This window comes from Triticum aestivum, chromosome 3A, assembly GCF_018294505.1.
Source record: "Triticum aestivum cultivar Chinese Spring chromosome 3A, IWGSC CS RefSeq v2.1, whole genome shotgun sequence".
NCBI lineage: Eukaryota > Viridiplantae > Streptophyta > Magnoliopsida > Poales > Poaceae > Triticum > Triticum aestivum.
The window spans coordinates 252,719,928-252,792,016 of record NC_057800.1 but is presented as its reverse complement, the minus strand read 5'-3'; the positions used below and the strand labels follow the sequence as shown (position 1 = coordinate 252,792,016).

The 72,089-nt window shown below is 47.6% G+C and overlaps 1 protein-coding gene and 1 long non-coding RNA gene across 5 annotated transcripts; one reads left to right on the top strand and one right to left on the bottom strand.

Annotated features, from left to right (window-relative positions):
- Positions 1-34,878: 34,878 nt before the first annotated feature.
- LOC123061128 (uncharacterized) lies at positions 34,879-39,162 on the bottom strand. Of its 4 annotated transcripts, XR_006428506.1 has the most exons (4): positions 38,564-39,162; positions 38,100-38,462; positions 36,529-38,025; positions 34,879-35,210 (listed from the first exon to the last, which is right to left on the bottom strand). It is a non-coding gene; the product is annotated as an uncharacterized lncRNA (long non-coding RNA). The 4 variants fall into 4 exon arrangements; XR_006428504.1 differs by having other exon boundaries at positions 34,879-36,272; positions 36,529-38,462; XR_006428505.1 differs by having other exon boundaries at positions 34,879-36,269; positions 36,529-38,462.
- Positions 39,163-48,920: 9,758 nt separating this feature from the next.
- Positions 48,921-50,335, top strand: LOC123061127 (uncharacterized). The gene is made up of 2 exons (XM_044484079.1): positions 48,921-49,798; positions 49,888-50,335. Exons 1-2 carry the CDS (start codon positions 48,982-48,984, stop codon positions 49,920-49,922), a joined length of 852 nt encoding a protein of 283 aa, XP_044340014.1. The 5' UTR covers positions 48,921-48,981; the 3' UTR covers positions 49,923-50,335.
- Positions 50,336-72,089: the final 21,754 nt, after the last annotated feature.

The following is a 72,089-nucleotide window of genomic DNA, read 5'->3' as shown; positions in this document are numbered from 1 at the left end:
GAGACCAGGACGGACCAAGGAGTGAGGGGCTACGTGGTCAGTTAGGCTCCTGAGTCATGTTGCTCAGGAGTCCCCCTTGATGCTCAAACAACCTTCGTACCTTTGTCCTCGCCGAGGCTCGGCTCGGAAGGGGCGCGCGACGACCAGGTCCGAGGGACCTGGCGGGGTGGTGTACGATTGGGCGTGGCCCGAGCGCAGCCCCCGTGCCCAGCCCCCTCGCGCGGATCTCCCGAGGGGAGGCACTGCATTGTGGCCAGACACCGAGCTCGGAGGCTCCCTGAGGTTGATACGGCCGTGAGGCCGCCGTCAGTTGTTTATCACCAGGACGGACCATGGCGCTTCCGCATTTGCACGGGCATAGCCACTCCTCGGTAGTGTCGACTGCCAACGCGGAGCATGGTGCTTCCACTGGTACGTGGGAGGGGACTCCCTGCTGCGGAGAGCCCCCGTGGCATGTACAGCCCCGCCCTGACACGTGGCTTGCACGGCAGGGCTAGACAAGGTGTGTCTGGGCACTCGTGAGCCAGCGCGGTACTCACGAGGCCCTACCTCAAGGCGGACTGCACCTGGTCTTGACTCTTGTTTGCCGTGTTGGTCCTGCGAGGTGGTTAGACAACCTGCACTGAACGAATCTCCTGAGGTTATCACGTGAGAAAGCCAAGCACCAACGGCCCCAGGAGGTGACGTGAACGGGACCGGCCCGCCAGACAGAGCTCGGCCGCTGGATTTATCGACGCTACAGGGACGGGCCCGATCACATACGCCGTGCCTAACCCTCTCACATGAAGGGTCCTGAAGAAAGACGACCGACGCGCGGTGCTCGCGATGGGTGACAATCAAGCAGGTGATAGTCATAGATAGATTGCGCATGGAAGGCAAACTAGCTTAGGTAAATGCATGAACGATACGCGCCACTGGGTCCGGCCCGAGCGGCTTGGAGATGATGCAGCCTGAGGGGCGCCCCAGCAAGGTAAGATAAATACATAAAAAAGGGATACATGCCATAGGGACGGACCCACGCGGCCTGGGAATGACGCAGCCCTAAGGGCGCTGCCAGCTAAATAAACTTAGAAGATGTCACCTGGTTCTGTTGATGAAGGAGAGTTGGGGCAGCTGAAGGTACGCGGCAAAGGGGTCGTGTAACGCCCCAGACACACCCACCGATGGTCGTTACTCCTGGCGGGATCTAGACTGGCCCCATAGATCAATACTAGTCTTTTCTGTGCACTTTGTCCTCACTCGTGCGCACCCAGGGGCAACTTCCCGGTCGGTCACCCATCCTGACACTACTCCAAGCTGAGCACGCTTAACTTTGGAGTTCTGTCTGAATGGGCTCCCGGAAAAGAAGGAATTCCTTATTGATATGAGCAGTCTATCATCCCTAATAAGCCAGACCATCACATACACCCCCACTCAGAGGAACCGACGTCCTCGTCGGGCCATAGGAACGTTCCCTCTTTGGCACATACGTATGTGCATCCAGACCGGTACATGTACCATGTCGTGTGCCATGATGGGTCACGAACGTCATGAACAACATGACCGCGCACCTGTCCCCAAACATCCGTGTAACCACGAGGGTCGGCTCTGATACTAACTTGCAACCCCCCGGACACACCCGACGGTGGTTGTTACTCCTGGCGGGATCTAGACTGGCCCCACAGATCAATACTAGTCTTTTCTGCGCACTTTGTCATCACTCGTGTGCATCCGGGAGCAACTTCCTGGTCGGTCACCCATCCTGACACTACTCCAAGCTGAGCACGCTTAACTTTGGAGTTCTGTCTGAATGGGCTCCAGGAAAAGAAGGAGTTCCTTATTGATATGAGTAGTCTATCATCCCTAATAAGCCAGGCCATCACAAGTCGCTCCCCACGAGCCTCCAGGGCCCTGAGCCTCGGGAGGCTCTGAGGGTCCAGGCAGTTCCTCGAGGACCGTCGCCATCTCCGCCAGGACTGCGTGGTGCCTGGCCTCCTGACCCACCATGACGCTCTGCAAGTTGCGCTGGAAGACAACATGTTGGGGAACGTTGCAGAAAATTAAAATTTTTCCTACGGTTTCACCAAGATCCATCTATGAGTTCATCTAAGCAACGAGTCAAGGGGAAGAGTTTGCATCTACATACCACTTGTAGATCGAGTGCGGAAGCGTTCAAGGGGATGGTGATGATGGAGTCGTACTCGTCGTGATTCGGATCACCGATGACCAAGTGCTGAACGGACAGCACCTCCGCGTTCAACGCACGTACGGGACGGTCGACATCTCCTCCGTCTTGATCCAGCAAGGAGGAAGGAGAGGTTGAGGAAGGCAGCTCCAAGGGCAGCACGACGGCGTGGTGCAGTTGGTGCAGCAGTATTCCGACAGAGCTTCACCGAGCACGTACGGAGGAGGAGAGGTGTTGGGGAGGGGAGGGGCTGCGCCTTGAGTTGTGGTGTACAGCAGCCCTCCCCTCACCCCTCTATATATAGGAGAAGGGGCAAGGGGGGCCGGCCCTCTAGGGAAACCCTAGAGGGGGGCGGCGGCCAAGGGGTGGGGGGCTTGCCCCCCAAGCAAGGGGGTGCGCCCCCTTTAGGGTTTCCCCCCCAACCCTAGGCGCATGGGCCCAAGGGGGGGCAAGCCCACTAGGGGCTGGCTGCTATCCCTACGCAGCCCAAGTGGCCCCCCGAGAGGGGTGGTCCCTCCCGGTGGACCCCCGGAACCTCTCCGGTGGTCCCGGTACAATACCGGTATGACCCCGAAACTTTCCGGTGCCCGTTTAACAACTTCCCATATATAAAACTTTACCTCCGGACCATTCCGGAACTCCTCGTGACGTCCGGGATCTCATCCGGGACTCCGAACAACATTCGGTAATCACATACTTGTCTTCCTGATAACCCTAGCGTCACCGAACCTTAAGTGTGTAGACCCTACGGGTTCGGGAGACATGCAGACATGACCGAGACTCTCCGGTCAATAACCAACAGCGGGATCTGGATACCCATGTTGGCTCCCACATGCTCCTCGATGATGTCATCGGATGAACCACGATGTCGAGGATTCGATCAAACCCCGTATACAATTCCCTTTGTCAATCGGTACGTTACTTGCCCGAGACCCGATCGTCGGTATCCCAATACCTTGTTCAGTCTCGTTACCGGCAAGTCACTTTACTCGTACCGTAATGCATGATCCCGTGACCAAACACTTGGTCACCTTGAGCTCATTATGATGATGCATTACCGAGTGGGCCCAGAGATACCTCTCCGTCATACGGAGTGACAAATCCCAGTCTCGATCCGTGTCAACCCAACAGACACTTTCGGAGATACCTGTAATGCACCTTTATAGTCACCCAGTTACGTTGTGACGTTTGGTACACCCAAAGCACTCCTACGGTATCCGGGAGTTACACGATCTCATGGTCGAAGGAAGAGATACTTGACATTGGAAAAGCTCTAGCAAACGAACTAACCGACCTTTGTGCTATGCTTAAGATTGGGTCTTGTCCATCACATCATTCTCCTAATGATGTGATCCCGTTATCAACGACATCCAATGTCCATAGCCAGGAAACCATGACTATCTGTTGATCACAACGAGCTAGTCAACTAGAGGCTCACTAGGGACATATTGTGGTCTATGTATTCACACGTGTATTACGATTTCCGGATAATACAGTTATAGCATGAATAAAAGACTATTATCATGAACAAAGAAATATAATAATAATACTTTTATTATTGCCTCTAGGGCATATTTCCAACAGTCTCCCACTTGCACTAGAGTCAATAATCTAGTTACATTGTGATGAATCGAACACCCATAGAGTTCTGGTGTTGATCATGTTTCGCTCGCGAGAGAGGTTTAGTCAACGGATCTGCGACATTCAGATCCGTATGTACTTTGCAAATTTCTATGTCTCCATCTTGAACATTTTCACGGATGGAGTTGAAATGACGCTTGATATGCCTGGTCTTCTTGTGAAATTTGGGCTCCTTCGCAAGGGCAATAGCTCCAGTATTGTCACAGAAAAGTTTGATCGGCCCCGACGCATTGGGTATGACTCCTAGGTCGGTGATGAACTCCTTCACCCAAATAGCTTCATGCGCTGCCTCCGAGGCTGCCATGTACTCCGCTTCACATGTAGATCCCGCCACGACGCTCTGCTTGCAGCTGCACCAGCTTACTGCTCCACCATTCAACATACACGTATCCGGTTTGTGACTTAGAGTCATCCGGATCTGAGTCGAAGCTAGCGTCGACGTAACCCTTTACGACGAGCTCTTCGTCTCCTCCATAAACGAGAAACATGTCCTTTGTCCTTTTCAGGTACTTCAGGATATTCTTGACCGCTGTCCAGTGTTCCTTGCCGGGATTACTTTGGTACCTGCCTACCAAACTTACGGCAAGGTTTACATCAGGTCTGGTACACAGCATGGCATACATAATAGATCCTATGGCTGAAGCATAGGGGATGACACTCATCTCTTCTTTATCTTTTGCCGTGGTCGGGCATTGAGCCGAGCTCAATCTCACACCTTGCAATACAGGCAAGAACCCCTTCTTAGACTGATCCATTTTGAACTTATTCAAAATTTTATCAAGGTATGTGCTTTGTGAAAGACCTATGAGGCGTCTCGATCTATCTCTATAGATCTTGATGCCTAATATATAAGCAGCTTCTACAAGATCCTTCATTGAAAAACACTTATTCAAGTAGGCCTTAATGCTGTCCAGGAATTTTATATCATTTCCCATCAAAAGTATGTCATCTACATATAATATGAGAAATGCTACAGAGCTCCCACTCACTTTCTTGTAAACGCAGGCTTCTCCATAAGTCTGCATAAACCCAAACGCTTTGATCATCTCATCAAAGTGAATGTTCCAACTCCGAGATGCTTGCACCAGCCCATAAATGGATCGCTGGAGCTTGCATACTTTGTTAGCATTCTTAGGATCGACAAAACCCTCTGTCTGTATCATATACAGCTCTTCCTTAAGATGCCCGTTAAGGAATGCCGTTTTGACGTCCATCTGCCATATCTCATAATCATAGTATGCGGCAATTGCTAACATGATTCGGACGGACTTAAGCTTCGCTACGGGAGAGAAAGTCTCATCGTAGTCAATCCCTTGAACTTGTCGATAACCCTTAGCGACAAGTCGAGCTTTATAGATGGTGACATTTCCATCCGCGTCCGTCTTCTTCTTAAAGATCCATTTGTTTTCTATCGCTCGCCGATCATCGGGCAAGTCAGTCAAAGTCCATACTTTGTTTTCATACATGGATTCTATCTCGGATTTCATGGCTTCTAGCCATTTGTTGGAATCTGGGCCCGCCATCGCTTCTTCATAGTTCGAAGGTTCACCGTTGTCTAACAACATGATTTCTAGGACAGGGTTGCCGTACCACTCTGGTGCGGAACGTGTCCTTGTGGACCTACGAAGTTCAGTAGCAACTTGATTCAGAGTACCTTGATCATCATCATTATTTTCCTCTTCAGTTGGTGTGGGCATCACAGGAACATTTTCCTGTGCTGCACCACTTTCCCGTTCGAGAGGTAGTACTTCATCGAGTTCTACTTTCCTCCCACTTACTTCTTTCGAGAGAAACTCTTTTTCCAGAAAGCATCCGTTCTTGGCAACGAAGATCTTGCCTTCGGATCTTAAGTAGAAGGTATACCCTACAGTTTCCTTAGGGTATCCTATGAAGACGCATTTTTCCGACTTGGGTTCGAGCTTTTCAGGTTGAAGTTTCTTGACATAAGCATCGCATCCCCAAACTTTTAGAAACGATAGCTTAGGTTTCTTCCCAAACCATAATTCATACGGTGTCGTCTCAACGGATTTAGACGGTGCCCTATTTAAAGTGAATGTAGCTGTCTCTAGAGCATATCCCCAAAATGATAGTGGTAAATCGGTAAGAGACATCATAGACCGCACCATATCCAATAGAGTGCGATTACGACGTTCGGACACACCGTTAAGCTGAGGTGTTCCAGGCGGCGTGAGTTGTGAAACGATTCCACATTTCCTTAAGTGTGTGCCAAATTCATGACTTAAGTATTCTCCTCCACGATCTGATTGTAGGAATTTTATCTTTCGGTCACGTTGATTCTCTACTTCATTCTGAAATTCCTTGAACTTTTCAAAGGTTTCAGACTTGTGTTTCATCAAGTAGACATACCCATATCTACTCAAGTCATCTGTTAGAGTGAGAACATAACGATATCCTCCGCGAGCCTCAACACTCATTGGACCGCACACATCGATATGTATGATTTCCAACAAGTTGGTTGCTCGCTCCATTGTTCCGGAGAACGGAGTCTTGGTCATCTTGCCCATGAGGCATGGTTCGCATGTGTCAAATGATTCATAATCAAGAGACTCTAAAAGTCCATCAGCATGGAGCTTCTTCATGCGCTTGACACCAATGTGACCAAGGCGGCAGTGCCACAAGTATGTGGGACTATCGTTATCAACTTTACATCTTTTGGTATTCACGCTATGAATATGTGTAACACTACGTTCGAGATTCATTAAGAATAAACCATTGACCATCGGAGCATGACCATAAAACATATCTCTCATATAAATCGAACAACCATTATTCTCAGACTTAAATGAGTAGCCATCTCGTATTAAACGAGATCCAGATACAATGTTCATGCTCAAACTTGGCACCAAATAACAATTATTAAGGTTCAAAACTAATCCCGTAGGTAAATGTAGAGGTAGCGTGCCGACGGCGATCACATCGACTCTGGAACCATTCCCGACGCGCATCGTCACCTCGTCCTTCGCCAGTCTCCGCTTATTCCGCAGCTCCTACTGTGAGTTACAAATATGAGCAACGGCACCGGTATCAAATACCCAGGAGTTACTATGGGTACTGGTAAGGTACACATCAATTACATGTATATCGAATATACCTTTAGTGTTGCCGGCCTTCTTATCCGCTAAGTATTTGGGGCAGTTCCGCTTCCAGTGACCCTTCCCTTGCAATAAAAGCACTCAGTCTCAGGCTTGGGTCCATTCTTTGACTTCTTCCCGGCAACTGGCTTACCGGGCGCGGCAACCTCTTTGCCGTCCTTCTTGAAGTTCTTCTTACCCTTGCCCTTCTTGAACTTAGTGGTCTTATTGACCATCAACACTTGATGTTCTTTCTTGATTTCAACCTCTGCTGACCTCAGCATAGAAAATACTTCAGGAATGGTCTTTACCATCCCCTGCATATTGTAGTTCATCACAAAGCTCTTGTAGCTTGGTGGGAGCGACTGAAGGATTCTGTCAATGACTGCCTCATCAGGGAGGTTAATATTCAGCTGGGTCATACGGTTGTGCAACCCAGACATCTTGAGTATGTGCTCACTGACAGAACTATTTTCCTCCATCTTACAACTATAGAACTTGTCGGAGATGTCATATCTCTCGACCCGGGCGTGAGCTTGGAAAACTAGTTTCAGCTCCTCGAACATCTCATATGCTCCGTGATGCTCAAAACGCTTTTGGAGCCCCGGTTCTAAGCTGTAAAGCATGCCGCACTGAACGAGGGAGTAATCATCAGCACGAGACTGCCAAGCATTCATAATGTCTTGGTTCTCTGGGACGGGAGCGTCACCTAGCGGTCCTTCTAGGACATATTGTTTCCTGGCAGCTATGAGGATGATCCTCAGGTTCCGGACCCAGTCCGTATAGTTGCTGCCATCATCTTTCAGCTTGGTTTTCTCTAGGAACGCGTTGAAGTTCATGTTGACATGAGCGTTGGCCATTTGATCTACAAGACATATTTGCAAAGGTTTTAGACTAAGTTCATGATAATTAAGTTCTAATCAAATTATGAACTCCCACTCAGATTAGACATCCCTCTAGTCATCTAAGTGTTACACGATCCGAGTCGACTAGCCCGTGTCCGATCATCACGTGAGACGGACTAGTCATCATCGGTGAACATTCTCATGTTGATCGTATCTTCCATACGACTCGTGTTCGACCTTTCGGTCTCCGTGTTCCGAGGCCATGTCTGTACATGCTAGGCTCGTCAAGTTAACCCTAAGTGTTTTTGCTGTGTAAAACTGTCTTACACCCGTTGTATGTGAACGTAAGAATCCATCACACCCGATCATCACGTGGTGCTTAGAAGCGACGAACTTTAGCAACGGTGCACAGTTAGGGGAGAACACTTCTTGAAATTGTTGTAAGGGATCATCTTATTTACTACCGTCGTCCTAAGTAAACAAGATGCATAAAACATAATAAACATCACATGCAATTATATAAAGTAGTGACATGATATGGCCAATATCATATAGCTCCTTTGATCTTCATCTTCGGGGCTCCATGATCATCTTGTCACCGGCATGACACCATGATCTCCATCATCATGATCTCCATCATCGTGTCTTCATGAAGTTGTCACGCCAACGACTACTTCTACTTCTATGACTAACGCGTTTAGCAATAAAGTAAAGTAAGTTACATGGCGTTCTTCAATGACACGCAGGTCATACAAAAATAAAGACAACTCCTATGGCTCCTGCCGGTTGTCATACTCATCGACATGCAAGTCGTGAATCCTATTACAAAGAACATGATCTCATACATCACAATTCATCATTCATCACAACTTCTGGCCATATCACATCACATGATCAATCGCTGCAAAAACAAGTTAGACGTCCTCTAATTGTTGTTGCATCTTTTACGTGGCTGCAATTGGGTTCTAGCAAGAACGTTTTCTTACCTACGAATAACCACAACGTGATTTTGTCAACTTCTATTTACCCTTCATAAGGACCCTTTTCATCGAATCCACTTCAACTAAAGTGGGAGAGACAGACACCCGCTAGCCACCTTATGCAACTAGTGCATGTCAATCGGTGGAACCGGTCTCACGTAAGCGTACGTGTAAGGTTGGTTCGGGCCGCTTCATCCCACAATGCCATTGAAGCAAGAAAAGACTAGTAGTGGCAAGTAAGTTGACAAGATCTACGCCCACAACAAAATTGTGTTCTACTCGTGCAAAGAGAACTACGCATAAACCTGGCTCATGATGCCACTGTTGGGGAACCTTGCAGAAAATTAAAAAATTTCCTACGGTTTCACCAAGATCCATCTATGAGTTCATCTAAGCAACGAGTCAAGGGGAAGAGTTTGCATCTACATACCACTTGTAGATCGAGTGCGGAAGCGTTCAAGGGGATGGTGATGATGGAGTCGTACTCGTCGTGATTCGGATCACCGATGACCAAGTGCTGAACGGACAACACCTCCGCGTTCAACGCACGTACGGGACGGTCGACATCTCCTTCGTCTTGATCCAGCAAGGAGGAAGGAGAGGTTGAGGAAGGCAGCTCCAAGGGCAGCACGACGGCGTGGTGCAGTTGGTGCAGCAGTATTCCGACAGAGCTTCGCCGAGCACGTACGGAGGAGGAGAGGTGTTGGGGAGGGGAGGGGCTGCGCCTTGAGTTGTGGTGTACAGCAGCCCTCCCCTCACCCCTATATATATAGGATAAGGGGCAAGGGGGGCCGGCCCTCTAGGGAAACCCTAGAGGGGGGCGGCGGCCAAGGGGTGGGGGGCTTGCCCCCCAAGCAAGGGGGTGCGCCCCCTTTAGGGTTTCCCCCCCAACCCTAGGCGCATGGGCCCAAGGGGGGGGGCGCGCCAAGCCCACTAGGGGCTGGCTGCTATCCCTACGCAGCCCAAGTGGCCCCCCGAGAGGGGTGGTCCCTCCCGGTGGACCCCCGGAACCTCTCTGGTGGTCCCGGTACAATACCGGTATGACCCCGAAACTTTCCGGTGCCCGTTTAACAACTTCCCATATATAAAACTTTACCTCCGGACCATTCCGGAACTCCTCGTGACGTCCAGGATCTCATCCGGGACTCCGAACAACATTCGGTAATCACATACTTGTCTTCCTGATAACCCTAGCGTCACCGAACCTTAAGTGTGTAGACCCTACGGGTTCGGGAGACATGCAGACATGACCGAGACTCTGTGGTCAATAACCAACAGCGGGATCTGGATACCCATGTTGGCTCCCACATGCTCCTCGATGATGTCATCGGATGAACCACGATGTCGAGGATTCAATCAAACCCCGTATACAATTCCCTTTGTCAATGGTACGTTACTTGCCCGAGACCCGATCGTCGGTATCCCAATACCTTCTTCAGTCTCGTTACTGGCAAGTCGCTTTACTCGTACCGTAATGCATGATACCATGACCAAACACTTGGTCACCTTGAGCTCATTATGATGATGCATTACCGAGTGGGCCCAGAGATACCTCTCCGTCATACGGAGTGACAAATCCCAGTCTCGATCCGTGTCAACCCAACAGACACTTTCGGAGATACCTGTAATGCACCTTTATAGTCACCCAGTTACGTTGTGACGTTTGGTACACCCAAAGCACTCCTACGGTATCCGGGAGTTACACGATCTCATGGTCGAAGGAAGAGATACTTGACATTGGAAAAGCTCTAGCAAATGAACTAACCGACCTTTGTGCTATGCTTAAGATTGGGTCTTGTCCATCACATCATTCTCCTAATGATGTGATCCCATTATCAACGACATCCAATGTCCATAGCCAGGAAACCATGACTATCTGTTGATCACAACGAGCTAGTCAACTAGAGGCTCACTAGAGACATATTGTGGTCTATGTATTCACACGTGTATTACGATTTTCGGATAATACAGTTATAGCATGAATAAAAGACTATTATCATGAACAAAGAAATATAATAATAATACTTTTATTATTGCCTCTAGGGCATATTTTAAACACAACACCCATGCTCGGCAGGCCGAACGGCATGCAAACGTAGCTGTGGGGTGGACCTTCACAGCGCCCAACATGCGAAGGCCAGAAGCGTTCCTGAGATGCGGCTCGGTTGAGCCCTGGTATGTCGATGCAGACGCATGGCTCACCACCCCCGCCTGGGTGGGGAGCAATGCCAGGTGGGCGGCGGTCGCCGCGTATTGCTCTTGCTTCCTAAAGCTCCTGAGATACCTTGGTGATGAACTCCTGAGCGTCGGGCGCTCCTTGCCCAGTATCCTCCTGAGGGAAACGTGCCGCAAAACACGCCTCCAAGTGGTGCCCGAGCGCCTCCCTCGTGACGTTGGCAAGGTCTAAGGCCCTCCAGAAGAGAGCCCCCGAGCCCTACCCGAGGAGGGCGCCGGGCGCGCCTTCCTATGCGATGGAGGGAGGCGCCCAAGGTGCGGGCGCTGATCCTAACGAGGTGCCACTTGCGGAGCTGCCCTCTTGAGGTCCGGCACGGAGTAGCTGCTTCTTCTTCTTGGGAACGACCTCAGGAGGGTACCGAGCAGCATTGTTGCTGGGGTCTTCGGTTGACGCTGCTTGGAAGGCGCGCTCGAGGGAGCACACCGCATCTCTTTCTTCGCAGGGGATTGTGATGATCCCGCCACTTCCTGGCATCTTGAGGACGTTGCAGTCGTGGTGCGTCACTGCCATGAACTTGGCCAGGGCCGGATACCCAAGGATGGCATTGTACGGCAGACGAATGTGGGCGACGTCGAAGTCGATGAGCTCGGTGCGGTAGTTGTTGCGTTCTCCAAAGGTGACTGGGAGGTGGACTTGACCTATCGGTGTGGTGGAGCCGTCGGTCACTCCTGAGAAAGGCTTAGTGGGCCGAAACTGATCGTATGGCACGTGAAGGTTGTCGAACATCTCGACGGACATGACGTTGAGCCCTGCACCACCGTCGATGAGGGTCTTGGTGACTTGCACGTTGCCGATGACGGGTGAACAAAGCAACGGGAGAACGCCGGTGGTGGCCGCGCACTTGAGTTGATCTGCTGAGCTGAAGGTAATGACGCACTTGGACCACCTGAGCGGGCGTGTAGCCTCGAGCTTGGGGAGGACATCGTTCACCTCATGAGCAAACTTCTTGAAGATACGCTGTGAGGCTGGGGCTTGAGCTCCGCCCAAGATGCAAGCGATATCACGTGGCTCCTGGAAGCCCCCAGCCCCCTCGTCTTGGTGGTGGTCATCGTTCCTTCTTGATGGCGGCAGTGGAGGAAGCCCAGCATTGCCCTGAGGATGATCCTTGCGAGGCTGATCCATCCAGGCACCTTCGCGAGGCTGGTCCTACCAGCGGTCCTCACGAGGCCGGTCGCGCCACTCCTGGCGTGGGCCCCGGTTGTCCCAGTGTCCGCCACCATGTCCTCCTCCTCGGCCGTAGCCCCAGTCGTTGCGCTCGGGGCGTCGACCGAAGCATCCTTCTCGAATGGCTCTGAGCTCTTGACAGTCGCTGGTATTGTGGCTATGCAGGTTATGGAAGGCGCAGAACGGTCGACTGCTCTTGGATGACTCAGGCTGGTCCCTGCCGCGCTTTGTGTCCGGTTCCGCCGCGAGCACGGCTGCTCCCTTGTGCTTCACGTCTTTGGCCTTGGCTTTCTTCTCCTCCGGGTCCGCAGCCGGGAGCTCGAGGAGGGAGAGGTGCCCCTCCTCATCTCTTGCGCACTTGGTCGCCAGGTTGAACAGCTCCAGAGACGTGCACGGCTCCTCGTGGATGGCGAGCTCCTCCTTCATCTTGACGTCGCAGACGCCATCGGAGAACGCTGAGATGATGGTCTCGTCTGTCACCTTGGGGATCTTGAGGCGAACGTTGTTGAAGCGCTGGATGTGCTTATGGAGGGTCTCTCCTGGTTGTTGCTTGACGCGGCGTAGGTCATCCGCAGTGGGTGGGCGGTCGCGAGTGCCCTGAAAGTTGGCGACGAAATGGTCGCGCATCTCGTTCCAGGAGGAGATCGAGCCTGGAAGCAGGTTCTGGAGCCAGGAGTGGGCACCATCCTTGAGAGCCATGGGGAACCAGTTCGCCATGACTTTCTTGTCGCCGTTGGCTGCTTCGATGCTCAGTTTGTAGAGCTGCAGGAACTCCGCGAGGTCGGGGGTACCGTCGTAGCGAGGAGGCAGATCCATCTTGAACTTGCCCGGCCAAGCGACGCTACGTAGCTCAGGTGTGAAGGCACGGCAGCCTGGCGTGGTCACCGGGACTCTGTGCTGGTGGAGAGATTGTCCTTGATGGGGTCCATGCACTGCCGCCGTAGGTGGCACGGGGAGCACAGGGGCATTCACTCGCGGCTGAGGGACTTCCTGGCGGATTCTTTCTTCTTGCCCAGGCGCCGGACGTGGCAGGTCGCGCCATGGGGCCGCGCGCCTGGGCGCCAAGACTCCATTTTGGGGCAGAGGTGGTGGAGGCGCTCCATGGGCCATGCCGCCCGCGGCTGGCGGAGGGCGAGGCAGCGAGAGGGACGACGTAGGGGAGCCCCCTGCAGCGCTGACGAGCTCGGCGATGCGGTCGAGCCAATCTTTGTAGAGGTCGTCGACGGGGCGGTAGCGCAAGAGCTCGCACGCCATACACAGAGCAGCCTGCGCATCCACGAGAGCGCGACGAGCGTGGGGTGACGAACCGGCCGGGGTCAGCGATGGACTGGTGGTGCGGCCGTCCTGCCGCACCGAGGGGTGAAGCGAGGATGCTTGCTGCTCGTGCCCCGCCAGGCTGGTGGCGGCGTTTACGGCAGGCGATGGAGAACGACGGGGTGGCCCGTCGACGGGGGCCGTCTGAGCAACCTGGGCGGCGAGGGCAGTCCGGCGCTCAGCGCGGGCGCGGCGAGCGTCCGACATGGAGACGATGAAGCAACAGGACACGGAGCGATGGAAGGGAAGCTTCGGCACACCCCTACCTGGCGCACCAAATGTCGAATTCTGGGTTCCGGCAAAACCCTTAAGGTTCGAACACTGGGGTGCGCGTGAAGATCTTCCCCTACCGATTTATGTCCTAGCTTCGCTAAGATCTCAAGGACTAACTCGACGAACTCGCAACACAAGGGACACAAGATTTATACTGGTTCAGGCCACCATTGTGGTGTAATACCCTACTTCAGTGTGGTGGTGGTGGATTGCCTCTTGGGCCGAGGACGAACAGTACAAGGGGAAGAACAGCCTCCTGAGGAGAGGTGTTCTTGTGCCTGGTGGGTGTGAGGATGAACTGAATGAGTTCGAGACGAGTTACCTCCTACTGTGGTGGCTAATCCTATTTATAGAGGCCTTGGTCCTCTCCCCAAATATTGAGTGGGAAGGGAGCCAACAACGGCCAATTCGAAAGGGGACAGCTAGTACAGCTTATCCTGACAAAAGTAGTCTTCGCCTGCAAAAGGCTCTGGTGGTGACGCCGTCTTGGGCTCCACAGTGACCTCCGTCGTGCCGTCCTGCTGGTCTTGGTCTTGTTGCACCGATATGGAAACCTTTGCGTGACGCCTCGGTACTCCGCGTCTGCGCTTACTTCCTTACCACCAAAGAGGAAACAAAGACTCTATGTGTGCTAGTGCCCGCCTGGCGCCCGCCTGGCCTTGGTCGTCATGGCTCACGTCATTGGAACCTCGCGAGGTTTGCATGGCCTTGATCTCTCCGCCCCTTGCGAGCCAACCTGGTGAGGTCGCTCCTGAGGAGGTCTTGTGTCGTCCGCCTCGCGAGGCTTGGCCCCTCGCGAGGGTCTTAAATGCTTGCTGGTGAAGATGGGCCGTACGGGCCTGCTCGCAGAGCCACGCCGTGGGCCGCTGGCAGGCAAGGCTGGGGACCCCCATTCCCAGAACGCCGACATACCATGGCCGAAGATACAACATTGATACAACACTATAAATATTGGACACTCACATATCACACAAGTTTTTATTTCAAAAAGCCTTTTTTCAATTGTGCATGCAAAAGCTATAGTGATATTTCTTCAAACAATCACTGTAGTTATCATGTACATGCACCACTATTAGTCTTGCATTCAAATTCATTAGTTTTGGATGATTTAAGGTTCTATTATGAAGTAATATATGAAATATTCATACATTAATTCAACTAGTACTGTAATTTATGAAATGGAGGCCATGTAATCGTATGAGGTAACACTTTTAAGTAGGGGACTACAATATCCATTTCTCTTGTGCATCTATATTATCCATTTGTTACTATGCAATATATTTAAAATTCACACGTCAATGCATTGTGTTTAAAATAAATAACCAATGGCACTAAATTATATATTTACACGAGAAATACATAGGTCGAGCATTTGGTCCATTTTTTGTAAACGCACCTCTACACCTGTTGGGGATATAGCTCCGAGGTGTGACCCGCCCAGGAGGGGCCGGGTTACACCGTTGGTGGTTTAAATAAGAAGAAGGTACAAGGAGGCCCAATGAGAATTGTGAAGATGGCGGCTCGTGGAGGCAGGCTTGGTAAAAGCCCAAGACCTGGGCCTATAAACCACTGTATGATAAACTTTCCCTGTAAGGCATGATTAGTTAGAAACCGAGCCGGTCATGTTGTGTGAGCCAGCCGGGACTCGGTAAGCCTCTGGGTCTCGACCTGTTTATAAAAAGGTGAGACCTGGCGGTGGGTTAACTCAAGAGACAATCAATCGAGAACTATGTCAAGCGCACTCACTCCCTTATAATCGAAACCCAAGCTGTCGTGGTTTTGTCACGGCAGATGTCCTAGAGAAAGGACTTAGTCGTGGAGCCATCGCAATGGGTTAGCTTGAAGGGGTTAAAGCGGACACAGGGACGCAAGAGAGTTCATACTAGTTCGGCCCCTTCAATGAAGGTAAAAGCCTACGTCTAGTTGTGATGGAATTGATGGGGTTTTGATGACTAGGGAGCAAACAAGCTTCGCCTAAGTTTCGAGTTGTTGTCTGTCTCCTGAACCGTCGCCGGGTCGTCCCCTTATATACACGGGTGACGCCCGTCGGTTCACAAATTCCCAATACCGGCTCATAGATGTGTCCGGTTTGGTCTCTACTTATTCCTAACTTACAACACAAGTTACATACCAATGCCGGTTTGCGGCTACAGGCCTTGAACCGACCATGGGCCTTGAGCCCTCATCTGCCTTCTTGGGCTTTAACATAATTAACTACTGATGAAGTTAACCCGGCCCAGATAGGCCGGTTTACGCCCAGTAGTAATATCCCCAACATTAGGCCCCAGATTGATTTGAACAGGTTCATGTCAATCCTTAGCAAAAAATCTTCACCTTCAACATCTTCTTGTAGTTCGTTGAACCGCCGTGATGTCATCTTCTCTGGTCGTTGTAAACCGGCGTGACATCACCTGTTATAAAGAAACTTATCCATGATACCTTCTTTGTTTAATAGGTCTGCGACAATCGAGGCGACAGCTCCGTTTCCAGACCAACGGTTCCTTGATTTTCGTGCCTGACTCCTGTCCCTTGCCTTATAAATAGGACCGGAGGGTCATTTCCTTTTCTCCCCTTCATGCCCTTCTACTTCGTCTTCCCCGCGTCGTCCAGCTTCGGAGCTCCGCTGCCGTCGACAACCTCTGCTCCAACCTTGGCCGCTGCATCACCCTGACTGTACCAGAGCATCGCGGCGACCTTCTGTTTCTTCCTCAGCTCCAGTGAGTTCTTCATTTTTTCATCCGTAGATCCGTTCTAGGGTTTCCAAGTTCTTCAGAGTTCATCGTCTTCTTCGTATTCATATGATAGATCCTGGATGAACCTGTGAACCTTTGCTCTGTGTAGCGGTATTTCTTAGCATCCGCCTTTACTTATATGCCTCAAGACCATAGATCTACCTGTATCTCTGCCCATCGATTCGGTACTGTTCTTTTTTGAACTTTGAATGTTTTCCTTCTTTTCTGAACTTGCTTCAGATCCGTCGCTGTAGAGAGATCTTGTGAAATCTATTTCTGTACACTTATCTATCTGCAATCTCAACTGTTTCAATGCTTAGATCCGGCGGTTTAACTTTGTAGAAAAATTGCCAAACCGGTATATACCATTAGTCCCCTTGTTGAACCGCCAAATGTTGTTGCTTCATAAAACTCTGGTTTAGATAGAGCTGTCTCCGGTTTAACATTGTACATACTAGTGCAGTTTAATAAATGCATTCTTGAACCGGAATTACCTATCTTGTAGATTTCATCATGGCCAAGCAAGTATACGAATGCAACTGGGTTCCTTCTCGCATCACAGAGACTCAGCTGAACAATTTAGTCATGATCGGCGCTTTAGGCAGCAAAAACACCATCCATTGGAGAGCTCCTGGCAAAGAATGCCCTCCCACACCTCAAGAAGGAGAGGTCGTTGTTTTCATAGATCACTTAGCCCGGGGCTTTAAGCCGCCCGGTTCTAAATTTTACCGGGACGTTTTAGCCGATTTTCAACTCCACCCACAAGACACTGGTCCCAACTCTGTTACAAACATGTGTCACTTCCAAGTGCTCTGTGAGGTGTTCTTTCAAGAGGAGCCCATAGTGGAATTGTTCAGAGACTGTTTCCATCTAAACCGTCGTACTGAGTTTTCTGACGGTTCCAATACGGAGTTGGGCGGTGTGGCGATTCAGGAAAGGAAAGAGGTCACATACCCTCACGCCAAGCTGCACAGCCACCCCAAAGAGTGGAATCAAACATGGTTCTATTGCAGAGACACCTCCCCTGCTGGTGAAAATCCTTTGTCTGGCTTTCGTCCGGAGCGGCTTAGCAATACACACCCCTTTCCGCAAAGGTTGACTGCCAAGGAGAGAAGCAAATACGCTCATCAACTGTCCAAGCTCAGAGCCTTCATGGCCAATGGTTTAACAGGAGTTGATCTCGCTCGCTGTTGGATATCGTGGAGCATACTACCCCTCAGTCAGTGCTCCGCTTTGATGTGCGAGTATACTGGCAGTGTTGATGACCCATTGCGGCATGCTAACATCTAGCTTACCGACGAAGAAATCACAGAGGCTATGAATAAAATGCTGAATGAACTGGAACACGTCTATGCTCGAACCAGCCTGCTTCCCTTCTGTGCCACCAACAAACCGCCAGCTGTAAGAGTTTGATTTTTTTTCTAAACCTGTTATTGATATACCTGGTCATTGTTTAATATTAATACCTGTTTGAACAGGGCAATGATCCGTTTTGGAGCAAGAAACTGCCGCGGGAGAAACCAGAAAAACCAGACAAACCGGAAAAACCAATCCGACAAAAGACTAAAGCTGTGAAGAAGACTACCCACAGGAAAAGAACCACTGCATCCTCTGATCCAGTCGCTGATGACGATGTGGATAATCCAGACCTTGAGGTAGAGCTTGACTCACTTGGCTTATTTTTCATGCGTCTTATTGATGATGATATTTGTCAGGATGATGCCGAAGCCAGCCATGTTGATGCTGCAGAGGTAATTATTCTCTCTTCCGATTCAGAACCTTTGCCTTCACTAAAAATCCGTCAGGCAAACCGGAAAGTTAAATTTTCTCATCCCCTTGCTTACTTGGATCCCAAATTTCATATGAAGACCCAACAGCACGAAGCTCGCCGCACAACCCGGCACAGCGGCCAGGTAGTTACCTCCGCCGGTTTACCAAACAGTCCGGTTCGGAAACGCCGTTCAGAGGTCTCTAATTTGCTTGTCAGTGCTTGTCCTAAAGCGAGCTGTTATCGTCAACCTCTTAATCCATCTGACTCCGATTATCAGGTTACTTCCCACTCATCCTCTGGCGAGTCATCGGCTACTCAGCTGCCACCGCTCAAAACGGTGCTTGGGTAAGCTATACTTATCATAATATTTCCGGTACATCACCTTGGAACATATGCTGTATTTGACTTTGTTATTCCTTTCAGGGCCAAGCCTAGGCCGAGCAAGAAGGCTCGCCTGGATAAAGCGACCGAGGAGGATGCCGTCCCTGAACCGGGCAAAACACCAGATCTTGAAGCGGCTATTCCTGAAGACATACCCAATGATCCACCGCAGCAAGATGATGATCTTATTGCTGAAGAGAGGCCTATTGATACCTCAAGTCCTGCCAACCAGCCCACAAGCCCCATCCGTATTGAGAAATCCACCGGTCCAACAAAGCCTACTGATAAGCCAACGGCCCCAGTGCAAACCGGCGACGCCAAGGATGATGAAGTTGTTATTACTGGCATTGGCCATACAGAGCCAAGCAATCCTGTCGCTTTGTCTAAACATACTGCCAAGGAAGAATTTGCTGCCTTTGGCAAGGGCAAGTGGAATGTTGATCTGGCGACCTACGCTGCTCTGAACGCCCAAGACATCCATTCCGGCTATCTGAATCGGCTGTACACCAGTCGTGACTATGAAGCCGGTCCGGTTAACATGATGAAAGATAAATATGAGGTAACTTCCATATGCTCTTTCCTGCTTGTATGCGTCAATTCTTGCTGACTCGCCTAGCCCCCAAGGACCGGTTTGTAATCTTCTTTCAAACCGGGACTTACTAATATAAATCTTAATGCCTCGAAATTTGCTGATGTAACCCCCAAGGGCCGGTTCAACTTAGTGTAGTTAAACCGGGACTTAAGTAATTAATATCGCCGCATCAGAACTTATTTGAACAAATAGCCATTAGCCCCAAGTGCCAAGTTGAATACTTGTATTGAGCTTGGGACTTTATAATCAAGTGAAATATGAAGATCAAATAGGCAGTAGCCCCCAAGCGCCAAGTGCATAACTTGTTTATGTGGTTGGTGCTTCATTTCTTGCACTGCTTGCTGAATCATATAACTGTCTATATGAAGGCTGAGCTGAAGACAAAAGAGACCCAAATAGCCGATCTCCAAGAAAATCTGAAGTCCCAACAGACTGAAACCTCAAAAGCAAAAGAGGAGTTGACCAGTGCCTTAAGCGTCATGGAACAACTTAAGAAAGATTTCAAGAAGGAGCGGGCGGATTGGGCTACTGAAAAATCCACTTTAGCCAAACGAGCAGAAGACGCCGAGGCTGCACTAAAACCGGTGGTGGATGAACTGACCAGCATAAAGCGGCACGTGCATGCCATGACTGCTGCTATCTTTGGTAAGCCAGTTTGATTTCTGAATTGATTCTACCATCTTACAGAGATGCCGGTTTGTTAATCCTTTGTGATATTTCAGGGACACGCATTGGTCATTTGGGGTCAGATGTGCGGAAGAAATTGAAAGCCGCCTATACATTGATCGAACAACTGTACACTGGTGCGCAGCGGATCATTTGTACTGCATCCCACAACAAGCCAGTGCCCACTTTGATTCAGGACACTCTACAGAAACTGTCAGTGCTTCCTGCCCGGGTGGAAGAGCTGAAGAAATCTGCTGCTCGAACTGGTGCGATCAATGCCTTAATCCGGGCAAAAGCTTGGGTGCCGGATTTTGATCCTATTGAAGCGGCTCAGGGCTATCCCAGCTTGAAGGAAGACGGGTCAGAGTTTAGTGAAGCGGATCTGCGAGCAATAAACCGGGAGGTGCGTCCGCTAGCTTGTCAATTGGCTGAAGAAGCAGACTTATCTCATTATCAAGCCCACTATGACAATCAAAACAAGCGAGTAGCTGCACCAATTCATGAAGCAGAAAATCTTATCCCTCCAATCCGTAAGAATACTTACGCCCCCGATATTGAACCGTCATTGCTGATCCATGATGAAGCTGTTTTTCAAGCATTAATGGGAATCGACTGGACAACTGTTGATTTCCAGCCGCTGGGTAGAGAAACTGAAGTTGAAGCAGCGCGGGATGACCCACAACCATCAGGCCAGGCTGGTGACCAAGCTTGAACCGGCAGCTGGTTTAAACTGCTTCCCCTTTGAAAAACAATGATCTTGTTTTGGGCACCGTGTTGCCTTGTAATAGGCTAGCTGATACTCTTGATTTAATATGCCTTCATGCGTAACCATTGCAACTTGTGCTTTCTTTGGGTTATGAACTTTCCAAAGTATTTTCTGCAACATAAAAAATCTTAAAGTACCACCGCGGTTGTACCGTCAGGCGGAGTATGGTGTCTGCATATATAAAAACAAAACATCTGAAATTTAAGCATATGATCAAATCTTTGAGATACATAATACCTGCCATCGTTGGGCATGAAGCTGGCTTAGCCAATCTTGAAGCGGAGGTTTCATAAACCCACACTGTTAGAGGAGATAGCAGCTCCTGTATATATATATATATATATATATATATATATATATATATATATATATATAATGCCGGTTTACCATGTAAACCGTGCCGGGTTATAATAAAGCACCGTGTTACTCCGTAATAGGATGTTAACAAAAAAAAATCAAACCGGGAAAATAGTCTCTGGATTAAAAATGAACTGTGTTCCGGCAATTGACAGTGTGAACCGGTTTTTAAAATTTTGTCGGTTTAGAAAATGCAACAAAAAGAAAGAAATATCTATCAAAGAAAATTGTGAAGCAAAGGCAATGATAAAACCATTTGCAAAAAGAGGCTTATTTGAGCCGATCAGATGGCGTTACCATGGTCGGACATGACCAAGCTCCCGATAGGTGTAGCTATGGTTCAAGTCAGCCAGGTCCCTAAATGAAACCATGGCATTTATGCCGATCAAGTGGCATGGCAATGGTTCGGGTTCGACCAAGCCCCCAAGTGATTCTGTGGCCTTAGGCCGATCAAGAGGCGTGACTGGTTCAGACGTGACCAAGTCCCCAAGTGATCTGGTGGCTCTCGCCTATCAAGAGGTGTTGCATTGGTTCGGACACGACCAAGCCCCCAAGTGATATAACATGATGCTTTTTGAAAAGCTAACTCAAGGGGTAAACCGGAGGCCGCTTTAGAACAACTCCGTGTAACCACACATGATGTAAAAGGATAGATACCCCGCTTTAGCTGAGGTTCCGGTTTATTATATTTAATCATAATATATACATCATCGTAATATGTACACAAGTAGAGCCAATGGCTCAGGTATAGTAAGGCCAAAGATGAGCTATGGTCCACGGCCTGTTGGTCTCCTCCTCTGATGTACGTGAGTCTTTATGCTCTCGAATATCGATCAGATAGTATGACCCGTTGTGCAGATTCTTGCTGACCACGAAAGGTCCCTCCCAAGGTGGGGATAGCTTATGCATATCAGTGTGATCTTGGATGAGCCGAAGCACCAAATCTCCTTCCTGAAAGGTTCTGGTTCTGACTCGGCGACTGTGATAACGACGAAGATCCTGTTGGTAAATTGCCGAGCGGGGGGCTGCTATGTCACGTTCTTCATCCAACAGGTCCAAAGTGTCTTGCCGTGTTATCTCATTGTCCGCTTCAACATAAGCCGCCACACGGGGTGAATCATGACGGATATCACTGGGGAGAACCGCCTTCGCTCCGTAAACCATGAAGAACGGTGTGTATCCTGTTGATCTGTTGGGTGTAGTATTGATGCTCCATAACACAGATGGTAACTCTTCTACCCAACAACCCGGTGTTCTCTGCAAAGGAACCATAAGTCGGGGCTTGATGCCTCTCAAGATCTCTTGATTAGCCCTTTCTGCTTGACCATTGGACTGTGGGTGTGCCACCGATGAAACGTCGAGCCAGATGTGCTCCCGTTTGCAGAACTCCTTCATGGCACCTTTGGACAAATTGGTACCATTATCTGTGATGATACTGTGTGGAAAGCCAAACCAGAAAATCACTTTTTTCATGAACTGAACCGTCGTGGCTGCATCACACTTGCTAACAGGTTCTGCCTCCACCCACTTTGTAAACTTGTCAACCGCCACCAGGAGGTGGGTCTTCTTATCTTTGGACCTTTTGAAAGGCCCAACCATATCCAGCCCCCAAGTCGCAAACGGCCAAGTAATTGGAATCATTCTTAATTCTTGAGCCGGCACATGAGCACGTCTTGAAAACTTTTGGCAACCATCACATCGTCTGACCAGATCCTCCGCATCAGCATGAGCAGTTAACCAATAGAAGCCATGGCGAAACGCTTTAGCCACCAGAGATTTTGAACCGGCGTGGTGACCACAATCTCCTTCGTGGATCTCACGCAAAATTTCACGGCCTTCTTCAGGAGACACACAGCGTTGAAACGCCCCTGACACACTGCAATGATGCAACTCGCCGTTGATAATAGTCATGGACTTGGATCGCCGGATTATCTGTCGGGCCAGAGTCTCATCCTCTGGTAACTCGCCCCGGTTCTTGTACGCCAGGTAAGGAAGCGTCCAATCCGGAATAACATGAAGAGCTGCCACCAATTGAGCCTCCGGATCAGGAATAGCCAAATCCGCTTCACCAGGGATCTTGACCGACGGGTTGTGCAGCACATCCAGAAAAACATTGGGCGGGACCGGTTTGCGCTGAGAGCCCAGCCGGCTTAAAGCGTCCGCCGCTTCATTCTTCCGCCGGTCCACGTGGTCCACCTGATAGCCTTTAAAGTGACCTGCAACAATATCCACCTCACGACGATATGCTGCCATGAGTGGGTCCTTGGAGTCCCAAGTGCCAGATACTTGCTGAGCCACAAGGTCCGAGTCACCGAAGCACTTAACTCGACTTAGATTCATCTCCTTAGCCATCCGGAGACCGTGGAGCAAGGCTTCATACTCAGCTGCATTGTTAGTACAAGGGAACATTAAGCGGAGAACGTAACAAAACTTATCACCTCGTGGGGAAGTTAATACGACTCCAGCCCCCGAGCCTTCCAATTGCCTGGATCCGTCAAAATGGATGGTCCAATATGTGTGATCCGGCTTTTCTTCAGGTGCTTGCATTTCCGTCCAATCATTGATGAAATCAACAAGTGCTTGAGACTTAACCGCCGTCCGAGGCACATACTTTAAACCGTGCGGCCCAAGCTCTATAGCCCACTTGGCAATCCGGCCAGTCGCTTCCCGGTTCTGGATGATATCCCCCAAAGGAGCAGAACTGACCACCGTAATTGGGTGCCCTTGGAAGTATTGTTTAAGCTTCCGGCTTGCCATAAAAACTCCATACACCAGCTTCTGCCGATGCGGATACCTTTGCTTGGACTCAAGTACCTCGCTGATATAATAGACCGGACGTTGAACCGGATGCTCCTTACCTGCCTCCTTTCGCTCCACCACAATAGCCACGCTGACTGCACGAGCATTAGCAGCAACATATAGCAGTAACGGCTCCTTGTCAATGGGAGCGGCGAGCACAGGCGGATTGGCCAATTGCCGCTTTAAGTCCTCAAATGCTTCATCAGCAGCGGAACTCCAGACAAACTGATCCGTCTTCTTCAACATCTGATACTAAGGGATTGCCTTCTCACCAAGACGACTGATAAACCGGCTTAACGTGGCAATCCGGCCTGCCAGGCGTTGAACATCATTGATACACTTCGGTTTAGCCAGGGAGGTGATGGCTGTGATCTTCTCCGGATTAGCCTCAATTCCCCTGTTGGACACCAGAAAACCCAATAACTTGCCCGCCGGTACACCAAAGACACACTTGTCCGGATTAAGCATCATCTTGTACGTCCTCAGGTTATCAAAGGTTTCCTTCAAATCGTCAACCAGAGTCTCCTTCTCCCTGGACTTAACCACGATATCATCCACGTAAGCATGTACATTACGGCCAATCTGCTTGTGAAGACAATTTTGTACACACCGTTGATAAGTTGCCTGGGCACTCTTGAGCCCAAAGGGCATAGACACATAGCAGAAGGCTCCAAAAGGAGTTATGAATGCCGTCTTCTCCTGGTCCTTAACTGCCATTTTGATCTGATGATAGCCAGAATATGCATCCAAAAAACTTAAACGCTCACAACCCGCCGTAGCATCAATAATTTGATCAATACGGGGGAGGGCAAAAGGATCTGCTGGACAAGCTTTATTAAGATCTGTGTAATCCACACACATGCGCCAGGTGCCGTTTTTCTTAAGGACTAGCACCGGATTGGCAAGCCACTCAGGGTGAAAAACTTCAACAATAAAACCAGCTGCTAAGAGCCTGGCTACCTCTTCTCCAATCGCCTTGCGTCTTTCTTCGTTAAACCGGCGGAGGAACTGTTTCACCGGTTTGTATTTAGGATCCACATTAAGGGTGTGCTCAGCGAGTTGCCTCGGTACACCTGGCATGTCAGAGGGCTTCCATGCAAAAATGTCCCGATTCTCATGGATGAACTCGATGAGCGTGCTTTCCTATTTCGGATCCAAGTTGGCACTGATGCTGAACTGCTTGGACGAATCGCCAGGTACGAAGTCAACAAGCTTAGTTTCTACTGCCGATTTGAACTTCAGGGCCGGATCATGCTCCGTAGTTGGCTTCTTTAATGGAGCCATGTACGCCGGATCAACATTGTCCTTATAATACTTCAGCTCCTCGGTGGCACAAACCGACTCTGCGTAGGCCGCATCTCCTTCCTCGCACTCCAAAGCGATTTTACAGCTTCCATGAACCGTTATTGTCCCCTTGTGACCCGGCATCTTGAGCTGCAAATACACATAACAGGGCCATGCCATAAACTTGGCGTAGGCCGGTCGCCCAAACAGGGCGTGATATCGACTTTGGATTTTCACCACTTCAAACGTCAATGTCTCCGACCTGGAATCATGATCATCCCCAAAGGCCACTTCCAGAGCTATCTTACCAACAGGATATGCTGATTTGCCAGGTACCACACCGTGGAACACCGTATTAGACGGTTTGAGATTTTTATCTGTTAGTCCCATATGACGGAAGGTCTCATAGTACAAGATATTAATGTTGCTCCCTCCATCCATGAGCACTTTGGTGAACTTGTAACCTCCCACCTGAGGTGCCACCACCAGAGCCAACTGACCCGGATTATCAACCTGGGGAGGGTGATCCTCTCTGCTCCATATGATTGGCTGTTTAGACCAGCGTAGATAACGGGGCACGGCCGGTTCAACAGAGTTGACTGTCTGCCTCTGAACCTTCCGGTCTCGCTTGTCCAAGCTAGTGGTGAAGACATGGTACTGCCCACTACTCAACTGCTTTGGGTTGCTCTGGTAACCTGACCGTTGCTGCTGTTGGTTGTAACCACCCTGGTTGTTCTGATAATTTTGATTATTATGTCCGCCCGGATTACCATTAAATCCTGAACCGGAATTTCCTCCACTGTAACCCGGCCCGAATCCTGAGCCACCGTCGGAGCCGTGATCATACTAGAAAGCATTATAATTCTAGAACTCCTGCATAATGAAGCAATCCTTCCAAAGGTGGTTTGCTGGTGCCTCCTTCGTCCCATGTCTCGGACAGGGCTGGCTCAGTAGATAGTTTAGGCGGTCCGGGTTAGGGTTGGGTGCCCCACTGCGATTTGGCGGTTTACCCCTGCGTCACTGGACCTTGTCCTGCGCGATGGTATTAGCCACAAAGTCCATGTTACCATCTGCTTTACGCTTGCCTCCACCACCATTGCCTGCCAAGTGATGTTTCTGCCCTTTGGAGTTGTTGTTCCTCTTTCCCTTTCCTGCCTTGTCATCATCAGATTCGGGATCCTTGGTACTATCAGAATCAACATACTTTACCAAAGCAGCTATGAGGGTCCCCATGTTAGTGCAATGATGCTTCATCCGTCCCAACTTCAGCTTTAGTGGCCCAAACCGGCAGTTGCCTTCTAGGGTTAATACTGCGGTGTCAGCGTTGATGCGGTCTGATGAATGCAACACTTGTGAAACCCGGCGCACCGAATGAGTCATCGATTCTCCTTCCTCCTGGACGCAGGCAGCTAAGTCCACTATCGACATAGGCTGTTTACATGTATCCTTGAAATTGCTAATAAACCGGGCTCGTAATTGGGCCCATGAACTGATAGAATTAGCCAGCAAGCTTTTTAACCAAGTACGGGCCGTTCCTTCAAGCATCATGGTGAAGTATTTCGCACACGCCGCGTCATCCACATCAAGCATCTCCATGGCCATCTCATAGCTCTCCACCCATGTCTCTGGAGGTTGATCCGCCGTGTAATTTGGTACCTTGCGCGGGCCTTTGAAATCCTTGGGCAGGCGCACATTGCGTAAAGCGGGGACAAGGCAAGGCACCCCCAAAGAACTAGAAGTAACACCAGGTTCGATCGAGATAGTTGGACGAACCGGCGTAAGCTGCCGAGCCTGATACTGTGCGGCTAACTCGGCCTCCCTACGCGCTCGGGCCCGGTCCACCACTTCCTGAGCGTTATCAGCACCACCCGCCGGGTTGTTGCCACAGGGTGCTCCACGTCGTTCATTACTCGACACTGCCGGTTCATCCATATGCCTGCTATAGCTCCGGCTTGGACGGGGGGTCGAGTGGATCCGGTCGCGGCTGTATGAGTATGCTTCCTGTTGGACCAAAGCTGTCCTCAGAAGCTCCTTGACCCGTCGCGTCTCTACTGCCTGCGGCGAGTCACCTTCAATTGGAATGGCCTCCAGCCGTGCAGCAGCGGCAACGAGATTGTCCATCGGGTTGGAGTAGTGACCCGGAGGTGTCGAAACAGCCTGAGGTATAATAGTATTTTGACGAGGCAGATCCATCCGACGGGGATGAACCGGCGCGCCGGTCGCAGGGGCTTCCGCCCGGTTTACCTCCAGCGGATTACTGGTTCCTGCTCCTGGGGTGTTGAAAAGGTCTCTGGCCTCGAAAACCGAAGGCAAACGGGATCGGTACTTCCTCTTCATGACTTCATGCGACGCGTTCTGGTCCAACATGAGCCTGTAGGCTTGTGCGTCTAAAGCGGCCCGCTCTGCAGTCATCCTGGCATCCTCAGCTGCCAAGTCTGCCTTGGCCTGGGTGATCTGTTCCTTCACCTTTGCAATCTCCGCGTTGTGGACTTCCTGATCCGCCGGATTAGCTTCTGCCATAAGCACAGCCAATGCATCAAATAGATTTGATAGAACTTGAGCCGACGGGCGCGCAGAGCTCCCTGCCCCAGCAGTTGTCGCCGCTGCTGAACCGGAGGTTATTGGCGCAGCGGTCGAAGAATGAAGTGCTGCTTGTGTGCCAGCCATGAATATTCCAACTCGGTTGGGTAGATCAGAGGGGTCCGGAATACTGTCGCCATCGGAACAGCCCCCAATCTGGCCGTCTTGTAGCTGATATAGAGATTCGGTTTCTCCGGTTGATGACTCGTTGTCGGAACAAATGACGGTCTCGCCGCGGGATTCCAATCCACCCTCATAACTTCCTCCGTGGATGACTCCCATGAAGGCACGCCTTACGGCCGGTTTAACCCGGGCGGACCGCGCACGCTGAGCCGTTTCGACGAGGTCAGTGCAGATGCCCGGCTCAGGGCCCGGTTCACTGATCTTGCCGATGAAAACGTGTATGCCACCAAAGGGGACCCGGTACCTGTACTCAACTGAGCCGGCCTCGGGGCCCCAGCCTGCATCATTGATGTAGAGCTTGCCGCGACGACTCTTGGTCATCCGGCCCACGACATAGCCCTCGAGTCCTTCAAAGCGGCCCTCCAAGAACTTGAAACCATCGTGCGATAGCCCCACGGTGGGCGCCAACTGTCGTGGTTTTATCACGGCAGATGTCCTAGAGAAAGGACTTAGTCATGGAGCCATCGCAACGGGTTAGCTTGAAGGGGTTAAAGCGGACACAGGGACACAAGAGAGTTTATACTAGTTCGGCCCCTTCAATGAAGGTAAAAGCCTACGTCTAGTTGTGATGGAATTGATGGGGTTTCGATGACTAGGGAGCAAACAAGCTTCGCCTAAGTCTCGAGTTGTTGTCTGTCTCCTGAACCGTCGTCAGGTCGTCCCCTTATATACATGGGTGACGCCCGTCGGTTCACAGATTCCCAATACCAGCTCATAGATGTGTCCGGTTTGGTCTCTACTTATTCCTAACTTACAACACAAGTTACATACCAACGCCGGTTTACGGCTACAGGCCTTGAACCGACCATGGGCCTTGAGCCCTCATCTGCCTTCTTGGGCTTTAACATAATTAACTACTGATGAAGTTAACCCGGCCCAGATAGGCCGGTTTACGCCCAGTAGTAATATCGCCAACACAAGCAATACAATTAGAAGCAGGACGTAGGCTTTTACCTCGATACGAGGAGCCCAACCTGGGTAAACTCCTTGTGTCCTTTGTCCCGTTCAACCCCTTCAAGCTAACCTAATTGCGATGGCTCCACACCTAAGTCCTTTCACTAGGGCATTTGCCGTGTTAAACCCATGATAGTTGGCGCCCACCGTGGGGCCAGAGCATGGTGGTTTCGAGTTCTTGAAGGGCAGCTTCTCAGGGATCAAGGGATACGCCGTGGGCCGAATGACCAAGAGCCGCCGCGGCAAGATCTACATCAATGACGCTGGTTGGGGTCCCGAGGCCGATTCAACCGAGTATGGGTATCGGGCCCCCTTTGGCGGTATCCACGTCTTCATCGGCAAGATTGGCGAGCTAGGGCCTAAGCCGGGCGCCGGCACCGATACCGTCATGGCTCGACGCACGAGACCCGCCAAGGTCCAACCTGCCCGGAAGTGTGCTTTCATCGACTTTATTTATGGGATGGATCTTGAGGAAAGTTCTATGTCTGGTGGAGAGACGACCATCTAATCAGGTGATGAGTCTTCAACCGGTGAGATCGAATCAATATATCAACTGCAAGATGGCGGGTTTGGGGGCTATTCCGATGGTGACAGTATTCTGGAGCCCTATGAGCCGCCGACAAGATCTACAATCTTCATGGTCGGCACGCAACCGATGTTACAATCGTCAACCGCTGCGGCCATGACGTCCAGTTCAACAGCTGGTGCAATGGCTGGTGCGAACGGCTCTGCACGTCCGCTGGATCCTAGATACTTTGGCGACTCTCTTGGCTGCAGAGGTGACTCCGGCAACTCAAGTGCAGCATAATGCAGAGATTGCAAAGTTGCGAGATAAGGTGGCCAAGGCCCAAGAGGATCTGGAGGCAGAAAACATCACGATGGCCACAGAAAGAGCCGCCCTGGAGGCAGAGACGCAACGAATATGGGAAGAGGCTTTTCGTTTAAGCTTGGATCAAAACACGTCAAACGCTGTTCTATGCAGATACCAGAGTCGTTTACCTTCACAGAATGAAGGGAGGGTTCTTTTTAATACACCTGGAGCAGGGCCAAGTAACCCGCCCGGCGAAACCCGGGCTGCTGAGGCGCCCGTGACCGGGGTGGTGGCTCGGCCTCGTATGGTAGACCTGCCACGTATGGATGCAACCCTGCCCTAGTGGGTGCTGACACATCCAGGTCATTACTCTAACCCTCTGGATAGCATGATTGCCACGGCTTCACGACTGGCGGCTCTTCCGGTTGAAGGCGAGTCTCCGGCGGCGATTGAGACCCGGAACACCGTGTAACTTCTTTAGACAGCAGTGGCCCAGCAGGCGGCTTACTCATATATCTATGAGAGAATTCATTCAACTCCCCGTCATAGTCGAAGCTACAGCCGACGCATTGAATCACCAACGGTTTCCAGCAGCGAGCGGCGTTGTAACCCGCCCCGTGGGCATGACCCACCGCGTGATGATAACAATGTTCAGGCCCTCATTGATTAGGCTAGGGCATGTCAAGAGGTGGAGCTGACGGCTCAATTAGCGGCTCAGCAATAGCTTCAAAGAAACCCTTCGGCGTTTGTAGAGGCTGGGATGACTTCCAGGACGGTCGGTGTACCATGTTTAGCACGGGCTCTTCGCAATGAGCGTCTGCGTAAGGACTTCAAGGGTCGTCGAAAGGTGCCCAATTACATAGTTGATCAACCTCCCGAGGCTTGGATTGAGAGCTACGAGTTGGCTATGGAGATGTTGGATGTTAATGACGTTGTGTGCGCCAAGTACTTCACCATGATGCTGGATGGGCCAACTCGCACCTGGCTGAAGGGATTGCCCCCAATTCTATCAATTCATGGGTTGAGTTAAAGGGGCACTTTAATCAGAATTTTAAAGACACATGTAAGCAGCCCCTGTCGATCATTGATCTGGATGCTTGTGTACAGCGCGAGGATGAATCGCCCCACCACTGGGTTCGCTTGGTCTCAGCCATTATCCATTCATCGGATAGCATCAACGTTGGTTCTGCTGTTCTTATTTTGGAGAAAAATTGTCGTTTCACCCCTCTCAAGCAGAAGTTAGGGCGGCTTAAACGTCATTGCAATGACATGGCAGAGCTCATGGCTACTCTCATCAAATACGCTGACTCTCACAACACCAAGGACCCTGGGTATGTTGAGGAGAAGTCCAACAAGGGGAAGAAGAACGACAATGGAAAAGGGCAGCAACAAATATGACAGGGCAGAACCAAGGCAATAACGGTAAGTGCAAGCAAGCCGATGGCAGATCAGACTTTGTGGCTAATACCAATACACAGCGGAATAACCAGCATCATAAGGGTAGGCCGGAGCAGTTTGGAGGAACAAAATTCAACCTAGAGGCGATGTTGAATGAGCCTTGTCCAAAACATAGTCTCCCAAATAGACCATCGACTCATATGTGGAAGGATTGTTTCATTATGAAGGAATGCAAGAATCCTGGTTATCTCCAGAATCATAATAACAATAATGGCCCGCACGACGGGTCAAGATCCGGCTCACATGGGCCAGGCTTCGGAGGCGGTGGTTCAAATTCTGGATATCAAGGTCAGGGCAATCAGGGCGGTTATAACCATCAACACAGTTAGGGTAACCAGCAACAACAGTGAGGGTATCAGAGTAATCCAAAGCATTTTAATAGTGACCAATACCATGTTTTCACCACAAGCCTGTGCAAGCGAGATCAGAAGGTTCATAAATGAGCGGTGAGCGCAATTGAGCTGGCAGTGCCTCGATACATAGGATTGTCAAAGCAGCCAATTGTATGGAGTCGTGAGGATCACCCACCCCGGGTTGACAATCGAGGTCAGCTGGCTTTACTGGTAGCCCCTCAGGTTGGAGGTTACAAGTTCACTAAGGTTCTTATGGACGGAGGCAGCAACATCAATATCCTTTATTATGATACTTTTCGTTGTATGAATTTGACTGACAAAGATCTTAAGCCATCCTTTACAGTCTTTCACGGGGTGGTGCCTCGTAAGTTAGCATATCCAGTTGGTAAGATTGCCTTGCAAGTAGCTATTGGCAGTGAATATGATTACAGGACAGAGACATTGAATTTTGAAGTGGTTAAGATCAAAATCCCCTATCACGCTATGTTTGGATGGCCGGCTTACGCCAACTTTATGGCACAACCTTGTTATGTGTATCTGCAGCTTAATATGTTGGGTCGTAAAGGTACCATTACAGTCCATGGTGATAGGAAAATAGCCTTGGAATGTGAAGGTGATGTTGCTTATGCTGAGACTGCCTGTGCCACAAAAGATTTGAAGTTTTATAAAGATAATATTGACCCGGTGGATATGAATCCGTTGAAGAAACCAACCATAGAGCAGGACCCTTTGCTGAAGTTTAAGTCGGCAGATGACACCAAACAGGTTGACTTTGTCCCTGGCGACTCATCTCAGCAATTCACTATCAGTGCTAATATGGATCCAAAATAGGAAAGTGCGCTCATCGAGTTCATCCATGAGAACTGGGATATCTTTTCATGGAAGCCTTCAGACATGCCGGGTGTACCGAGAGAACTCGCTGAGCACACTCTCAATATAGATCCTAAATTTAAGCCGGTCAAGCAGTTCCTTCGTCATTTTAATGAAGAAAGGCGTATGGCCATTGGAGTAGAGGTGGCCCGACTCTTAGCGGTTGGGTTCATCGTTGAAGTTTTTCACCCTGAGTGGATGGCTAACCCGGTGCTAGTACTTAAGAAAAATGGCACTTGGCGTATGTGTGTGGATTACATAGGCCTTAATAAAGCCTGTCCAGCTGATCCTTTTGCTCTTCTACGTATTGATCAGATCGTAGGTGCTACGACGGGCTATGAACGTTCAAGCTTTTTGGATGCTTATTATGGTTATAATCGGATTAAGATGCTAGTTAAAGACCAAGAGAATACGCCTTTTATCACACCTATTGGAGCTTTCTGCTACGTGTCTATGCCTTTTGGGCTCAAGAGTGCCCAGGCGACTTGTCAACGTTGTGTTCAGAATTGTCTTCATAACTAGATTGGACGCAATGTTCACGCTTATGTAGATGATATTGTTGTGAAGTCCAGAAAGGAGACTCTGCTAGATGATTTGAAAGAGACCTTTGATAATCTCCGGGTCTACAAAATGATGCTTAATTAGGCAAAATGTGTTTTTGGTGTGCCTGCAGGCAAGCTCTTGGGTTTTCTGGTTTCAGAGAGAGGCATTGAAGCTAACCCGGAGAAAATCGAAGTTATCACTTCATTGGCTAAGCCGGCGCGCGTCAATGATGTCCAGCGCTTGGCGGGTCGTATTGCTGCTTTAAGCCGGTTTATAAGCCGCCTGGGAGAGAAAGCTATTCCTATATACCAGATGATGAAGAAAACATATTGTTTTGTTTGGAGTGATGCTGCTAATAAGGCATTTGAAGCGCTTAAACACAGTTAGTTGAGCCGCCGGTTCTTGCAGCTCCTATTGAGAAGGAGCCTTTGCTCTTATATGTGGCGGCTAACGGCAGAGTCGTCAGCGTGGCAGTTGTAGTAGAAAGTAAGGAGATGGGTAAGGAATATCTGGTTCAAAGGCCAGCTTATTATGTCAGTGAGGTCTTAATCGAGTCTAAGCAGAGATACCCACATTGACAGAAGCTAGTGTATGGGGTGTTCATGACCAGTCACAAGTTCAAGCATTATTTCCCTGGTCATCCTATTACTGTCTTAATCGAGTCTAAGCAGAGATACCCACATTAACAGAAGCTATTGTATGGGGTGTTCATGACTAGTCGCAAGTTCAAGAATTATTTCCTTGGTCATCCTATTACTGTGGTTAGTTCTGCTCCCTTAGGGATATTATTCAGAACAGAGAGGCCACGGGCCGAGTGGGCCATTGAGCTCAGACCCCATGGCTAGAAATATATGCCAAGGACAGCTATCAAGTCTCAAACTCTTGTGGACTTCATCAATGACTGGACAGAATAGTAAACGCCTGAGGAGAAGCCGGATAACACTTACTGGACTATTCACTTTGACGGGTCTAGGCAGCTGGAGGGATCGGGGGCTGGAGTTATTTTGACTTCCCCACGAGGTGAGAAGTTTTGCTATGTTTTAAGGCTGATGTTTCCTTGTACTAACTAGTAAGCGTGCTTGTGCAAATGCACCTATCGACTAACATAAACATATGTAAGAATTAACACACATACAGATATTTTGATTGCACTAAAAAGTACTATTACAAATCAAGAAAACACTTTAATACATCATCGACTCATTGTATGCAGAGAGCCAAAAACTTATCCCAGTAATTCCTAATAAGGCTAATCAATTCTCGTAAACATCCCGAATGTTGATGTAGTTGAATAGGTGTATCAAAAATTGCTTCCTTATCTGGTCACCATCCTGAATGAAAATAGTTAAGACAATATTTTGGAGTTTTCACATAGTAGAATTTAAAATTGTGAAACAATGAATATTGAACTTGCAAACTGGTTGATTTAGATCTTTCGCATTCCATGAGTGCAATAAACTAAAAGCAAAATAATCAGACAAGTTCCTGTAGATGCTTTAGTGGGTTTCAAAGGTAGTCACCTATCTGTGCTTTTTGAAACACAAGCTGGTAATCGACGATGCTAGAAGAAGAAAAAATACATCATCTCATTCGGGATATGCTACTTGGAGTGCTTGGTTTAGGTAAAATTATACTCACATCCTTCAAAGTTGGAACTTGGCGGGCATCAACTCTCTTCCACATCATACTAAGCACAAGCAAGGAACTTAAGCACGAGAGAAGAGAGGAAAGTAAAATTCAGACAAGTTGAATTAATTTAGAAAGGCTTATGCATCGAATTATTACTATAAACTCCATATACCAAGCATCATGCTGAAACCATAGTGAGTACTTACAACAGCTTAACATTAGAATATTGTATGCAATATCCTATTATTGTTAGAATCGGTATAAGGAAACAGAAAATCACATCTAATCTCATAAAAGATTAAATTTGCTAAGTGCAATGTCTGAACTGATAGCAGCATATGATTATTCAAGAGGGACATCACTTTGCTAAATGAAAATTGTAAATAATACAGAAAATAAGTATCACAAATATTAATGGAACTATGCTACAACAAAACTAATGAAGCAAAATCAAAGAATGCTTATGAGCTAGTTCATTTAGATTGAAATTGATGAGCCAGTTCATTTAGCTAGTTCTTTACATGTAGATATATTCTCTTGGGAAGCATGACACCTTAAAAATAGTACATAGGGCACCTTATATTGAAGTCAACAACAAAAGCTTGTGTTCTACTAAGTGTCTGTAGAGTTGTCCATTAAGCTGAACATCATTAACCTAACTTGGTGAAATAAAAATGTTACTACCGGAGTTCATAGTTCCATCTTGTGCCTCCTTTCTACTTCTCTACCATTGGGTACTCGAGCTTGAAGCTGATTCTACCTCCAACGTTTCCTAGAACAAAAAAAAGACCATTTCATTGTCGAGAAGTACAATAATACTCAATTTCCTCAACTAATCATTTCTCAGATTGATTACTCTAGTAATGGTTACTTGGCTCCTAAACTGGCAGTACTCCCATTTACATGTTTTGTATGTTTTCTGGCTTTCAAACTCGATTGCTGCTCGTGGTGTTATCAAATTACCAAAAAAGCACCAGCTGCAATCAAGAATAGTGCATCACCTATCCACTTAATCCAAAACAAGTCCTACATAAATCAAGTTATTTTTTACTCTACCAATGTATATAGGATGCAGCAATTTTCAGGTTCAGTTATCAATGCAGTACAAGCTTTTTTCAGGTTCAAACAACATCATAGCGGAAGCTTCTTCCAGGTTTAGAAAAATTCATAAAATAATATTAGTGAAGAAGAAAGTACAACAACTGGTTGCATGATAGGTATTTGTAATACGGCTTCCAATGGAAGTTTAACATGTGGTTCACCAACCTTTGGACTGAACAAAAAGAACAGTGTGCTTACAACAGTACGGAGCTAGTAAGGACTAAAATATTTCCTGCATTGAATAAAGCAAAGTATCCTCTACAAAAAGGGATTTGTAAACCATTGCTAGAACATATAATATTCTTTGCTCTGAAAATTGTTGCTCGTTGTAATATCAATTTACCAAAAATGTTATAGGTGCAACCAATAATGTGTACATTACAATTCCACTTAATCCACAACCTTCATTTCACCAACTCGAGCAGACAATATTTTCGTAATGACCAGTGTAAACCTTTAGCTGTCACAATAACCAGAAATTTGTATTATCCCTGAAGGAGTTTTCACACAAGATCGACCCACTGATTTGTTGGAGGGTTGTCTTGTGTGTGTGTGTGTGTGTGTGTGTGTGAGGGAGGGGGGAGTTTATAATAATGCCAACATGTAGCGTTCCGAGCAGGAGTGGACCACGACTTGTGAATCCTGGATGTCCAGGCTGCCTAGCCCAGCCGTGCCCGCCTTGTTGTGAGGCAGGTAAGCCAGGAACCCGCCGACTGCTCTGCTCCCACTGCTACTGCCACACCAGTTACAGGTGGTGAGGTGTTAGACCGAATGAGGAGCGCAGCGAAGGAACTATGGTGAATTTTTAACATCATAAAATTCTTTAAGAGATTGATGTAGTCCAAATATTCTAAAATTTGTACACCAGCCAGTATGCACTCGTTAGCTAGTAGCTGAATCGATATAGCACATAATATACCCTATAGTGCACAACACAATTGAAGCAGATGAACAAGGAGAAATGAATATCCAGATAGGACCACGCTTACATAACGGCGCCCTTCTAGGTGGAGAACTTGAGGATGATAGGCACGATTATATCGGCCGCCGCCACCGTCGAATGTCCCCATATCCTCCTCTTCTTACTGTCACCATTCATCTGCTCGTCACCACCTGTGCGTAGTTTCCAGAAGCAAGAAGTGCCAAAGAACTGAAAATATCTCCCATATCTTTATAAATGACATCCCTAAAATCAAAAGGTTCGAACTTCAAAGGAAAAAGATCACGCATATTATTAGAAACAAACCAACAAACTACGGATTACGTGGTTGAAGTTGTAGGAAAATTTCCCTTTTTGTACATAAACAAAAATGCAGGAAAATATCATATGAAGTCATTGATCTGGATGCTTTTTTAAATACAACAACAGATACATGTAAGAAGAATTAAACCTGAAAACCAGAGTACTACACACAAGTAGCTTGAAAATCTAGCTTACTTTTTGTATGGCTAACAACTTGAAAATCTTGCTACGGATGTAACAAGAAAAGATATCTATTAGATATGATTTTAAGCTTGCCTCAAGTTGCTTCATCTAATCTTTCATGATTATAAATCATGAACATACAACGTCAGAACATAGCCTGTCGACCAACACTTGCTGAACTTAAGCAAATTAGTAAGCTTGCACGTGAAAATTCATGTATGAATAGAAAAATATTCAATCATAAAAGGCAAAAAAGTACAAATGAATTTCTACTTGACGTTTAAAAATTGTACTTATGAAATTATATGTTGTAATGTACCTAAGCATTTATGTACAAAGTCACAGAATTTAACTTCATAAAAGTCCAAAACAATTGTTCTTGGTGCACTCTCGTGAATGATTATTTGTTTCCATGGTACATCTGGTAAGATTCATCTTAGTAGTATCATCCTAAAACTAATTTGTGTACCATCATGTCTGTTATTAAAGGCAAGTTAAAAAGAGGTTATAATATACTATGCAAGCAGGTTGCCTATAGAACTAAATATCATTACAAAAATACACGGGCCTAGCTTCCTTGTAAAGATTTAGGGTACCGAAGACTTTATGAAAGTGATGCAAAGCAAAGAGAAGAAAATTCACTCCAGTTAACCTGCTTATATTAAGTTTATCGAAGGACATTTGAGATGCTCCTAGGAGACGTTGTGTGATGGCTTCACTATTGTTTGAAGTTTTCTAGGTTTTATATCCTTGCATGATGTGAGAAAGCTTCCCAATATCCTGAACTTTATTATATACTCAAATGTGAAACAATTTTATCTTACCATTTCTACATGCAGGTGAATACAATTCACAACAACAGAAAATTATGTGGGCTTAAAATAGACTATAACCACAATCAGAAAAAAAAACAATGGGGATTTTTCTTGATTACCTTACCTCAGCAACCAATTTCTATTCTGTTGTTCCAAGTGCGAAAGAGAAGTCACAGAGCGAATCACAGTACTGCTATAGTAATTTTATCCAGATTTTAAACCATGGCAGTATAATTTAAACGGACCTGAATTGCACAAGGAGGTGAATATTTGCATATTTAAACTGGTAATTGAAGCCAGGAAGCAACGGCAAAATTACCAGCAGCCAAAAGAGGAGGGGGAGAGGACCGAGGTGGCCGTCATTGTCGTGAGTGACGGATGCTGGCTCGACTCTGTCCAAGTGGTGGAAATCTAGGGTCTGAAGAGACTAAACATTCAGCATTCGAGAAGCTGCAACCTGAGAATATCGCAGGCACTCGCACTTGTCAACTTGAGTTAATTCTGAATTCTGGTTAAACACAAACCACCATGACACAACAGGACATAACAATTATATTTTCGAATATGGCTGCGTCAAACGAAAACGAAGTACCGATAAGGGATTGCAAGTGTCCCCAAATGTTCTGTACCAGCCAGTATGCAGCTATCCCTTTGCTGAATCCCAAACAGTTTAGACCAATAACTGCCAGTGAAGAAGAGAAACAACAAGAAAAATAGCACCATCAGATCAGAATCAATGTACATCTACAGACCAGAAAAATGCATAACAAGTTGTTTGGGCACCTTATGCTGCTCTCCGGATGGACCAGACTTGTTTTTCTGGCCAACGATGTAGCACAGCACGCGACACCAATCTGAGCGCCAGAGAAGCACCAAGAACAATGAGGACGTCATAGACCCCCCTGCTGACAGGATTGTACGTCTCTAGGACGCTCTGCTGCTCGCTCTCCTTGGCACTGGCCACCTCGCCGCGAAAACCGCCCCTGGAGCGAGAGCCACTCCGCCCTGCTCTGTCTGCCCCTTGAGTGAATAAACAGCCGCACGAACGTGTTGATCCATGGTAATCGAATTCTTGGCGTATACAAAGAGGAGGAAGGATCGGGTGGAAGCAGCAGCAGACCGGCGGCACCCGCTCCCCAGCGGTGGCGTGGTGCCCGCTCCCCGACAATGGCGGGGGGAGAGGAGGGCCAGCGGGGCGCAGTGGCGGCACCCGCTCCCCAGCGGTGGCTGGGCGTGGGGCGGGAGGAGGAGGCGTCGAGGGCGGAGGGCCGGCGGTGGCGGGGCGTGGGGCTGGAGGAGGAGGCGTGTATGGATAACTGGCACAAGGCGGGATAGTTTGGGTAGGAGGAGGCGTCCGTGGTTTTTTTTAATTAGCGATCGTGATCCGCGCTCGTGATTGTGTGGCTTGCTATGTTAAACACCGAAGGATTACTGGCCTTTAGATGTTGTTAACGAACGTTCCTCATTGTTTGGATCTGCCTACTCTATTTTTTATAGGGGTAGTAGATAGTAGATATATAGATAGTAGATAATGCAACTGAGTTTGAGGCCCTGCTTCATGGCCTTTGGGTGGCCAAAGAGATGAATTTAAGCCAGGTCAGGTGTTTTGGTGACTCGGTTTTGGTGGCTCGGCAAATTTCAGACACTTGGATTCTAAAGACACACTCATGGCAGCTTATCGCCGGCGGTTGATAGTATCGCTGGTCACTTCAAAAGTTATCAGGTGGGGCATGTTGATCGCAGAAAAAATGAGGCGGCTGATGTTTTAAGCCGGCTGGGGTCTCAGCGTAAGCCGGTGCCACCTAATGTTTTTCTTGATATATTGAATAATCGTTCCGTTAAGTAGACGACTGAGGAGGACCTTGCCATTCCTGACCTGAAGGCACAGTTAGTGGCGGCCCTCCATGCTATTCCTGATTGGACAGTTGTATACTTGGCTTATATGACCCGGGGCGAGTTTCCTGAGAATGAAACTTTGGCCAGACAGATAACCCGGCGGTCTAGGTCTATGACCATTGTTAATGGCGAGTTACATCGATGCAGTGTCACAGGCGTGTTCTAGCATTGTGTTTCTCCTGAAGAGGGTCGTGAGATTCTAAGAGAAAACCATGAAGGTGATTGTGGTCATCATACCGGTTCTAAATCTCCGGTGGCGAAAGCTTTCCTCCATGGGTTTTATTGGTTGACGGCTCATGCAGATGCGAAAGACCTTGTTAGCAAGTGTGACAGCTGTCAGAAATTTTCTCGGCGGGTTCACGTGCTGGCTCAAGAATTGAGGATGATTCCAATTACTTGGCCATTTGTAGTCTGGGGGCTTGATATGGTTGGGCCTTTCAAGAGGTCTAAGGATAAAAAGACCGATCTCTTGGTGACGGTTGAAAAATATACCAAGTGGGTTCAGGAAGAGCCAGTTAATAAGTGTGATGCAGTGACGGTAGTTCAATTCATAAAGAACATAATCTTCCGTTTTGGTTACCCTCATAGTATCATAACTGACAATGGCACTAATCTGTCTAAGGGTGCTATGAAAGAGTTTTGTCAACGAGAGCATATTCGTCTTGACGTCTCATCAGCGGCTCATCCATAGTCTAATGGTCAAGCTGAGAGGGCCAATCAGGAAATCTTGAAAGGTATAAAGCCCTGCCTTATGGTTCCATTACAACGAACGCTGGGTTGTTGGGTTGAAGAGTTACCCTTAGTAATTTGGAGCATCAATACTACTCCTAACAGTTCAACAGGCTATATATCTTTTTCATGGTTTACGGGGCAGAGGCGATTCTTTCAAGTGATATCTGTCATGACTCGCCCCGTCTGGGGGCATACGTTGAAACTGTTAATGAAGAAGCACATCAGGATGCACTTGATGTGTTGGATGAAGAGCGTAACCTTGCAGCGGATCGTTCGGCGATATACCAGTAGAATCTGCGTCATTATCATAGCCATCGAGTAAAGACCCGAACCTTTCAAGAAGGTGATTTGGGGCTCATGTTGATCCAAGACCAAACAGATATGTATAAGATATCCCCACCTTGCGAAGGGCCTTTTGTGGTTAGCAAGAATCTGAACAATGGGTCATACTATCTCATTGATATTCGAGAACACAAGGATTCACGCACATCGAAGGAGGAGACCCGCCGCCCTTGGAACATTGCTCATCTTCGACCTTATTACACTTGAGCCAACGTCTCTTGTGTTGTACATACCTTCATCAATGTATATATTATGACCAATTTAATAAAGCCGGCATACCCTGATGATTTAGGGTCTCTGTTATTTCAGTTCTGAGCATCCGAGTCTTTATTATTTGTTCATAAAGGTGACTTGGGGGCTTCCAACCCAACGGGTTTAGCTTTCTTACCCTGGTGTCCTGGTACAAAACGCCGAAACCCGAGTTTTCACCTGCCTGTATGCAAGATGCCACTCCCCCAGGTAATCTTGAATGACCTGGCGTACTCTTAAAAGTCAATATTTTAAATAAGACCCTGAACTCGTTAAGGTTAAAACAACGATTTGTCATGTGAGGGCCGGCTTACAGTAAGCGAGGACGACTCTAAGGCTGTGCGTCCTATAAAAAGCACTTGGGTCTTAGTGGTTGTGCGACCCATGACAGCACTTGAATTTTTTGAATTTCTTTGGAATTTGTGTTCTTTGAAGAATTTCTTCTCAAATGTGTTTTGTGCAGTTCAGGCCATGTAGCCTTGATTCTCTGACTCATACTTGAGCATATTGGGTTAACAACCCGCCATGATAAGCGGACTTTAAGTTGCTAGGATGATTCTCCTTGAATAAATTCAAATCATGATATTTCATGTTTACGGGTTAACACCCATGTTAGATTGCAATTATTACAGTGTCATTATGATATCAGTCTACAAGTATGACTTTTCATATTTGTATAAATATTTATGGTTTTTTCTAACCCGCCTTGGTTCTAGACTTTAAGTCGCCAAAGTGTATTATATTAGGTTTTTCAAAGGTATTTGTGACCCGCCCTGGCTTAAACCGCCAGGGCACATGCTATTTGCTTGTGTGCATGGAGTATGACAATATTTGAACTGATCCACATGATTGATAATGTTATATGCACAAGTGACGGGTTATACATACCAGTTCGACGGCTTAAGTATTCAAAGGATAAACATGCAGAATGGCATGGCAGGCCATTGATTTCAAATCTAACCTATTACAAGGCCACAATGGGCCTGCAAATTGAAAACCAAGTGTTTTTGGCACATTAAATTAAGCCATGATTAGGAACCGCCGGATGTCAGTGGCCTTCGTCCTGGTGGGTTGATGACTCTGGGTCATCCTGCTCCGGTTCTTCGTCTATCTGTAAGTCAGGCGACGTCCAATTGATGCCAGTTAAGGCCTTGAATACAACTTCATCATCGATAAGTGTGGACGGATCAACATCAGGAGCAAAAGTATGCTTACACGTTGGAGGGATAAGATCCATGATTTCATAAGTTGGCCCTTTCACTTTTGCATTTTCCATCGTGTAAGCCGCCTGATACCTTGATAAATCGGTTTCCTCGGCCAGCTTGCTTGCCAAGGGACGTATCTCCTTCACACATTTGGCAAAGTCATTCTCATTAAAGGGAGACCCATCTTCCTTGAGACTTGGACAGACAGTGGCATCTCCTCCGGCTCTAGCTCTGCTTGCCATGCTTTAGCCCGGCTCAGAGCGATAATGGCACCAGCTCTGGCAGATGATTCCTTTATTTCTTCCAGTCGTTGGGGCATGATAGATAGTTTGTCTAGTACTTCCCTGATGAGTGTGGGTGGTTGTATGTTGTGGGAGATGGCCGCTATGGTCCATTGAGTGCTAGTATATAGCTGCTCCACCAGGGTGTACACGGCTTTGAGCTTCACAAGCATGTCCTAAACAAGGTTGGAGCTCCTAGGGCCTGTTGAGCAAACATACTGATAAGTCACCACGCATGCAAAAGTAAATCAGCAGTGAAAGAATTGAAGTGCAATGTCACTAACCAAAGATGGCGGCTGTCATATGATTAATGTGCCGCTTCAAGCTGGATAACTCTTCAGTCACCGGCTTAAGAGCAGCTTCAGCGTCTTCAGCTCTTTTCAACAGAGCCGCCTTCTCAGTATCCTAGGTAGTTCTCTTTGTGTTGAAGTTCATTTTCAATTTTTCAGATGCTTCTAAGGCGGCTTTTAGTTCTGATCTGGCTTTGGAAGTTTCTGTTTGTTGTGATTTGATATTCTGCCGTAAGTCGACTACATGTGACTCCTTCATGCTTAATTCAGCCTGAAACGCAATAATCAAGCAGCACATAGAAATTATGATGATCACTCTATTGAAGTCCCAAGCACATTACAAGTACTCTACTTGGCACTTGGGGGCTAATGTAGGTCATTTTTTAAACGCAAAAGTATTTAATGACCCGGCTTAATTTTTTCAATTTGAGCCGGCCCATGGGGACTGCATATTTGGATTTTTTTACAACATGATTTTCAGGCCTGGTTTAACTATTCAGTTTTAAGCGGCCCTTGGGGGCTACTAATTTTGATCTAATGGAAATAAACGGATTTTGAGCAGCTACAAGATGAAGGCTATTATTTAAGTCTATAGTATTTTCACTTCTTTCATATCCTCTAGACTTGGCGGCTGACAAAGATTCATATGAGAAAGGTTTGGTTCTTTACATCAAAGCGTTCCTTCATCAGGTTTACCAGACTCGCCTCCATGTCACGGCTGGTATGAAGGCGGCTGAAGTAGCCCGCATAGATTTCACTTGCGTTAAGGCCGGCATAGCTCACCGGGTCCAATTTCCATTTGCCTTTTTCGGTGGTTAAAACTTCATCCTTGGCGCTATGTTTCATTAAGATAGTGGGATTCCCTGGTTCTCTGAAGCCTGTACCAGTGATGATGACGTCCTCAGCAGTTTGTTGAGAAGGAGTCTCCTCAGCAGGCTTGATAGGACTTGGTGGCTTAGCACTGGGCGGATTAACACCCATTGGATCCATTATGACATCTTGAATTTCTGGTGGTGAGTCATCAGTAGTGTTTTCAGGGTTCTGATTTGAAGCTTCAGATATTGATGACTGTCTCTCTGGCTCAGTGACCTTTGGGTCTTCGGCCGGCTTGCTCATCTTCAGCTTCTTGCTTGCTTTGGCTATACCGCTGGAAAGAGGACATAAAGATATGAGTATATCATCTTAAAGTGTTAATTGAACAAGTAAAATATTCTTACCCAAGAGCAATCTTGAAGGCTGGCAGTTGAGTTCCAGTAGAGTCGCTAGAAGAGGAATGAGAAGTTCCTTGATAATTTGAGTCGGAAGAGTTAAGGGGTTGACGAATAAGACCCGCTTTTGGAAAGGAGAGGGTTGAACTCTTAGGCACCTCTTTTCGGCGTTTGCGAGGAACTGGCGTGTTGGGTAAACCGGCATGAAGGTCTCCACCTCCGCTGTGTCGGCTTGTGCGCCGAGCTTCATGCTGTTGTTTCTTCAAAATAAAGTTTGGATCCAAGTAAGCTAAAGGGTGAGAAAACCTTACTTTTCGGGTCACTGCCGAACTTTTAGTCTTGGCAAGCGCTCTGAGTCGGAGGAAATAATAGTTACCTCTTCAACGTCTGTGTGACTGTTTTCCAAGTCATCCTGAGAGGGGTCAGCGTCAATAAGATGTAGAAAAAAGGAGCCAAAAGAAGCAAGTTCTACCTCCAACTCATCATCCAGGGTAACTTGATCTGTTACATCTTTCTTCTTCTTGTTCTTCTTTGAGGCCTTGGTCTTCGCCCTGGCCTTCTTGGCCGGTTTATCTTGTAGCTTCTTGTTCCAAAAAGGAGAGTCGGTCTGAAGAAAGCAAGATAATAAGGAGAGTGCAGTATATGAGAATAATTAGTAAAGTAAAAATAGATTGAAATACTTACAACTGGAGCTGGGTTAAGGGCGCAGAAGGGATTCAACCCTGTATTAACTGTAGTTTTCTAGAGTCTCCCCAAGCAAGGACTTGGTCATTTCATTGAGGTCCTTCTCTTCAAGACATGTTGAGTTAAACCACGGGGGGTCATTTATATCACCAGTATATGTGCACATTAAACCGGGGTGGCGGCTTAGGGGCATGATCCTCCAGGCAACCCAGCATCGGACCAGATCAATGCTAGTCAAGCCATTAGCCATTAAGGCTCTTATCTTGGTAAAAGTGGGTGCGTATTTGGCCCATTCAGCAGAGTTGATTGATACGTCTCCAACGTATTTATAATTTATAAAGTATTCATACCATGTTTACAACAATTTTATATGGTTTTGGTATGATTTGCACGTAACTAACCCGAACTGACGCTGTTTTCAGCAGAACTACCATGGTGTTGTTTTTTGTGTAGAAATGAAAGTTCTCCAAATGAGCTGAAACTTTTTGACGATTTTTTTTGGAACAAAAGAGACCCCCGAAGCTTCATGGAAGGGCCATAAGAACCACAAGGAGGGCACAACCCACCAAGGCGCGCCTGGTGGGCCAGGTTCGCCGCGGTGGGTTGTGCTCACCTCGAGGCCCATCTTCGCATGAAACCGACGCCAAAAAATCCTATAAATAGAGAAACTGACAGAAGTAAACCTAGATCATAAGTTCCGCCACTGCAAGGCTCTGTAGCCACCAAAAACCAATCTAGACCCTTTCTGGCATCCTGTTGGAGGGGGAGTCATCTCCGATGGCCATCTTCATCATCCCGGCAGCCACCACGATGAGGAGGGAGTAGTCCACCCTCGGGGCTAAGGGTCTGTACCAGTAGCTATGTGTTTAATCTCTCTCTCTCTCTCATGTTCTTGAGATGTCACTATCTTGATGTATCACGGGCTTTGTTAATATAGTCAGATCATATGGTATTTTCCCCTCTCTATCTTGTTGTGATGAATTGAGTTTTTCCCTTTGAAATTTCGTTGTTATTGGATTGAATACATTTATGGATTTGAGAACACTTGATATATGTCTTGCAATTGAGTACTCGTGGTGACAATGGGGTATCGTATTGATTCACTTGATATATGTTTTGGCACTCAATTCACGGATCCCCGAGGTGACATTGGGGTAATCTGTGCATAGGGGTTGATGCACGTCCTTGTCTTTCTTTCTCCGGTAGAAATCTTGGGGCACTCTTTGAAGTTCCCTGTGTTGGATTGAGTATTATGAATATGAATTTTCTTTGGTGTTATTTTAGTACAAACTCTAGGATATATCGAACGGAAAGAATAGCTTTATGTTATTTTAGTATGAACTCTTGAATAGATTGAATGGAAAGAATAGCTTTGAGGTGGTTTCGTACCCTACAAACAATTTATTCTTATGTTCTCCGCTAGATAGGAACTCTGGAGTGATTCTTCGTTGCACGTTGAGGGATGGTTATATGATCCAATTATATTAGCATTGTTGAGAGATTGCACTAGCGAAAGTACGTACCCTAGCCCTCATTTTCAAGAATTGCAATACCGGTTTTGTGCCTGTTTACTATTTGCCACCTTGCTGTTTTTATTTATTCAGACTATAAAAATATATTTCTACCTCCATATTACACTTTTATCACCATCTCGTCACCGTACTAGTGCACCTATACAATTTGCCATTGTATGGGGTGTGTTGGGGACACGAGAGATTTCTTGTATTTGGTTGCAGGGTCGTTTGAGGGAGACCATCTTCATCCCACACCTCTCACGGATTGATAAACCTTAGGTCATCCACTTGAGGGAAAATTGCTACTGTCCTACAAAACTCTGCGCTTGGAGGCCCAACACGTGTCTACAAGAATAAAGTTGCATAGTAGACATCAAGCTCTTTTCTGGCGCCGTTGCCGGGAGGTGAGTGCTTGAAGGTATATCTTTAGATCTTGCAATTGAATCTTTTAGTTTCTTGTTTTATCACTAGTTTGGTTTGTAAAAAGAAAAGTAAAAAAAATGGAATTGAGGTTGCATCATATTATTGATCATCTTTATAATATTTTTCTTAAAAATGATGGTTCGAAAAATTGTGCTAAATTGTTAGAAGAAGAAGTCAATAAAATGTTTGGCACAAAATATTTGAATGATGAGCATAATTGCAATGTTGTTAGTATGAATTCTTTGAATATCCATGATGCTAATGATATGCAAAGCTACAAGTTTGGGGATGCTATATTTGATGAATATGATATTTGTAGTCCCCCAAGTTTTGATGAGAAAAATTATTATGATAATTGCATGTCTCCTATTTATGATGATTATATTGATGAAAGTGGATTTGGAGAGGTCGTGACTTTATTTAATGATGAATCCACTATTTTCACTACTGCAGGATGCTGCTAACGCGACAATACGATCAGAGACCCTTCGAGAAACTGTGTGCGATGCCATAAACGCAAACGGTGCTGTATGAAAACCGTCAGAAATGTGTAAAACATTTGCGTTGACAGATGCATCAAACACGGTTCAGGTTTTAGTTGCATGTGCGATGAAGGGCATACGGTTCAGTTCAATGAACTGTTTGCGATGAGGAGGAACAAAATAAATGGGCAGCCAGATGGAGGCATGTGCGATACACATCATACGGTTCACTCGGATGAACTGTTTGTGATTAGGCAACACAAAAAAAACGGTCAGCCAGATCAAAGGTGTGTGCGATATACGACATGCGGTTCACTCGGATGAACTGTTTGCGTTGAGACATGAGAACAGAAATGGTTCAACTTAACAAGATGTGTGTGATACGCGGCAAACAGGTCTGTAATCAGAAATTTGTTTGTAGACCGATAAGAACACAGACGGTTGCTACTAATAAGACATGTGTGTTATGCGATAGGATTGCATACAGAACAACAACACATACACACACACACACATACACACACACACACACACACACTTATAAGGACATGCTTGCATAACCAAATTAAACAACCACTTACATAGGTGGCTACTACAACCATGGCATTTGCACACACCAAAGTAAACTATTACATGCATAATTACATAGGTGGCTACTACACACATGACATTTCCACACACACCAACAAAGTAAACTATATATTACATGCATGATTAACTAGCATAAATGATCATCTGATCATTATCTACTTCTTGTGACGCTTGCTCTTCATGTGGATCGATCCGGGCTTGTCGATTTGGGTAACGAGACACTTCCTCATGTCAACGATCCGCCTGTGCATTTGGTAGCATGTGTACATGCTCTTGGTCGCGAACCTGAGGTGAGGTTCATCTAGTTGCCGCATCCAGGCCTTGTGCCAGGATACATGACTTGTTCTTTGGGCATCCTGCTTCATCTTTTCATAGTAGGGGTCGATGATGGCCGAGGAGAGTTCGACCAGGGAGTCCTGCTTCATGCTGCCCTAGACCCTGTAGTGGTCACAGATTTCGACAAGGTTCTTGCAGGCCAAGCCCGTAACACTGAGCGCTTTTACATCGTCTTTGATATCCACCGTGGCAAACTTGTTGTTGGTGCTATTGACAAACCTGTGAAACAGTCGCAAGGCTCTGTGGCCATGCAGTAGTGGTAGATGAGGACATGATGGCGCACGCACAACTGGGCGACGGTAACCTTCTGATATATGCCGGGACGACCGGCGGTGTACTGGAGGTCGATGCCGACCCCTTGTACTTGTCTCCAGCAAGCAACTGCTCAACGCTGTTGATGTAGTCGTCCACCACGGCCGGGTCGATGGTGTACACCACCGAGAGATCCGTCTCCCTCGCGTGAGTCTCCACTCTAAGCTCGCCGAACTCCATTGAAGCGCCGCCGGACATCCCCTCTCTATGTGTCGTCATGGGTGTGCTTATTGTGTTGTGGGGCGCGATTGAAAGGTTGAAGAGACTAAGGTTATAATGACCGCGGGAATTAAAGGGGAAGCCGGACGGCTCGGAATATCGGCAGGCCCTGATGGCGGTTTTAATTTGCAGTGTGTAACTCCAACGTGCCGCACGTAACTGCATCGCATGGCAACATGCGCGGCGCAACTGCATGCATACGGGGCCCCGACGTGATCATGCACACGCCCAACCGTTCGCAGAGCGCGCGCGGAGAGACACGAGCAGAGCGCTCTGCGGTCGCCTTAACGGCGAGCAACCATATATATATATATATATATATATATATATATTTCCGTTTATTCTGATAACACCTCCCGACATGCACCCATGGAGCTAGCCGAACCATCTGCAAACGCACACACACACAAAAGAAAACGAACCCACCCCACGCACCCATGCCAACGCCTCGACGGCCCCCGCTCCTATCCCCTCCACCTTTGCCTTGCCGTCCCACCTCCCTCCGCCACGCCCTCCCAGCAAGCCACCGCACCATCCCATCTTCCTCCAAGCCCACTTCGACGAGCCCCACCGTGCTACGGCGCTCCGCCCCCGACCAACCTTCCCACCCGCCGGCTTGCTGCGTGCACCCACGCAGTGTACTGCACGGGCGCCTTAGATCCACCGGCGGCGCAACGAAGCAGACCACAGGGCGCGGCGGTCGAGACTGCATCTTGTGGCGGCGGCGGTGCCTAGATCCGTCACCGACCATTCGTAGGATGCCGCTGGTGGTTCAATTTTCGTCGTTGCCCATGCGCGGGCAGGCGGTGGTGCCCGGATCTGTCGCCGGCCGAGTGTGGGCTGGCGGTGGTGCCCAAATCCCTGTGCTTCATCGGGGTCGGGTGTGGGCAGCCCCCGACCACAGCCGCCTCCCATGTACAACACCGCCACGGGCCGATCTGGTGGGATCCATCGATCCCCGCCTTCGCCGACCACGTCCAGGGACGCCCGACGCCCGGATCCAATGCCCCTCGCCAGCGGCCGCCCCAGCGCCAAGCCACGACCCTCGGGAGCTCCTCATCGTGGATTCTCCTCCCTGGAGCTCTGTTGCTGTCCCCTGCAGGCACCACTGCTACTCTGACGCGCGGCTGCCGCCGTGGAAAAGGAAGGAGGAGCTCCACCCCAGCTTGTGCGCAGTTCGGCCGGCCAGTCCGTGTAGTCGGATGGTGCGTTCATGTAGTGCGGCGCATGCTTGTGTGCGGTCCACTAGCGCAGGTGTGCGGTGCTTGCCGGAGTTGGCATGTAAATTGGCGACTCCCTGACCATCAGGTCCGCTTTCACACTGTGCCTCTGGTATTTTGCAGGTGGAGGCCGCCCATGGCTGTCGGTGGCGCCGTGACTCCAAGCAGATGGCGGTGGAGCAGCCCACTGCAGCATGTCATTTCCACCGTGGTGCCCTTCCTGGCTTCCTCCTATCGCTCTTCCTTTCTCTCTGTGGTGCCGGCTGGTGCTGCACCTTGGGGTCGTTCAGTGTGTGGTTTACTGAAAAAACTCTCTTTCAGTCCTTGCAGATTGACGCAAATAGGAAATGAGAGTAGAAAAAATGGATGTGGATGTGCATGAATGCTTGTGTCTAATATGTACCGTGCCCACAAAAATTGTCGTCTAATTCCATTATTAACCCAAAATATATATATGCAGTGCACGTAGAGAAAAAAGAAAAAGACAAATGCAGTGCACTCCGCTCTTTAATAAAGTCCACTCTGAATGACTTTGAAGTACACTTCATTTTAAAAAATATAATTGCAAAAAGTTTACATTGTGTTCATTAAAGAAGTTTTAAAAACTAAAAAGAGTAGTGCGGTTCACTTTCCAGAGTGCTTGCGGCTCATTTTTTAGAGTGTTGAGGTTCATTTAGATCAAAGTAAAAACACAAAAACTACGCAAAAAAATGTAATGTGGTTCACTTTCGATGGTGTTGCGGTTCACTTACTACCGTTGTGAAGTGCAGAAAAATGTCACGCACACGATAAGAAAATGTGTTTCACTTCTCAATATTGTTGCGGTTCACTAGCTTGTCTTTAAAAATTACGTTCCACAAAAGAAATCATGAAGTTCACTTGACCGTCTGATGCAGTGCGGTTTTCAGTTCGAAAGCAGTGCGATCGCGGCTTCTGATGTTGTTCATCTCATAAGTGCAAAAAGAAAAAAATGTTATGGAAGCGAAGAAAAGTAATGCGGTTCACTTTTTGATAGCGTTGTGGTTCATTTACACCCGATGTGAAGTGCACTCTACTTTCTCGTCCTTAAAAAAATTATTTTTGAATAAAATAAACCATGCAGTTCTCTAACACGTCCGATGCAATGCGGTTTTTCGTCGGTTGCAGTACGATTTTCAGTCGGATGAAGTACGCATGTCGATTTGGGTGTCGCGAAAAACAGAGTGTCCGCATTTCGGTAAATTTAAAACTGTTCTTAAACCGTAAGGAATTAGAGAGAGTGTTCTACGGAAAAAGTTGCGTCTCGTCGATATCTTTCTAACGTCATATCATTTGAATCATTTCGACGACCGATTTGTAAAAATTTCGCGAAAAACGGCGGCTGCCACTTGTCGTCTGCCACACGATTTTCAAAATTAACTTAAAACTGTAAGGAATCTCAAAACCATTTCTACATATGAAAGTTGCGCCTTGTCCATAGCTTTCCAATGACATATTACACGCCTTGTTTCGACAAACGGTTAAAAAACTAGAGCAAAAACAGTACCGAAAATTTGAAAAAAATTGAAAAACAGAATTTCGTGATTTAGTAAATTTGAAACTGCTCTTAAACCGTAACGAATTAGAGAAAGAAATAGATATGAAAAAGATGCGCCTCGACGATATCTATCCAATGGTGTATCATTTGCTTCATTCCGACGAGCATTTTAGAAACAAATGCGAAAAAACGCTCTTAAACCGTGAGGAATCTCGAAAAGTATTCAACATGGCGAATTTGCGCCTAATCCATAGCTTTTCAACGATATATTACACGCCTCGTTCCAACAAACAGTTAAAAAACTAGAGCGAAAACAGTGCCAGAAAAACACTGCGTGTAGTTTTTTGCCATGGGAAGTTCACTCGCCTCAGTACTGCAGCACACTTGGTTCAAACAATGATGTGCACTTGCGTTAAGAGTGCAGTGTGGAAGTGTTATCAGAATAACTATTCTGATAATATTATCAGAATAGACCGGCTTTTTCTTGCGTGTGCATATAGCAGTTAAACACGCAAGGAAAAGCTGTCCACAAGCCGAGCGCGCCGACGAACGCGAGCAGAGCGCGCCGCAGCGCCTAACGATGAGCACATCACGCTGCGGCGCCCAACGACGGGATTGACCTTCATTCAAGCCAATCAAAATAAGACTGGAACATACATGTCTGTATTGAGCAAAGGGATCGCACATGTCTGTATTGACTGGAACGAGAATGCAATAGCAAAATAAGAATTAAGGCCACGATGATGCGATCACAGTGGTGGTTACAGGAGGCAAGAAGAAAGATGCGTCCATCAATGTACTACCTCCTCCTCCTCAACCTAGTGCACCGGCCGGGCCACCGACCGGCGGCTAAGGAGCGGCGGCTTGTGTGGCGAGGTCAAGGTGCTTCTCAACTAAGTCATCCAAGGCTTCCAGCCGGCTGAAGAAGGCCAACGTCGTAGCGTCCTCACTGGCCTTGTAGATACTTATGTACACGATTCCTTCGTACACATGGATGTGTAGGTCGACGGTTTCTTGTAGGGTGAGGTGCCTCGTGGCGAGCGCAACCTCCAGGTGGACATTGTTCGTGGCGTTGGCGGGCAGTCGCAGGGCCACCAGTGCTTCAAAGAGGTTCCGACCATGGAGGCCGATTTGGGTGGCAGGCAATGAGGAGCCCGAGCACGCGGGCTGGAGGAGTACGGCGATGTCGTCCGCGAGCTTCTTGACGACGGTGAACCTGTTGGTGCTGCGAACGATCATCTGGTCCAACTGAGAGTCGTAGCTGGCGTCGACGGCGGCCATCCACCAGCCGGTCGCCAACATCGTATGGAGACGATCCACGGTGCCATGCCGTAGGCCGGCATCGTGGACCATCTGGCACAGCCGCTGGCTACTCGCGCGCATCGCCGCTATGGGTCTAGAGTGGGCACTTCTGCACTTATTAGTGTAGGTGCTTAGGCAAATGCTTAGGTATGTACGATGTGGTAAATGCATTGGAATGGAGGGGTGCCTTTATATGAGTGCAAACTGCGTTGCATTCACATCGTGCTGCCACTTTTCCCGGTCCTCCCATTACTTCCCTCATGTATTCACACGATGCTAATTGAAGGAGGATGCATCATTGGTTGTTCAACATTTCGGGAACTGCTACCCTCTCCCTCGTCTGCATTAAAGCCGTATCGGGAACTACGCCGCCCGCTGTCAAATCAAATAGTATTGTGCCGCCCCACTAGTGATACACACGGGTTAACCAAAAGAACCGTTTGTGTTCAAGAGATGCACAAATCCGGCTCTCACTTTGCATACGGGTGTTCTATCTGAAACCATCATGCTTGTTGTGAGAAGCTCTGGTTTGTGAGAAGCATATACCCAAACCTGCCCCAAATGGGATAAACACTTTACCATGGCATGTTGATGCCCCTCCATGATAGCATGCCAAGTTTCATGAATTTCAGACGAGTTTTGGATTTACTAGAATTTAAAAACCAGGTATCTCAATGTTTGCGGCCGAGTGACAGTGGCAGGGTGTATGACATTCATTCCCATTTCTTGCATGGGACCTAAGCATCCACCCAAGGACGAAAGATTTGATTTTTCAACCAATTTATATGCATTGGAGTATGTGCATGTAGTTCAAATTTGAATTATGCACATAAATGCATTGAAAACTCACTTAATGCATAAAAATGTCCAAACGAACCCCAAAAAATCACAAAAATAACACAACACTCCTGTTGTTCTATGTTGACACGAGAAAAGAATTTGAAATCAATAAAAGGCAATGGATATCGTTTCGCCCCAAAAGTTGGGACGTTCCCTACCGAAACCATCATGCTTGTTGTGAGAACCTCTGGTTTGTGAGAAGTATATACCCAAGCCTGCCCCAAATGGGACAAAAACTTTACCACGTGATGTTGATGCCGCTGCTTGATAGCATGCCAAGTTTCATGAATTTCAGACGAGTTTTGGATTTACTAGAATTTAAAAACCAGGTATCTCAATGTTTGTGGCCGAGTGACGGTGGCACGGTGCTTGACATTCATTCCCATTTCTTGCATGGGACCTAAGCATGCACCCAAGGACCAAAGATTTGATTTTCCAACCAATTTATATGCACCGGAGCATGTGCATGTAGTTCAAATTTGAATTATGCACATAAATGCATTGAAAACTCACTTAATGCATAAAAATGTCCAAACGAACCCCGAAAAATCACAAAAAATAACACAACACTCATGTTGTTCTATGTTGATAGGAGAAAAAATCTGAAAGCAATTAGAGGCAATGGATATTGTTTCGCCCCCAAAGTTGTGTGTTCCCTACCAAAACCATCATGCTTGTTTTGAAAAGCTCTGGTTTGTGAGAAGCATATACCCAAACCTACCCCAAATGGGACAAAAACTTTACCATGACATGTTGATGCCGCTCCATGATAGCATGCCAAGTTTCATGAATTCCAGACGAGTTTTGGATTTACTAGAATTTATAACCCATGTATCTCAATGTTTGCGGCCGAGTGATGGTGGCATTGTGCTTGACATTTATTCTCATTTCTTGCATGGGACCTAAGCATGCACCCAAGGACCAAAGATTTGATTTTTTTAAACAATTTATATGCACCGGAGCATGTGCCTATAGTTTAAATTTGAATTATGCACATAAATGCATTGAAAACTCACTTAATGCATAAAAATGTCCAAACGAACCCCGAAAAATCACAAAAAATAACACAACACTCCTGTTGTTCTATGTTGACATGAGAAAAAATCTGAAAGCAATTAGAGGCAATGGATATCGTTTCGCCCCCAAAGTTGTGGCACTCCCTACTGAAACCATCATGCTTGTTGCGAGAAGCTCTGGTTTGTGAGAAGCATATACCCAAACCTGCCCCAAATGGGACAAAAACTTTACCACGACATGTTGATGCCGCTCCATGATAGCATGCCAAGTTTCATGAATTTCAGACAAGTTTTGGATTTACTAGAATTTAAAAACCAGGTATCTTGATGTTTGTGGCCGAGTGACGGTGGCATGGTGCTTGACATTCATTCCCATTTTTTGCATGGGACCTAAGCATGCACCCAAGGACCAAACATTTGATATTTCAACCAATTTATATGCACCGGAGCACGTGCATGTAGTTCAAATTTGAATTACGCGCATAAATGCATTGAAAGCTCAATGCATAAAAATGTCCAAACGAACCCCGAAAAATCACAAAAAATAACACAACACTCCTATTGTTCTATATTGACACGACAAGAAAATTTGAAAGCAATTAGAGGCAATGGATATCGTTTCGCCCCCAAAGTTGTGGTGTTCCCTACTGAAACCATCATGCTTGTTGTGAGAAGCTCTGGTTTGGGAGAAGCATATACCCAAACCTGCCCTAAATAGGACAAAAACTTTACCATGGCATGTTGATGCCGCTCCATGATAGCATGCCAAGTTTCATGAATTTCATACAAGTTTTGGATTTACTAGAATTTAAAAACCATGTATCTCAATGTTTGCGGCCGAGTGACAGTGGCACGGTGCTTGACATTCATTTCCATTTCTTGCATGTGACCTAAGCATGCACCCGAGGACAAATATTTGTTTTTTGAACCAATTTATATGCACCGGAGCATGTGCATGTAGTTCAAATTTCAATTATGCACATAAATGCATTGAAAACTCACTTAATGCATACAAATGTCCAAACGAACCCCAAAAATCACAAAAAATAGTACAACACTCCTGTTGTTCTATGTTGACACGAGAAAAAAATTGAAAGCAATCAGAAGCAATGAATATCGTTTCGTCCCCAAAGTTGGGGCGTTCCCTACCGAAACAATCATGCTTGTTGTGAGAAGCTCTGGTTTGTGAGAAGCATATACCCAAACCTGCCCCAAATGGGACAAAAACTTTACCATGCTATGTTGATGCCTCTCCATGATAGCATGCCAAGTTTCATGAATTTCAGACGAGTTTTGGATTTACTAAATTTAAAAACCAGGTATGGCAATGTTTGCGGCCGAGTGATGGTGGCATTGTGTTTGACATTCATTCCCATTTCTTGCATGGGACCTAAGCATGCACCCAAGGACAAAGATTTGATTTTTCAATCAATTTATATGCATTGGAGCATGTGCATGTAGTTCAAATTGAACTATGCACATAAATGCATTGAAAACACACTTAATGCATAAAAATGTCCAAATGAACCCTGAATAATTCTAATTCTTTTATGATCACTGCAGATAAAAGGTCTAGCAATTCAAACACTCTCCATGGCCGTTGTGACCCCATTATGTATTTTAAATCAAGACGAAAAATCAAATAGATCCCACACAGTTTATTATAACCAACCGTGTGAGATGCAACACAAAATATCTTCGCACCGTGTTTGAATAAGGGACTGTGTCTGATAATACTTTGCGTGCCAGTTTTTTGGCTGAAGCGATTCCAAATTTTTGGCTTCCGCGAAAATATCTACCTCCCCGTGCCCTCCCCCTTACCAAAAGCCACATTTCCCCCCTTTCCACCTTCCTTTCCAAGTTGAAACCTTCACTCCTTGCTTGCAGCGTCGCCGCCGACCCTCCTTCACGCTGCTCGACCTCGCCTATCCAGGCAGGTAATCCACACCCGACCCACATCCTCCTCCTCCTTCCACAACCCACATGCCCCGACCGTCGGCGCGAGCCAGACACCTTCCACCCAAATCACTGAACCCTCCACTAAATAAGCGCCGGCCTAAGCCATGGTGCACGCAATATAGCCAAGACCTCAAGGAGCATTTGGAAGCGGAGAAGCAAATTGTGGCCGCACACGCGGATGAGGTCGCGATGGCTGCCATTCGTGCTGACCCCCAGATCTTGGAGGAGCACCTGGCCGTCGAGGCCACTATTGACGCCTCGCGCGCTGACCCCAGGATGCAGTTGCCTGCTTTAAATGACAGATCATGGGGTTTTCTCGAGGCCACCGTTGGTGCCTTCGACGAAGACTATGAGGTGTTTTCCCAGCGTGCACGTGCTTACCTCATCACGAGGGGCAACAGGTTGGTGCCCGGAGCGGCTCAGGCAACTCACCACTACAACGAGGGCACCCACGATGCGGAGGCCTCGCCCTCTTCCATGTCCAAGGAGCCAATCGTCATCGATATCTCTGACAATGAGGAGTAGCTTGTCTTATTAGCTCACTATAAGGACCCATGCTTAGTTTGCTAGCTACTGCCTTTCCTTAAAAAATTCTAGTGAATTGTTCTATCTACTTTCACCATGCAATCTTCTACTATAGTGTATATGTTCTATATGTCTTGCAATGTGGTGTTCAATTAACTGCTTAGTTTAATTCTGCAAATGTGATGTTCAATTCTTCAGGGTGCAATATTTCCAAGTTGTTAAGAATGCTTGGTTTGGTTAACTGTCTTATCTTCTATTAGGAGTATGTTATATTGTTCAATTGGTGTTTAGTTAACTGCTTGGTTCATTTGTTGTGGCTTGGTTCACTTGTTGTGGTGTTTAGTTAACTGCTTGGTTCAATATGCAATGCGATGTTCAATTGATGTGTCTGCATTCTGTTATTGTATACCATGTGAGGAATAAATCGAATTTGGTTGTACTAAATACATGAGAAACAAATACAATTGCTATATTTCCAATTTGTTAAGCATGCTTGGTTTGGTTAACTTTCTGATCTTCTATTAGGAGTATGTTATATTGTGCAATGTGGTGCTCAGTTAACGTTTGGTTCATTTGGTGTGGTGTTTGGTTAACTGCCTGGTTCAATTCTGCAATGCGATGTTCAATTGTTGTGGCTGCATTCTCTTATTGTATACCATGTGAGGAATAAATCAAATTTGGCTATACTAAATACATGAGAAACAAATAAAATTGCTATATTTCCAAGTTGTTAAGCATGCTTAGTTTGGCTAAATGTCTAATCTTTTATTAGGAGTATGTTATATTATGCAATGTGGTGCTCAATTAACGTTTGGTTCATTTGTCGTGGTGTTTAGTTATCTGATTGGTTCAATTCTACAATGTGATGTTCAATTGTTGTGGCTGCATTCTCTTATTGTATACCATGTGAGGAATAAATCGAATTTGGCTGCACTTAATACATGAGAAACATATACAAGTGCTATATTTCCTAGTTCTTAATCATGCTTGGTTTGGATAAATGGGTTTTCCATGTGGCTTGAATTAATCTGATGAATCTGCAATGTGCTTATTTTTCATCAAAATATTTTACTGATAGCATGCGAACCCTTACTTAACCTGATGACTAACTACCTTATATGTCTTGCAAGGAAACAATGGGAAGCACCGAGGTTTACAGGATGGTACTAACTATTATACCTTGCCTTTTTTATTCCTTTGCCCCGTTTCCAATATAGAGAAGATATGTATGCACATCCTTGTTTTCAGGGTTCACTGATGATTACCTCTCAAACCACCTCTGTGGTCAGGATGCGAGGAAAGTTTTCATACAACACCCACGGTTCAATATTGAAGTGTTCCTGAAGAGGTCGAAGGATGGACGGTCAATCATCCACAGGCACTAGCCTAAAGTTGCAAAGACCTTCAACATGAATGAAGGCTCAATATTAGCCTTGCGCTTCAACATTTTTCCATATGATATGCATCTCTCTATGTACCATCTATGATGCTAATTTCGAAAGGTTCTAGATGTTGCATGTGAAACTTGCTGCTGGTGCAGTTTTGTAATGGGGTAGCTGAGTGCTGAAGCTATATCATGTTGTACCTGATGTATTTCAATTATGAAATCCTGCTTCCTTAATATGGAAATGGAATATATTATGTTCTTAATATGAATGTCAATTATAGATTAGTAAATGGATTATTAATAATATGCCAATTAGCCTACTAATTGGCCAATTAGCTTGCTAATTGGGTTTTCTTATTGTAAACGGTTAATGAGAAAACACCGTGGGCGATGACCTAAGGCAACGCACATAGTTTCTAGGAATAACCCGTGTTGGATCAATGAACAATCACACATGACATTCTCTTCAAAACTGTTTGTGTTACACCACCTTGCGCAAACAGTTTCCTTGTAGTGACTGTGTGGGATGTATATACGAACGGAAACGTTTAGTGGTGACTGACTGTGTGGGATGTACTTATGACCAGAAATGATTTTGCCTGTATAATTGTATTTTTTTGAGCATTACTATACGTATTTCTGTATTTGAGTGCTCGCCGGTCGCACACAACCTCATTTTGCCGAGCGTGTGTGCTAGGAGGGCATATCCCCAACGGTTTCTGGGTCGTGTGGGAAGGACCCCCTATCGCCCACACTCACTTGGCGATGGTTCCAAATGCCATCGCGGAAAGGGGTAAAAAACCGTTTGTTTAGGACCGACGCATACCAGTGTTTGGAGGAGGTTGCAATTGATTATGACAACAAATTTCCTATATATGATGATTATAGTGATGACATGTATGCTATATTGAATAATTATAAACATGAAACATGTCATCATGATTTTAATTTCCAATCACATAAGAGTTATTTTGTTGAGTTTGCTCCCACAATTATTGATGAGAATACATTTGCTTATGTGGAGAGTAATAAAATTTCTATGCTTGTGAATCATGAAAAGAATGCTTTATGTTATAGCTATATTATCGAATTCATCCATGATGCTACTGAAAATTATTTTGAGGGAGGAACTTATGCTTGTAGAAATTGCAATAATATCAAGTTTCCTCTCTATGTGTTGAAAATCTTGAAGTTGTGCTTATTTTGCCTTCCTATGCTAGTTGATTCTTGTTCCCATAAATTGTTTGATCACAAAATCCCTATGCATAGGAAGTGGGTTAGACTTAAATGTTCTTGTCATGTGCTTAATAATGCTCTCTTTATGTTTCAATTCTTATCTTTTATGTGAGCATCATTGAAATCATCATGCCTAGCTAAAAAGGCATAAAAGAAAAGCGCTTGTTGGGAGACAACCCAACACTTTTACCTACTTTTTTGTATGTTCACATGATTATGCTACTCTAGTAATCATGTTTTATTGCTTTCATTTCAATAAAGTGCCAAGTAAGACATTTGGGATGGCTTACGGTGATAGTCGATTTGATCTTGCTGAGAAACAAAAACTTTTGCGCTTAGGAAAACAATTCTCATTTTTAACAGAAGCGTGATAAAATGCTGATTCTTTTTGCAAAAGATTAATAGACAAATTTCCCAGGATTTCCTAATTTTTTAGAATTGTTGAAGTAACAGAAGTATGGTTGGAGTACAGATTACTACAGACTATTTTGTTTTTGACAGATTTTTTTTCAATTTAGAGTTTGTTTGTTTTCTAGTTTCTATGGCTTATATTGCTCAATATAAATTGTGGAAATGATATGCTACGGTAGGCATTGTGTGGAAACAATTATTAATCTTGTCTTTGATAGTACCAAAGTGAAATGATTTGCTCTTTATCATACTAACCTATCTCACGAAGTTCCGTTAAGTTTTGTGTGATTGAAGTTTTCAAGTTTTGGGTGAGATATCGATATAAGTGTCGGTGTCAAAACAGGCGGATCTCGGGTAGGGGGTCCCGAACTGTGCGTCTAGGATCGATGGTAACAGGAGACAGGGAACACAATGTTTTACCCAGGTTCGGGCCCTCTCTATAGAGGTAATACCCTACGCCCTGCTTGATTGATCTTGATGAATATGGGTATGAGTATTACAAGAGTTGGTCTACCACGAGATCATAATGGCTAAACCCTAAGAGTCTAACCTGGCTATGATTATAAGGATTCCGCCTATCTACGGACCTAGCCCTCCGGTTTATATAGACACAGGAGGGATCTAGGGTTACACAATGTCGGTTATAGAGAAATGAATCTTCATAGTTGGTCGCCAAGGAGAGTCCTATCCGGACATGGGTGGAGTCTTTGGTCTTTGTGTCCCTTACGGCCCATCAGTTCGGCCCATATCCAATAGATTGAACACCCGAGGACCCCTTAGTCCAGCACTCCCTCGGTAGCCCCTGAACCAGGCTTCAATGACGATGTGTCCGACGCGCAAATTGTCTTTGGCATTGCAAGGCGGGTTCTACTTTCCGAATACTCCAGGATAGTCTTCGGCTGAAACGAAGGTGTCCAGATCTGCAACACAAGTACCACACACAACCGCACGGAATATAGTATTTCACTATTCCCATATGCTGACAACTTTTTGCAAGATGACATCACATCTGTTCGGTCACTATACCGAACCATTTTTGTCCGTCGTTCCACGTTTCGAGATGCGGTTTCCATTGGCACGTCTTGTCAAAGCAGCTCTTGGGAATAGGCGAGTTTTAGGGTGAGTGGGGAGGCGTTTGATATTCACTGCCTTTATAAGGGGATAAGGATTCCCCCTTCTATTGGGGAACGTAGTAATTTCAAAAAAATTCCTACGCACACGCAAGATCATGATGATGCATAGCAACGAGGGGAGAGTGTGATCTACATACCTTGTAGATCGATAACGGAAGTGTTTGGTTGATGTAGTCATACGTCTCCACAGCCCGACCGATCAAGCACCAAAACTACGGCACCTCCGAGTTCTAGCACACGTTCAGCTCGATGACGATCCCCGGATTCCGATCCAGCAAAGTGTCGGGGAAGAGTTCCGTCAGCACAACGGCGTGGTGATGATCTTGATGTACTACTGTCGCAGGGCTTCGCCTAAGCACCGCTACAATATTATCGAGGACTATGGTGGAAGGGGGTGCCGCACACGGCTAAGAATATGATCACGTGGATCAACTTGTGTGTCTCTGGGGTGCCCCTGCCTCCGTATATAAAGGACTAAAGGGGTGGGGGGGCAACCTAGGAGAGGGGCGCCAGGACAGTCCTACTCCCTCTGGGAGTAGGATCCCCCCCCCAATCCTAGTTGGAATAGGATTCGCGGAGGGGGGAAAAGAGAGAGGGGGCCCGGCCGCCTCTCCTTGTCCTATTCGGACCAAGGGAGGGGAGGGGCGTGCGACCCATCTTGGGCTGCCCCTTCTCTTTTCCACTAAGGCCCACTATGTCCCATATAGCTCCCGGGGGGTTCCGGTAACCTCCCGGTACTCTGGTAAAATCCCGATTTCACCCGAAACACTTCCGATATCCAAACATAGGCTTCCAATATATAAATCTTTATGTCTCGACCATTTCGAGACTCCTCGTCATGTTCGTGTTCACATCCGGGACTCCAAACAACCTTCGGTACATCAAAATGCATAAACTCATAATATAACTGTCATCGTAACCTTAAGCGTGCGGACCCTACGGGTTCGAGAACAATGTAGACATGACCGAGACATGTCTCCGGTCAATAACCAATAGCGGAACCTGGATGCTCATATTGGCTCCTACATATTCTACGAAGATCTTTATAGGTCAGACCGCATAACAACATACGTTGTTCCCTTTGTCATCGGTATGTTACTTACCCGAGATTCGATCGTCGGTACCTCAATACCTAGTTCAATCTCGTTACCGGCAAGTCTCTTTACTCGTTTGTAATACATCATCCCGCAACTAACTCATTAGTTGCAATGCTTGCAAGGCTTAAGTGATGTGCATTACCGAGAGGGCTCAGAGATACCCCTCCGACAATCGAAGTGACAAATCCTAATCTCGAAATACGCCAACCCAACATGTACCTTTGGAGACACCTGTAGAGCTCCTTTATAATCACCCAGTTATGTTGTGACGTTTGGTAGCACACAAAGTGTTCCTCCGGCAAATGGGAGTTGCATAATCTCATAGTCATAGGAACATGTATAAGTCATGAAGAAAGCAATAGCAACATACTAAACGATCGGGTGCTAAGCTAATGGAATGTGTCATGTCAATCAGATCATTCACTTAATGATGTGATCCTGTTAATCAAATAACAACTCATTGTTCATGGTTAGGAAACATAACCATCTTTGATTAATGAGCTAGTCAAGAAGAGGCACACTAGTGACACTTTGTTTGTCTATGTATTCACACATGTATTATGTTTCCGGTTAATACAATTCTAGCATGAATAATAAACATTTATCATGATATAAGGAAATAAATAATAACTTTATTATTGCCTCTAGGGCATATTTCCTGCACCTTCTTCTCCCACGCCTTCTCTCTTCCTCTTCCCTTCCACTCTTGAGCTCCAGCGCCCAAGTTCTCATCTTCTTCCCACTCAAGCTAGCACTCAACCATGTCCGGATCCGAAGGCCAAGGCAAGTGGATGGTCTCCTCCGTCAAGGAGAAGGACATTACTGAGCTTCGGGCGGCTGGGTACTTGGCGAAGGAAATCGCCCACCGTCTTCCAGCCCAGGGGCAAGTCGTCCCCACGCCGAAGCCCAACTAGAGGGTGGTATTCATCCCTCATTTCCTCCGCGGGATAGGGTTTCCACTCCACCCTTTCGTCTGCGGGCTGATGTACAATTACGAGATAGACTTCCATGATCTATCCCTGAACTCTTTCCTCAACATCTTGGTGTTCATCGTCGTGTGTGAGGCCTTCCTCCGCATCCAACCCCACTTCGGGCTGTGGCTCAAGGTCTTCAACGTGAAGCCGAAGGTGGTGGATGACCAGCACGCGGAGTGCGGAGGAGCCATGGCGAGTAAGCTGACCAATGTCTCCTGGCCGAAAGGCACTTTCATGGAGACTGTAAAGGAATGGCAGAAACAGTGGTTCTACATCACAGAACCCCGCAACGCCACCTAAGCCACAGCTGCCGAATTCAACTCCGGCCCTTCCATGCGGCTCACCTCCTAGGTCGAGAAGAGCCCGAATTGGTGTTTGCCAGATGAGCTGATAGCGCTGCAGACGCGCGTTCAAAGCATGGTGGACAAGGATATCAAACTTGTCGATATAATCCAGGTGATGCTAGTTCGCCGAATTCTACCGTGCCAAAGACAAAGCCTCCCTCTATGGGAGTTCAATCCGAAGAAGCACCATACCCTAAAGAGGCTCTTCGAAACCACTCACGAAGACACCTGGAAGTTTCTCTTCAAGGGCAACGAGACACCGCCGGCCATAGATTCGGACTGCGGGAACGACATTAACCACCTCGCCAAAGAGGTATGTTATTTTTAACGCATCCCCTACTTGCTTGTTTCAAGGATGATATCTAAGCTTTTATTATCATTGCTTCTTCAGGACATGATGGAGAGGGCGAAGCGGATCCAGTGTCCGGCTGGGCTACATGAAGAACCAGTCATCCCATGTTTAGCGAAGATGCTGGTGCCGGCGCCCTATACGGCGCCGCAAAGAAGGCCACAGGGAAGGCCAAGGGGGTCCGGAGTGGCCCCCGCCGCAAGGGCGCTTCAGACGCGACGTCCGAAGACAAGACCCGATCCTCCGTCGCCGAAGACGATGACGATGATGATGAGGAGGAGAGCGAATCTCCCCCTGATGGGGGGAGGAATAAGAGGGCGGCCTCCATAATTCTGGAGGCGGAGGTGCCCAAGAAGGGGAAAGGCCCGCTCGTGGGCAGCTCCGCATGGGACGTCGACGGCAGTCCGGTGCGACGCCCCCGCACTAAGCCTCGGGCTGCATCATAAGCGTTAAGACTCATACATGCCCATAAATCTAAGCTCTCCTCTTTGTTGTATTGACATGATTAATTATGCTATTGTAGTCCGGCCCACAAAAACTCCCAGTGATCCTCATCAAGAGGCTCGTTGGACTCAAAGGAGATGGCCAGCGAGACACCGCCGGCCGCTACTCTCCCAAGGCCAAGGCAGACGTCGAGGTGCTATCCCGAAGGACCTTCCCAGGCCAGGGAGAGGTTCGGGAGGCCGTCAAGCTTAAGATGTCTCGCTTGGACATCTCGGACACCAGACACATGGGGAGTAGGCCCCCATGGAGACTAACGATGGGGGCCATGCTCAATTCGCCCCCCATATGAGCACAGATCCGGAGACCCATACGACCTCAAAGTCCAACAAGCAGCTTCCTTCAAGAGAAGGAGGCGTGCCCGTCCCGCCAGCGACCTCTTTCCAACCAGAGGCGACGGACAATCTATTGGAAGCGCTACGAGGCGCTTCCATCATGGAAGAACACTATATCCTTATGGGTACGGTGATTGAGAAGGTTCAGTCTGTTAAAAGCGGACTAACCGAAACCTCCAGCAGCCTGCTGACAGGTTTTGAGGTAAGCGGAGTTTAATCGAGAAAATCCCCACATAGAAAGTAGACACTGAGACACTGTCCGGTGTTCGGAAAGAAAAGCCGGACAGAGGATCAATTAAGTTTCGCAGGAAACTAACCAAACTATGTCTGATGTGAATAAGCAGGCGTCACTGCTGGCCGCGACTTCTCACACTGCCGAAGTATCCAGACTAAAGAAGAAACTGGAGCGGGCCGAAGAAGAGCTTGGCCAGGCGAGGAAGCAGCTGGAAGACCAGCAAGGTATGCGATGGCTCGCTATATATTCGGAAAGAGTAAATGATGTATACTAACCATAGTGTCATTATATTTGTAGGGGCGACGACTGAGGTTGACGCCCTGAAAAAGGCCCTGGCCGAAGCTGAGGGGAAAGCTATCAAGGAGCAGGCCGCTCGCAAGAAGCTGAAGGCCTGGCTGAACGAGGTCCAGAAAGAGCTCCAGGATGCGGTGAGGATGTATGAGACCCTGGAGGGCGATGTTTCGGCTCGAGAGACCGAACTCTCCAAGGCTCGTCAAAGCGCGGAAGCGGCCCGGGTTGAAGCCCAGGGTTGCCCTCCAGGAGATCCAGGAGGCCGAGAAGATCGCGGCGGGTAAGGCGTTTAGTATGCAAAGCAAATATATGAAGAAGAAGTATTTCTTACTAACCCGGATTCAGAGTTCTCCAGGAGCCTTCGCAGATCTGCCGCACAGTGTGTCCGACGCCTCGGAGTTCTTCCGAGCCGAAGAAGGGAGCTCCAGGGAGAAATTGTTCTGGTCACAGTATCTTGCGCCAGAGCATCCTGTGCCCTTCACCGATCAGCTGAAACAGCTGGTGGAGCTGCGTAGGGTGGCCGAACTAGCCATGAAGGATTTGATAATTCAGCTGTGGCCAGCCGAAGCTATGCCCGGCAACTACTTCAGACTCGTGAAGCGGCTGGTGAATGCCTGTCCGAGGCTGGACGTCATCAAGCAATTGACCTGCATTGAAGGTGCACGCATGGCCTTTGCCCGCTGCAAGGTGTGGTGGGCAAAGATGGACGCTGTCGACCTGACCAAGGGGCCGCCAGAGGACAAGGAGCACCGCACATCCGAGCGCTATTCTGCAGATGTCCTAGAGGGGTCTCGCATTGTAGCAACGCAGTGTGGGCAAGCCATTATTTTCGAATGAATGCATTCATGTTGTCTTTGCCTTGTAGGATGGAAGAAAACTTTTATGTAATATAATGCTTTAAAAATTTCTCCTCCTGTGTGGCCGTTTTATGTGACATCTGAGAGTTGGCCAGTCGTCGGCTTCTGCCCCCACGTAGGAAATACGGGGGTGTTCGGGATGTAATGTAAACACTCTTGATCCAATTGTTTGGTCCTTGAAGGAGGTGTTTAGCGCGACGAACCAGGAAATCAGACTATGCGGCTTTATCACTCTCACTTAGCCATAGGAGTTCTACAATAGAAATATATGCGCAGCCATAGTATCCAGACTAGGATGCTGTAAACACTTGATCGGGTAAGTACCAATCCCTTGTGTAATGCGGAAAAAATCTCTAAGGAATTGAGACTTCCGAAGAGCTTACCGGCTCTCGCCGCATCATGACAGTCAGTTTTAGGCTTTCTCTACTGAGGTGCTCACTTGGGTAAACCAAGGCACAATCGCAGTAGTTCTCCCTTTACTATCCTAGCCGATATAGCGGAACGTAAGGTAGCAAGCATAGGACCCGGGCAACCACTATTGACCAAAGACATGATTCAGAGGCAATGCATATAGTGCTAAATTCGGGGTGCCGAACTATACTGTAAGAGTGTTCGAAATTTTGTTGCCATGTTGTGGGGCGCTATGAAGCCCTTGGCGAATTGAAATGCACCCGAGTGTACAGGTGTTACTTGATAGAGTTACCAGAAAGGAAAAGGCAGAAAAAGAAAAAGGAAGAACCAGTGGTAAGCTAGAGTCGTGAATATTTGGGCCACAAACTATTTCTATTATAATTTCATTGGTGCATTGAAGCGCCTTTATACAAGTAATGCAATAAGCGGAAAGGCTATTTACTATGCCTTCACCAAGAGAGAGCTACGTGTGGGTCCTGAAGATAGGTAAAGGGATCGTTAAAGAGACCACCTAAGAGTTTCCCAGTATGTCCATGCTTGTTGGTGTCTTGGTGTTTTTATCCTTCAAACAGAATCTATGGTCAAGCCACCAGGAAAGGACTAAAAAACAAAAGAAAAAAAGGGGAATAGTGCAAGTATGAGTGTCCGGGGCGGTCAAGCCGTATTGCGGATCACAAGCTGATTATGCCTCCATCCAGGTCCATGGTATTTTTAGTGCGTAATTATGTATGCGGGGTACGATGGCCGCCACTTCATCAGGGCGGGGACGGAGGCCAAATTGCTAGTCGAGCTCCTAACGAGCCAAGCTGTCCTTCTGCGGAATGGTTCGGACTCTCTTGACAATGTCTGAGGGATCGGCCACCGAATTGAGGTTCTGCTTGACAAGGCCGCCATGTACCTCTGCCGCTAAGGCCGCGGTGTGCTCCTCGGTGCGGAGGGAGCATTCTGTATTGCCATTGACTGTTATGATGTCGCGCAGTCCGGGCATCTTAAGCTTGAGGTAAGAGTAGTGTGGCACCGCATTGAATCGAGCAAATGCGGTTCGTCCGAGCAGTGCGTGGTAGCCGCTGTGAAAGGGGACGATATCGAAGATTAACTCCTCACTTCGGAAGTTGTTCGGAGACCCAAAGACAACCTCTAGTGTGATTGAGCCCGTGCAGTGGGCATCTACGCCCGGTATGACTCCTTTAAAGGTAGTCTTTGTGGGCTTGATCCGTGATGGGTTAATCCCCATTTTGCGCATTGTATCCTGATAGAGTAAGTTGAGGCTACTGCCACCGTCCTTCAGGACTCGCGTCAGGTGGAACCCATGAATTATTGGGTCCAGGACCAGTGCGGATGAACCGCCATGACGGATACTGGTCGGATGATCCTGACGATCAAAAGTGATCGGGTATGAAGACCATGAATTAAATTTTAGGGCGACTAGCTCTATCGCGTAGACATCCCTGAGCGTGCATTTGCGCTCCCTCTTGGGTATGTGGGTAGCGTATATCATTACCGTTTTGACCTAAGGAGGGAACTTCTTCTGTCCCCCTGTGTTCAGCGGCCGGGGCTCCTCATCGTCGTGTTCGCTTTGCGATCCCTTATCCTTGTTTTCGGCATTTACCTTTCCGGCCTGTTAAAAAACCCAACAATATTCATTGGTATGATTGGGTGGTTTGTCTGGGGTGCCATGAATCTGGCACGGACGATCGAGTATGCAGTCCAGGCTAGATGGGCCTGAATTGTTCTTTTAGAATGGCTTATTCCGCTGACCAGGCTTAGAGCCACAGAATCCGGCATTGACCGCCGTATCCTCGGTGTTGTCATTGTTATTTCAACGTTTGTACATGTTGTGTCGAGACTTGTCGTTGCTATTTTTAGCTTAAGGGGTGCCTGCGGCGCTTGCATTGTTTTTTGTATGGGCCAGCCAACTATCCTCACCCACGCAAAAGTGGGTCATGAGTGCCGTGAGCGCCGCCATGGACTTTGGCTTCTCTTGGCCGAGGTGGAGGGTGAGCCATTCGTCGCGGATGCTGTCTTTAAAGGCCGCTAGGGCTTCGGCATCCGGACAGTCGACTATCTGGTTCTTTTTAGTTAGGAACCTGGTCCAGAATTTCCTGGCGGACTCTCCGGGCTGTTGAACCATATGGCTTAAGTCATCGGCGTCCGGAGGTCGAACGTATGTACCTTGGAAGTTATCAAGGAAGGCTTCTTCCAAGTCCTCCCTGTCGGTGTCAAAATCGGAGGATCTCGGGTAGGGGGTCCCGAACTGTGCGTCTAAGGCGGATGGTAACATGAGGCGGGGGACACAATGTTGACCCAGGTTCGGGCCCTCTTGATGGAGGTAATACCCTACTTCCTGCTTGATTGATCTTGATGATATGAGTATTACAAGAGTTGATCTACCATGAGATCGGGTAGGCTAAACCCTAGAAGCTAGCCTATGGTATGATTGTTGTTGTCCTACGGACTAAAAACCTCCAGTTTATATAGACACCGGAGGGGCTAGGGTTACACAAAGTCAGTTACAAGGGAGGAGATCTACATATCCGAACGGCCAAGCTTGCCTTCCACGCAAAGGAGAGTCCCATCCGGACATGGGACAAAGTCTTCCATCTTGTATCTTCATAGTCCAACAGTCCGGCCAAAGTATATAGTCCGGCTGTCCGAGGACCCCCTAATCCAGGACTCCCTCAGTAGCCCCTGAACCAATCTTCAATGACGACGAGTCCGGCGCGCAGATTGTCTTCGGCATTTTAAGGCGGGTTCCTCCTCCGAATACTCCATAGGGGATTTTGAACATAAGGATAGTGTCTGGCTCTGCAAAACAAATTCCGCATACCACCGTAGAGAGTATAATATTTCCACAAATCTAATCTGCTAACAACTTTTTATAATGTGACATCATGCCATGGCCCCGGTTATTATTCGAACTGTTTTTCTCATCCAGCTACTACACATATTGGGAGGCGGTTTTCTTGGCACGTCTTGTCGAAGTAGAGACCGTGTCCCCTTATCACGGGATTCTCATCAATACGGGTGTGGGTAACCCAACCGCGCCATCAATCACGACACTTGGGGAATAAGCGAGTTTTACCAGGCAAGTGGGGAGGCACACAGTTTCTACCGCCCTTATAAAGGGATAAGGGCTCCTCTTTTTTACCCATGCCTTCTTCTTCCCTGCCCATCCATTCTCGCGCACTCGAGCTCCGGCGCCCAAGTTCACATCTTCTCCGCAAAAACATCCGAACATGTCCGAAGCAGGAGGCAAGTGGATGGCCTCCTCTGTTACGGAGGAGAACATCATGAAGCTCCAGGAAGCCGGATACCTGGCCGTGGATATCACGCATTGGCTCCCAAGCGCGGGGCAGATCGTTCCTACCCCCGAGCCCTACGAAAGGGTTGTATTCCTTACCCATTTCGTCCACGGGCTGGGATTTCCCCTCCAGCCATTTGTTCGCGGGCTTATGTTCTACTACGGGCTGGACTTCCATGATCTAGCTCCCAATTTCATCCTCAACATCTCAGCATTTATCGTCGTGTGCGAGGCTTTCCTCCGCATCAAGCCCCACTTCGGCCTGTGGCTGAAGACCTTCAATGTCAAACCGAATGTGGTGGTCGGCCAGCAAGCGGAGTGCGGAGGCTCCATGGTGGGCAAAATGCCCAACGTCACCTATCTCGAAGGCTCCTATGTGGAGACCGTGAAGGGGTAGCAATCGGCGTGGTTCTACATCACCGAGCTGCGCGACACCAACTGGGTGGCGGCCCCCGAATTCCCATCCGGCATCCCCGTGCGGCTAACCTCCTGGAAAGAGAAGGGCTTATCTTGGGGTTCATCGGTGGAGCTGACCGGACTCCAGAACTGTGTTAAAAACATGATAAGCAAGAAAATCAAGCTTGTCAACGTGATCCAGGTCATGCTCTTCCGCCGGATCCTCCCGTGTCAAAGACGGGCATTCAATATGTGGGAGTTCGACTCGGCAAAGCATCAGACGCTGCGAGAGCTCTTCGACACGACACACCAGGACGTCTGGAGGGTTCTGTTCAAATTTTCGAGGTACCTCCTCCCCTTACCGAGGACCGCGGACTCAGCGCAAAGCGCCCTGCTAATCCGGTAAGCTCCTTATATCTCATAAGATGTTTCTTTCCCTAGTATAATTATGTGAGGGATCTGAGTCTCCACATTATTTGACAGGAATGGGTCGCGACAGCAGAGCAGATCGACTATCCGGTCCCACTGCCCGAAGATCCAGCAAGTACTCTCCTGACGGAGATGCTGGTTCCGGCGCCCTATGAGGCGCAGGAGAAGAAGGCCAAGAAGAAGGCCGCGGGGACCAGGAAAGGTCTCCGGCGCAAGGTTGTATCGAAATCGTTGTCCGATAACACCGAGACGCCCTCCTCCCACGAAGACGACGAGGAGGAGGAGGAAAATTCTCCCCATCCTGCCGGGGGGGGGGGTAAGAAAAGGAAGGCCGCCCCATCCGGGGAGGCCGAAGGGTCCGAAGGGAAGAGTCCTCCTTCCGGACCGCTCCACCACGGCCGCGTTCAACGATGAGGAGTGGTTGCCCAGGGACAAGCCCCTGGCGAAGTCGTAAGTATCCGGATACCATAACAGTTCTAGTACATTTCGTTTTATTGTTTCTTACCATGCCGAACATGATAATGCAGCCCTCCCAAGGACCGTCTCGATATATCCTCCTCGGATGGGTCTCTGGGCCTGTCGGAGATGAACAGTGATTCACTCCCGACCGCCTCCCCCGCCCTACGGACGACGCCGAGGTGTTGTCCCTAAGGGCACCAAACCAAGGGAAGGTAGTTCTGGGGGTGCCCCAAGGCGACCTCCCAGACACCGGGCGCATGGGAGGCAAGCCTCCCATGGGCCCTAATGACGGGGGCAGGAAGTCCGGCCCCGGCCGAATACCGTGCCGGAACCTCCCGTGGTACCGGACTCTGTCGGGCGACCCCTCACAAAGGGGGGCGAGCCGTCTGTGTCGATGGCCCCTGTCCATCCAGAGGCAACGGACAACATGCTGGAAGCGCTTCATGGCACTTCCATTGACGAAGAGCACCGCACTGTCATGAGGGCGGTGGTAGAGAAGGCTCAATCCGCTAAAAGCGGACTGACTGAAGCCTGTGCCAGCCTCTTAACAGGCTTTGAGGTAAGTAATCAATTTATAAGAAAATTCTATAGCATAGAAAGTAGCCCCTGATGCTCTGTTTGGCGTTCGCAAAGAAAGGCCGAACAGATGATCAAATAATAATAAAAGGAGTCTAATCAGAATGTGTCTTATGTGAATAAGCAGGCTTTGCTACTAGCCGCTGCCGCTCGCACTGCGGAGGTCTCCACACTGAAGCGGGACCTTGAGCGGTCCGAAAAAGAGCTCGGCCTTACCAAGAGGTAGCTCGAAGAGAACAAAGGTAAGTAATACCCGTCCATATATTGATAAGGAATAAAAAATAATGTGGTTGTTAAGTCACAGAATCATCATGAATTTTGCTAGGGGCCACGACCGAAGTGGCATCCCTGAAGGAGGCGTTGTCCAAGGCCGAGGACAAAGCGGCCAAGGAGCGCACCGAGCGCGAGAAGGAAGAGGCTCAAGTCGGCGAGGTGCAGCAAGAGC

Bases quoted from the DNA above. Each gene is read 5' to 3' on its own strand.
- LOC123061127 (XM_044484079.1), top strand. From the start codon at position 48,982: ATGCCAACGCCTCGACGGCCCCCGCTCCTATCCCCTCCACCTTTGCCT. The intron at 49,799-49,887 runs GTGTGCGGTGCT...GGTATTTTGCAG, and splicing joins TGTGCGGTCCACTAGCGCAG to GTGGAGGCCGCCCATGGCTG.